Below are 72,089 nucleotides of genomic sequence, written 5' to 3'. Positions count from 1 at the left end.
AGGTTTAAAGTACATTGATTAAGACAAAAAGTGGCAAAAAAAAAAATCTTCGTGACTTGTGATGTAAAATAGTTTTGTAATAAATTATTTAGAAGTATATGAACCAGAAGATTTAAATTTGGAAGAGGTGTACCATGGTGGAGTGTCTTGTGGGGAACAACACTGCAGTGACAAAGTGCAAAAGTTTCTTCCATTTCCAGAGCTTCAGGTTCATAAATAAGAACATGTCACCATTCCCACATTAACCCTTTCTTGTAACTGTGTTTTTGGTTTTTGAAAGAAGGCTTTGCTTTTGTCAACAGCAAAGCAGATTGTCTGACTTTGTTGTTACAGGATCTTTGCTGATAGATGATATAAGCATTGTCAGAGATTGTTCTGTTTCACAGCCTTTCACAGTCACAGAAAGGTTAGAAGTGACCTCCAGAGACCAGCTGGTTCAACCTCCTCCTCCTCCAGCAGGGACAGCTAGAGCTGATTGCCCAAAACCTTTTCCAGATGACTGTTAAAAATCTCCACCTGATGGAAACCTCATAACCCCTCTCAGTAGCCTGTGCCAGTGCTCAGTCATCCTCACAGCAAAAAAAGGTGCTTCCCAATGTTTGGAGAAAACTTCTGTGTTTCAATTTGTGCCTGTTGCCTCTTTTGTCCCTGGGAGGACTCTGGCTCCATCTGCTTTGTACTTTCCCTTACACTACTCATATGTATCAATAAAATCCCTCAGAGCCTTCTCCAGGCTGAGCAATGCCAGCTCTCTCAGCCTTTCCTGCCAGAAGAGATGCTTCCATCTTTGTGGCCCCTTGTTGGACTCTCTCCAGTAACTCCCTGTCTCTCTTGTACTGGGGTGCCCAGCATGGGACTCAGCACTCCAGGTGTGGCCTCACCAGGACTGAGTGGAGGGAAAGGATCCCCTCCTGTGACCTGCTGACAGTGCTCTGCCCAAGGCAGCCCAGGACATCAGGTTTCCTTGCTGAGAAGGCCCATTCTGGCGCATGTTCAACCTGGTGTCTGCCAGCATCCCCAGGCCTTTTTCTCCCAAACTGCTTTCCAGCTGTCTGGTCCCCATCATAGGTTGGTACCTGGGGTTGTCCCTCCCCAGGTGCAGTACGTGGCACTTCTTGTTGAACTTCATGAGGTCATTGCTGGTCTAACACTCCAGCCTGTCAAGGTTCCTCTGGATGGCAGAAAAGGCAATTTATCAGCCACTTCTCCTAGTTTGGTGCAATCTGCAAACCTGAGAGTACGCTCGGCTCCACCATCCAGATCATTAATGGAAATGTTAAGAAAAGATACACCCCACTGTTGTTCTCTGGGTTATACCATTAGTCACAACACTAGTTATTTGCCTTCTGCTAGATTTTCTCCCACTGGTCACCACCCTCTGGCTCCAACCAGAGCAGTTCAGGCAATTTTCAATCCACCTCCCTGTCTGCAGACCCAGACTGTGTCAGAAACCCTACTGAAGTCTAAGTTGGCAACATCCACTGCTCCGTGCCCCTCCTAACATACCACTCATCTCATCATAGCAGTTTGTCAAGTGGTCAAACACAACTTTCCCTTGAAGCTATGATCTTTTTGTTGCAGCAGACAAGGTGGGCAGACATCCTCAGAAAGTTTTTTTCTTCTTGCTTACATGCTTCTGCTGACTCTTGCTATTCCAAGCCTGTTGAAGAGCTAAAAATAACCCAAATCAAACCAGAGCATAACTGGGTGCTCTGCAGCACTGTCTTTTTTGTCAAGTGAAGCATAAGACTGACAAAGTAATTATGAGTAACACAGCTGCACCTCAGCATCCTCTCACATTCAAGCTTTACAAACGCACATTAAAACAATTATAAAGTTGAGGTTTTTCTAATATGAGAAATCAGGACAAAACAGGAGAGTGAAAAGGAAAGGAAAAAGCAGTAATTCTGCAGTGAAAGACAGTGAATTACTCAGCTCAGGTTGAACAGGGAGCCAGCAGCAAAGCTGGAGCCTAAACCAGCATCTGAGCCTTTCTCTAGTTCCACAACCATAAAATCATTATTTTGTTGATTATATATGGAAAATTTCCCCTAAGTTCTTGATGTCTTTTATGCTGACTACAATCAAATACTTTTAAGAGTATATTTACAAAGTTTGCAACTAATTAACATTCATGTGTGCCAGAATTCACAGAGGAAATCATTACGTCCAGTTAGCATATGAAATCTCTGAAATCCAAGAGAACTGTTGTCGTCCTTGGAGACAGGAAAGAGCAGACAGGATGTCTGGGGTGAAACAGGAGTTACAGAGAAGATGGACATGGACCTGGCTGCACATCAGAAAATCTATAGCTCTGCAGCCAGGAAATATGATTCACATGTCAGCTATGTATCATTTGCCTTCTTCATAGAGGCTTTTTCTTGATGGACACCCCTTTCTACCATTATTTCATGAAAACCTGGAAAGAACATGGTGCAACATTCTGTGCTTGAGGGACAAGCCTGCAAAAAGCATGGGTGCAATGGAGAATGTGGCTGCTGATTGCTGTTCCCACAGTACTTTCTCTGCTTCATTGATTTCTGCCTCCTTTAGAGTGGTGACAGCAACGGGAGTTCAAAAGGTGCCTTCAGATCAGAAACATTTTCACACAACTCTGCTAGAAGGAAAGGGAAAATGATGTCAACAAGAAAGGAATACTACTGTGTTTTGCCAGAAATCACGTCCACAGTTTCCCATATCCTGGAGTTATATGATTTACTGCTGAACTAAAGACAATACTGCTAGAACATTGCAATACAGTGTCCCATCTAAATGGTCAACGTGGAAATTTTTTTGTTTTTCAAAACACAAAATTGGAGAGGTCTAAAGGACCTAAAGGGAAGATCAGTCAAGGATTAAAAGAAAATTTCCCTGAACAACTCAAAGTTCATTTAGAGTGGAACAACAGTTTGTTTTTCACTGGGTAATCTGCATGCAACATTTTCTTCCTGCAAATCTCCCAGGAGAATTAATGTCCAAGGCAAAGTGTTGCCCTCTGAAGCTGGAGGATGGGAAATGTTAGAGGACACCTGGTGATTTATTCTCATTGCCTTCTCTAGAGGAAGAATTATGTTTTACGCATGAGTAGAAGTTTACAAACCCAGATACTCCATGGGGAACTTAAAAGGGCTGCCTTAATCCTTCAGCAGTTGGCCCCTTTTTTTGCCTCAGCACAGGCTTCTCAGAGAAAAGCACTTCCTGCTCTGTAGGTAGATTTACATAATGTCCTCACAGTGACCATGGCCTTCCCATCCAGCTGGTTTGCTCTTGGCAGCTCTGTTCTGCTGATGTTGGGTGGGGACATTACGTGATATCAATGTCTTTTAAGCCTCTGCCCTTCACAAAACAGTGATTAACAAAAGCAGTATAAACAGTTTAAATGGCAGGAAGGATGTCTGTAGAGCCTCATAACTAAGGCAAAGCACTAGAACTGCCATCGCTGTATGATAGCAAGCAAACAAATGAGCCAGAATAGTGAATTATTTATTCAACAAATATGACCTTAGAAAAAGATTGTTCCTATTTCTCCTAAAGGATACTGAGGTATCCTATACCCTTGAGTGGGAGCTGGGTGGGTTTCCTGCCCATGGCTCACCAACTCTGGGAAACCCCTAATACTTCTGCCCTAGATTAGAAAAGCATTGCCAGAGGAAAAGACAGGAGAAATAAAGAGTTTGTCATGCACTGGGGAATCAGAGGACTGGGGAATAAATCACTATCTGGAAATACCACTGTCTCCCCATTGGCTGCTGAATGAGCCTGCTTGAGTGGGATGGACCAGCTGTGCAGCACTTTGGCAGCCAGAGCTGGATGGGATATGTTCTGCCCTTCACACAGGACTATGGGCTGAGGGAGTAAGACATGTGACCTGAGCATTAGCCTTTCGTATGTTTGTACCCTGAAACAGTTTTGTCTATTGAAGCTGGGCCTTTAGCAAGCTATTTGCCATTCCCCAGTCCAGTCACCCTCTGCATTTGATGAACTACCCTGGGCTTTACTGCCAGCTTATTCTTGGACTTCTGAGCCAGCCCTTCAGAAGTCATAGCAGATGTGATCAGCTCTCTGGGGAGGCAAGAGCAAAGCACACGAATTTTCCAGGAAAGGGTCTATTGTTGTTCCTTGCATTTTCTGAGAAAAGTAGGAGCCTAGCCCATATGGGACCATAGACGTACAAAACCTTAAATATCAGGTAGACTCATGTTTCTGAGGTGTGAAAAGATGAACAACATAGACCTATTCTTTGTGTACATGGAAAAGCCAGGTAGGACCAGAACTGGAGAGAATTACTTTTCCCAGCAGAGGAAAGTTTGTTCAGGTCTCCAGCAGGTAGATTCTTCTGAAATTCAGAATAATTCTTTATTTTCTTGGCAATGTGAATACATATAAAGTACAAGAAACAATAGGAGAAATCAGGAGTGTAGAAACATATCTTTCGCCTCTATTTTAAAAGAAGTTTTACTCCTTTGGCATGTAATTTTTCACTTTGATCCCAATCTTGCAGAAATGTGAGGAAGCCTTTAAGACTTCTGGATCAAATTGGAAAGTTATTTTCCATCTTAAAGATAATTCACCAATGTTTGCTAGCCCTGTTCAACACATGCTACTGGGACAGTGTTCACCATATATGCCTTCTTCATGCTCATATCCCATTTTGAAACTTCCTATGAGGGAGCATCTGGGGTGGGGGAGAGGGGGTGTTATAATTTTAGAAGGACCTTGCAGACACCTGGATTTTCAAACACACAGGACATGCAGACAACTTGTGAAAAGAGAATCAGAAGCAGAGACTTTGCGTCTCATGCATTTTTGTCATGTTAGGTCATTTCATACTAAATGAGTTCTTCCTGAAATTACCTGGCCTTGTGGGGCTTATACAAGTAAAAATTCTAGCAAATTTAATTTAAGCTCAAATACTACTAGCAAATGAACTTTTTCTCTTATTTTTTTCCTTCTTGGTGAAGCAAACCCAGTGGTATTAATAATAAAATCTCTGAGAGGATGGATCCCCTGCAAAAGTTTCATAGATAATTAAACTCAAAAATATGTTGATCACGGCAGGGCTGGAGACTCAGTTGCCTGCTTGCAATATTCTGACTCTCTTTTCTGACCACAGGGTCATATTTTTCTGCATGGGGGCTCTTGAAGTGACTCTACATGCCTCCACTCAGGCTGGGGCAGGATGGAGGCACAGAAACCTTACAGCAGCTGTGTGTGACCTCCTGTTCTTCTTCAAGCAAAAATTAATTTAGGGACTTGTTTGGGGACTGTTTTTATAGAGTGTATTAAAAAAAATCCCAACTGAGGAGTTGAAATATACCAACAGTTTAGAAAACGGGGACCAGATTTATTTTCTCGGAAAGCAGCTGTGGATTGTAGTTTTCTTTTGTTTGTCATTTATTTTGTCTAAAACAGCAATAACTTTTTCCATCTTAAAGTGTCTTCCTGGCATCAGACATCCTGTGTACAGACTATGAACAAAAACATTGTGGTGTTGATGTTTAAGTAAATTAGTGCCAAATGCCAGGACAGCATGTGCTAATTGCCCTAATGATGTTTGCTTTGTCTATAGCAGTTTTAGACATTTATTTTGCAACCTGCCTGAGGCCAGTGTATTAAACACCATAGTGTTAAATGAAATTTAGGTATGAAAATGATAAAATGGTACAACATCCTATTTTTTATCCCACTTGAATCATTTTTTATTTTCTCCAGAAGTAAAGCTGGAAGAAACAGCTTCTTTTCTGGGCAGTAGCCACAACATAATTTCCAAACCTCATCTGCTGGCATCCAACTTGTCATCTGTTCTGTCTTTACATCTCTCGTCTTTGCATCTTTGCAGCGTCTTTGCATCTCTTGGTCTTTGCATTATTCACCTTTGCATCCCTCAGCCTCTCTTGGTGTTCTAGTTTAACCTCAGCCTGTAGCTTCAGCACACCAGTCAGACCTGTGCAGCATCTACTGATAGTTTGTTCTGGGACAAATCATCTCCAATCCCCTCCATGTGGCACAGCATCAAAGGAAACATATTTTACCATCTGAATCCAATGCCAAAACAACTTCCCAACAAGATACTAAAACGTTGCAGCTCTCTCTTTATGTTAACCATTTTCCCTCTAGTGTTCTGTCAAAGCTGAAAGTTGCTGTCTACTGGGAAGAGCAATTTGATGATGCCGAAGTCTTCTTCAACAGACCAGAAGTGTCCTCTTCCATCCACCCCAGTTCAGAGTGCTTCCTCTCAAGTGCCAGTGTAACAGAGGAGACTGAGGGAAGGACTGAGTGTTGTTGTGCTTTCAGTGCTTGACCTCATCACTAGGGCTGCCAACAAGTTGTCAGCATCGGCACAGGACTGGGGAGACAAACAGCTGGGCACAATTTCTGCTGCTGCAGGCTAGACAGAGTCACCTCCACAGGCCAGGGGTGCCAGTCCACCCCCTGTGCCATCCTGTCCAAGATCTTGGTCTTGTCCAAGACTACTCCAAAGCACTTGTTCTCCACTTTCTGAGATCCTCCAAAAAACAGATGAGCATCTGCAATTGCTTTCTGAAACCAATCATAGGAAGATACGTCCCACTGGAAGATTCTGGGCCAGTGTTAATAGCATCTAAAAGACAGGCTAAGGATGCAGAATCAATTAAACATTATAAAAATAATTGTCTTGATCTTGAAATACATTTTCAGGAGTAACCCCGTGAGACATGACCATGAGCTCCTTTTGCCTGTGCTAGCTGTCCCAGTTTAATTAAGCCATAGTTCTTGGATTTTATCCCAGACAGAGGGATTCCTCAAAAATAAGACTTCCCTTCTTGACAGATCCCACAAAATGCAGTCTTTCAAGATGTGGGAAGTTTCTTGCTGTTTTCTGGTGTATGGAAAACAGTTAACAGATAACCAGTAACTCACTGAGTTTCCTTTTCTCAGGATAGGCAAAAAGAGCTTGGAGAAGCACAAGTTTGCTCCTCAGCTTCTTTTGCCATGTGGCATCCTCCTCAGTTACATTTTGGTGCTTTATTACGTTGAACATCCATTGCCCATGGCAGGTCTTCAAATTCTTCCTCAGTTTGGGTCCTCTCTCTAAAATTACCCTGGCTTGTGCCTTAGGGACTTGTTGGCACATAATTCATATGAAAGATGACTATGTTAATTGTCCATATCATTATATGGAACATTTATTATGAAACATTTAACACTAAATACATCTTTAGCTAGTTAGTGAAGCTATAGACACATGGCAGACATTTTTAGAGCAGTAATAAGGGATGAAGTGATATACAGAATTAGCAGTGTTATGATTAGAAAGAAATATTTTTTCATAGGCTGTTTTCTGCAAGACTTTTATCTTGCCCATCATATTCAATTAGTGTCTATATCACACTTGCTTAATTTGAAATATTATTGTATGTTTGTGTATAAAAGAAAGCTTATACTAATTACCATAGTCCATTCTTAAAAGTTCAGCATCCTTTCCCATAACTGAAAGACTGTAAAACATAAAACTTCTCATCTGCAGATGTGAAAGCACTTCTTAAAGCAGATGAACATCATGACTCCCTTTGGCAGATGGGGTGAGGAAGGTACTGGGCAGTGACAGGACTTCCTCAAGGCTAACATGAAGGCATTGCTAAGAGAAGTGAGGCTTTTTAGCCGTTGGATTACCACAGAGCACTAAAATACTAGGGAATCATTTTGGAGGAAAGTCAGTATAGAAGTAATGTACTACACTTACTTCATAAGAAGGGCAGTGAGCACCAAAGCTTGCCTGCAGTGTGCATCTAGTCTTGGCAGGAGGTAATTTTTAGAAAATGTCAATCCAGCCAGTGTAGTAACCTTCAGAAACCTTGGGCTGACATACATCAACAGTTTGTAATTCCTCACCACAGGACATGAACTCAGACATACAGAAAAATGTTCAGTCAAGTCAACAGTCAGTTGGATTTTTGATACTCAGAATGTGCTTTCCTGGCTTGGTGTCCTGTACTTTGCAGTCTTTCTTTAAGCAGAGCAGCTGAGCTTGCATGAGAAAGGGATGTGAAGCTAATCCTGGGCCCACTTCACTGTGTCATTCTTGCCTATCTCTGAGCGGCACAGTGATAACACAGCTCTCCATACAGAAGGGAAAATAGCTGCTCAGTGACCACTCTACATTTTACATTTAACTCTTTAGCTCTCTTCTTTGGAGTTATCCATGTTTGATGTATGCATAAGGACAGCTGATAAATTGCACTTCGACACGAATAGACAGAATTTAATTTCCTACATGTAAAAATTAGGCATCTTAGCCTGGACAGCAGACCTTGAAAAATTCAATTGACTACTGGTGGCCAAAAGATCATCCCACTAGCCAAATGCTGGATGGAGGGCTCTGTCTGCAGCACCAAAGAGGAGTAAAATCCTGGTGAAAAGAGTGGCTAGAACTTCCTGTAGGAAAAATTTTCATTCTTTGCCAGAAGCTGAAAACAATTAAATATAAGCAAGTTCCCTGTGCATACCACAAACAGTAATTTGTTATTTTTCTACTACAAAATGTTTGCAAGTCAAGCATGGGTGTTCTGCAAGTCTGCCCCTTCTGGTCCACGGAGGCAGTAAGATACCCACTGGTCTTTTCCATGGTGAGTGAGGGGGGAAAATGCAGGAAGACCCAGCACACAGTTAGAAGACAATCTGGCCAGGGACACTGTGGAACAGGGGCTCAGTGCAAAGGGGCTGATAAGCACACTGAAGTGAGCAGATTCCAGTGTATGGAGATATGTCAACACTATTGAATGCAGAAGAATGCAGAGATGGCTCAGAGAATTAAATAAAAAGACCTAAAGACCAGAACCAGAACAACAGTCAATTCAAAGACTCACTGTTTAATGAAAGTTTTTATTCAAGGAAAAAAAAAATATTTCTGAGCCATGAAGAAGGCAAAATGTGCTTTCAGTCTTCCATGTCTAGGTGATACTAGCCAGTCTATCAGGAGAAAGTATTTTATTTTTACAGACAAGGTGTTCTGTTTGTCCTTGGAATCTGTCCCAGAACCAAACAGCTTTCTATGTCTGGAGCTCTTCATCACGTGTGTTTATCTGTGAGGTACTTAATATGCATGGCCCTGCTTCATTTTTCATGACTGACCTTACAGAGTGCAACCCAAGCACCTTCCAAGTTTACACCTTTTAATACAATTATCATTCAAACTCTATTTTAAGTGTGTCTCAAGAAATTGCCCATGAAATTCTGCTTAAAATTATGCTAAGGGAAGGTTTGTAGTAGCATTAAACTAAATCAGTATGTAAGCACATTTACATGAGAGCTAGTTCTAGAAGAAGGCTGAGTAGCACCTGCTTCTACATAAAACTAATCTCTCAGTTTTCTAAATAACTCATGTTTTCAAGTTGATGAGCAGATTCAAAGCAGGGATTTCAAGAAGTTGAAGATAATTTAGAAGCAGAAATCGACATTGACTTTCACCAGAAATGTGGAATACTTACTAGCCATGTAAGCAGAGGTTAAGGAGAAAACAAAGGAACTTCAGAAAAAAAGAAGACACAACATTTCAAAAACAGAATGGCTCCTGAGTGGCTGAAGAGTGTATGTGGGAAGGAACAGCTTTGGGCTTTGGCCAGGAAGAGGGCATTAAACGCAACTTGATGTGTGTGGCAAGTTAGCATTACGGAAGGAAGACAGAGTAGAGAAAGGCAAGAGTGGGACAGAAAAAAAGCCAATTACAGGAACAAATTCTGAGCTGCAATGATTGAACTTCAAGGTATGGGAAGGTGGGTGACAGACATCAAAGTAGAGATCCAAAGGTTTTCTTTTTTTAGAGGCTGGAATGTGCTAAAGCTTGTTGTGTATGGAGAAAGCTGGAGGATAGGAAAACAGCAGAAGAGAATGGGCTGAGGTGGAGAGAGGAAGAAAAAGAAATTGGGAAGGAGAGGACAGGAGACCATATGAGCAAATGGAGTTACTAGAAGGAGAAAGCAGAAGATAAACTACATTTTTGCTGGCTGTTGAGTAGAGGAAGAATAAATATAAACTGGATAGTGGAGGAAGTTGGGGGGGGGTGGTAAATTAGGGGAATAATTCTGCAGGGAATGGTAGGATCCTTCATGAGAAAAAAAATCTGATGGAAGGATAGTTTGAGAACTGAGCCAAAAGACTTATGGAAAGGGGAGATGCTTATCTGGAAGAATGAGGAGTTACAAAGGGCAGCACAGGGGAATGTTGCAGCCAACAGTGACATTTTTAGAGATGAACTGTGTGTTCATCTCTAAATGACAGCAGAAGAAGGTGGGGAAGAGATGAACGTATCACAAAATAGTGAGGATGAGTGTCAGGCAGAAAGGACAGAAATAGGAATGGCTATGGTGCTTACCAGCAGAAATCGACAAAGATGGGGATGTGGGACTAGCTCTCAGCTGTTAAGGTGAAGGTAGAAGAGCAACAGTGGCAAGGGAAGAATTGTAAAGGGATGGGACTGCAGAGTATGTGTGGACAGGAAAGGGAGGAGAAAGAAGCACAGAGTTGCAGCAAAAGTGAAAAAGAATAGCCTAGATAAGGTTTCTAAAGAAGTCTGTTTTCAGCTGTTCTTGTGAAGCCAGGAGGCAGTGACCTCTGCCTCTGGAGGGACTGAGCAGGCTGGGAACATCCTTGTATGTGATGACATGATCCTCTATGGGCTCTTCAGCAGCCTTACCCAGAATTTCAGTCCACCTCTAGCACTGGTTGCTTCTCTTAAATGAGCCCTTCTTTAATCTCTTAACACATAACACAATATCAAATTTTAGGAAAACCAAGTGATTAAAAGCCCTTCAGCACTGTGGAAAGGAAGTCTGTAATTAAAATGTTCCTTTGCAAATAAAGAAATGAGGATCAATTTTGCCATATGTGGATTGGTTAAATTTTAAATTGATGAGTTAGGGGCCAAGACTGAGAAATAAGTTTCCTTTTTCTGAACGTTACATTTACTAATGAATTCTTCAGCAATTATGTAGATCCCATAGCTGTATCAGTGTTCCAGGGAGTGCCTACAAATTCCTTAACTGGGAGTGAGGTACTCTGTACCAACAAAGCTGGACTCCAGTTCTTCTGGAATTTGATTCCAATGGATCTTCTACATCCTCCCTCTCTTCCTTAGAAGAGTCTTACTTTCTAATACTTAGCATGATGGTTCAAACATCACCTTTTCCCAATTCACCTCAGGCTTTTCACAAAGGCTTGATATTGAGCAGAAAGTCACTGCAGACAGCACACCAACAATACACCAACCTCCAGCACTGGCTCACAGGGCACCTCCAGCATCATGGTTTCAATAAAACCAGCGCAGCACCAGACTCAGCACATCAGCCTCTGCCCATGCTGTTCAGAACATGTGTCCACATCACTGCCAGAAATTGTTCACTCCTGCATTGCAGCCTCCCTGCTTCTGCTGGCATTTACCTGAGACCCATCATGGAGACAGCGCCTGGCCCTGGCATGAGCAGGCCCTCAGCCACACTGCCCTCAGTGGCTGGTTGAGATGGGGACAGGATTTTACATCTCATTCCAGGATGCCAAGGATTAAAGACACTAAGGAAAAAAGGTTTAGCAATGCAAAGGCCACAGTGCTTATCACCCTGGAACTTTTGCTCTCTACAGATCGAGGACACTGTGTTTGTCCAATGGCCTCAGTGCCACTGCCAGCACCCAGAACCAGCACCAAGGCTTGAGTCCACAAACCCAGTCTTCAGAAGGCTCTGACGTTTCATTAGGTGAGAAACAAACTAGCTCTGACCCCACAGCTGGCAGTATCAGAACCTCCCAGGATCTCTGGACAGTAAGAGATCTCCTGGTTTTATTCCTTAATGGATTTCTACATAACTAGCAGCTGCAGTCACTAAAAGTAATCCCCCAAGCTTTACAGCATGTTATCTCTGTCCCTAACAGTTTGGTCCTTTCCACTGAAGGGAATATTCCAAAGTATCAGCCCTCTTTAGTACACCCTGGTCATTGCCAAGCCAAGCTCTAAATACATGGGACAATATAGATGAGAACTCCCAAAAATCATCAGTACTTTAATTCCTGCCCAAATTCCAGGCTGTCACAGTAGCCATGCAGGAGAAAATGTGCCAAGCTGCCAGTGTGCCAGGGGCTGGAATGCAGCTCAGACCAAACATGTCTGTGCAGTGAGACCATTAACCTGACTGCAAGCAGGGTTGCAAATTGCAAGAAAATACTGTCTGTTGTTGCAAAGATGAGACTAACCCTTGATCAAGATTGTCTCAGGGTGCTGAAAAGTTAATAGTATTAAAGGGAGTGTGAGAGAGTTGCTTGGACAGATCTGCTGGGCCACAGACACTGCGGTTGCAGCTCTAATCATACAGAAAGTGTCACAAACAGCAACTTTTTAAACTCTGAGAAAAGCTAACTTCCTTTCTCTCTGCCATTGATAGTTGCCCTGGGATCCCTGCTTATTTATAAACCATGCTGCTGTAGGAAACCCTATAAATATCCAGAGTGATAAGCATGCCCTTATTATTCTTAGTGGACAACTAAGTAAAAATGGAAATCACCCTTGGCCTACTGGAACTTCTGCAGCCACATCCTCTGTCCCCACCCCATCAAGCTAAAAGCAGCATTGCCAGCTCAGGACTTGACCTCACCATCACAGTCAGCTCTTTGGTCATACCTCAATCTCTGTGTCTGATATGGTGGCAGCTGGCTATCTGACCAACACACACAGTCAGTGAACCCAGGAGGACATGCAGGACATTTGATAGAAAATGCAGGAAATTGGACAATGCACAGCATTAGAAGATTATATTCTTCAAAGTGCAAAGATTATTGCTAGGAATAGCACAAATAGGTGCAAATCTGACCCTAGCCATGACACAAAGCACCTGTAAAAACTCAGTTTTCCACAGGAGTATTTGTTGCCTAGTTCTTCTTGTATATACTTAGCAGTGCTTTCACTTTACCAAAAAAAAAAAAAAACCAACAAATTTTACACTTTTCTGGGCTCACTTGTTTTTGGCCTCTTCTTGCTGCTGAAGTTTTTTTAAAAGCCTATTTCTAATCTACACGTGAATGAATGAGAAATCTAACCCTGCTCTAGCAGAGAGCATATTTCTCTGAGTGCTCACTGTCAGGCTGCAGCTGCCCTGGGAATTATCATCTCAAGGAGGAAAATGAGGGCAAATTGTTTTTTGAGCACTAGTGAGGCCAAAACTGGGGTACTGTGTCCAGTTTCACAGCCCTCAGCTCAAGGGGAATGAGGAGGAACCAGAGAAGGTGGAGCAAGGGTCAGTAAAGATGATTAGGGGCCTGAAGTCCCAAAGAGAGGTTGTAGGAGATGGGTTTATTTAGTTTGGTGAAGGAAGGCTGAGGGAGGATATAATAGGAATGTAAAACTGGTTGTAAGCGAGTTACAAACACAATAAAGCCAAACTCTTCTTGGTCAGGGTAGATGATGGCATAAAAAGTGACAAAGACATGAAGAAGCAAAAGGCATTTATGCAACTGTTACAGATAGTGATTGCCCAAAACACCTAGCCCATGGGTTCCTCTAGTGGAGTGTGAACGGACAATGACCTCCAAAAACATCTTGTTCAATGTTGGCAGAGGGACTTGGCAGCTGCAGCAATGTCTGATATCATAACATTTATAGCTGAAAACCATACAAAATTCAACTGAAACCAGAGAAAAAATGTTACATTAACTTATTGAAAGCTGAATTAATACTTTCTGGATTTGATCTGTTTTCTCTTCACACTCCTTGACTACTTCTACTACTTATGTGGTCTCTTCCATAAGAGCGTTTGATCTCTTTTGAATTAAAGGAATAACTCAAAGGATTAAACTCAAACATTTCGGAATTGGTGAAACTATTTATTTCTCTCTATTTTGCTATAATATTATTTCTAAGTGCACAAGAGTTAAGGCATAAACATCCCAGAATAAAAATCGTGTCTGACAGCTATAATGTCACTTTGTAGCTAGAGGGAACATTCCTGCTGTCACTAAAATACCACGGATGTAGCCAATTGAACAAAAATGGTACTGTCTAAACAAACTCGGCACACAATGGTTAGTTCCTAACTTCAGAGGTTCAGCAGACCAACTGTGCTCCAGACAATGCTGAGTTTGTTTAAAGTGTAATACATTTAGTTGTGCATGCTTATATATGAGTTATTGTAAAGTTGCTTCAGGCTAAATTAATTTCTGCTGCAACACCATTCAGAAATGAATGCACTTACAACTGAGATTATTTTGGCCCATTATGTACTAAACTTGCAGATCTCTCTTTCTTTCTTTAAAAAGAACTATTCTTTTTGCAATTGATCTTATTCACTGCTGTCATTTAAACACAAAAAAAGTCTCATCTGTGTTACCCCGGTGTGGTGGCGTTATACTGGATTTACATTGTTGCAACTGAGAGAATTCTTTCAGCTGAAAATAAAGACAGCTGCCCAAATTACATGCAGATCACTGCACTTCTCCTATACACCCAAAAACTTGTAATGCACATTTCAGTGTCATGCATGACTTGCTACAGCAGCTGTAGGGAAAAGGAATTCCTGATACACAAAACTTTCTAACAAAGTTAGGTCATGGCTTTAGCTGTAAGAGATTTTAACGTCTAAGCAAATACATTTAAGCTTTTCCATTATGCATGGACAGCAAGCAGTCCACACTCTCTCCAACTTCTGTGGCAGCAATGGAATTATATTCCCGTCTGGATCATCTACAGAGATGGCACTTCAGCATTCTGGATATGAAAAGTGGGTTTGAACTCAAGGATGGAGGAATAAGATTCAAAATAACTAGGTGTCTAAAACAAAACTATAAATTAAATTACTGAGGCATTTTATGGTTGTATCTTACACAGAAAGACTAAGGAGAATTTCTTCCTTGTCTTAAGGAAGTTCTGAACTTGAATTAAGCCCCACAGCTTGAATGAGTCAGGAGCAACCTGTGCTGCCAGGCTGCTCAGAAGGACTGAGGCTGCAAGGAGAATGGCATGGAGGCAGCCCAAAGGCAGGCACTTGCAGCTTCACCTGCAGCCACAGATATGCTGAAAAGAGCACTCCACTCCTGTAAGCAATAAAGAGCAGAGATTTTAAAAATATATCCTGAACATCAGACACAGAACTCTTATGTGGGCCACAGCAAGAGATTGCATCCTTCTCTATGCTGGAAAATCCCAAAACACTGCAGTCACTAGTACAGCCCCATTTGCAGACAAATGTAAATGCAGTCATTATTTTGTAGATTCTTGGCCAAGAATTTTTCTCTCAAAGCATTGGGCTGCATCACTTTAATTGAGTACAGAGTTTAAAAGACAACAGGATGTAGAAAATCAGGAGAATCAGCCACATGTGTTTCTGGTATCCCGACCAGGCTGTTTTTGCTGCAGGTTTTTCTCTCATAATGAAGACAATTCTTTCCCCTCAGAGTATCCATAATCCAAACACAATGATTTTGCTTGGGCAAAACCTCCTTAGCTGCTTACTTCTGCATTTTGTGCCGAATTTATACAGCAAACTCCACTACATAAGACATGCAAAGCAAACAGTAGGCTCCTCTGTGGGGCAGGATAGTTCAACCATAATTATCCCTTAGTCTCTGCTCAGAAGACCACAACATTCCTTAAAGCCAAAATCTTTAGAAAATTTAATCTTCTCAGACAGGGGAGTGAGATATAGGATAGCTGAGAATTGTTTGCTCTTCCTTTTTAGTTTCCATTAAATTAAGTATAGACATAAAATCTATATTCTCACATAGAAAGTAAAGGTTTTATTTAATTTTACTCCATCAATTCACTGACTTTGGTGGATCCTGTGCAAACACAAGAAAAAACAATGAAAAAACATATTGTGTTCTTGAGAGTCTGAACTTGTGAAGCCCTTTCTACTTTTAAAAAAATATTACCTAGAAACCATTGGAAATCTTTAAAAAGCCATGTCTCATGCTACTTAGAAATGCAAAGGTCTGGATATTTTTAATATTTTAATATATTTTAATATATTTTAATATATTTTAATATATTTTAATATATTTTATCATATATTCATGGGACAAATAGAAGGGTGAAGAACTGCAAGTATTTGATTTTTTTTTCCTCAGGAGGCAACTTCTGAAATTACAGAGATCTGGCTGAAAAAAGGTTAGAGTTGGCTACATTAGTGATGCAAACACAGAGATCCTGGGCAGTTCTTTGTGACCTTGGTGTCAGTCTATTCATTGCCACTGCCCATGGCACCAGGAACCTCAACTGTACTGATGTAGTTGTAGTACAGATGTACTACTACATCTGTAGCCACTGCTATGCGTGCTGAGGACCACCCTTAAAAACAAGGTAGAAAGCCCACACATTGAATACCCTCCTCTAGGGACTAAAACCAGTTCTGACAGGCACTGTACTACCACTAGTGACTCAACGATACACAGACCACACACTGCACAAAAAAGAAAAGGAGGTAACTACCCACGAAGGACAGGATTTTACTACTAAACACTAATATCTCTTTAAAAATTAAAAAAAACCCTTGCACAATGAAGAACAGCTGGTGCAATCCAACTGTCCTACTAATGCATTAACAGTAATTAATGATACCTGTAATTCTGGCATAATATCACATACCTGCACATGATAAAATATGTACTTCCTGAAACACCCTGTTTTCCTGGACTATGACACTCTAAGAAAAAGTCTTCCTAGATCATCTTTATGAGAAGGCTCTCTTCAGTTTTGTGGGTTTGGATAAGCATCTGCTTGCTCTATTGTCTGCTGAAAATGGACACAAAGACAATTAGACTTGATGCACATCCAGCTGCCAGAAGTGATCAAAATGTCAGACCTGTTAAGGTCTTGACAAGATTTGTTTTCTTGAGAGGCAACATGTATTGCCTTCGGTGCCTTCATTCCTGTTCCAGCTACAGTGTGGGGAAACACTGATGAGGTTAGTTAAAGCCCATTCTTAGTGCAGTCACAGTGAAAATGTTTGCTAAAACCCAGCTGATTGTTCCTGTGCCAAGTCCCTGGGAGCAGAAGCAGCGGTACAGGAGTGTGTGGAATGCTCCTCACTTGGCTTTCAGCACAACTGTTCAGAAATTTACTGGAGCAGGTTAGAGTTCCTCCCAGTACACCTCTTTTCACTACTAGCAGAATCTTCAGGGTGCTCTGACACAGCTGAGGGAGAGTCCATGACCAAGCTGTGTCTGCACTGCTGACATGCTCAGCTCCCTTGGGAGTACTCTCTCTGTTCTTCAAGTGACAAAATTGTGGAATATGCATCTAAATAGAAAGCTTGCCAGGTATATTTGTAGCAAAAAGCACTCTTGGTCAGAGGCAAGTGAGTTATCAGTGAGTGTTACCATACCACCTTATGCACTTCCTCTAGCTTATTACTGCTAAGCACAATCTTAGCACTACCCATATTATACACCTGACAGCTTGCTTTACCCCTGCCCAGTCATCAGAGATAGTGAACAGTCTGGTTTACCATATGGATACATCATGTAAAGCAGACAGCACTGCCTGAGCACAAAAAGGCACCAAAAAATATGCTTGACTGTACTCCCATGAGACAGAAGCACTCAGTACTAGAGAGCAGAAACTATCTTGAGATGCCAGGTCCATGTAAGTGATGCAGATAAAATAAAGATTAACTTTCATACTTAACACTTCTGGAAGCGACACATAATCTTGCCCAGGTTGGTGCTTTCCACATGTAAAACTTCTCAGAAATCTGGCCCTGGCCTCTTCACAGGACTATACAATGTTTAGACTGACTTGCTCTTAGTACATTGTACAGTTTCAGTGCAGAAATGAGTTACACTTCTGCTTGCTGAACTATGAACATTCCTATAAGGGGCAAATCAGCAAATTTCAAATGCAGAGGGCACCCCACATTATCCCCAGTAAGGACTAAAGTCCTTCCCTGCAGTAAAATCCTTCATGCATTTACAGGTAACAGTCTCGTGGCAAAGTGGCTAGATGGATAAATCAAAGTTAGTGACTGGGGGGAAAGGTGGGAGTCACTGCCAACCACACTGCATGAGATGAACAGTGACTCCTGTGTCATAGCAGGAACCAAGAGTGAAACCCAGATTTGGTGGAAGGCAGAGGCAGACCTCCCACTGCTGTCAAGGTAGTCAGCGTTTCACCTTTGCATACACTCAAGTGGGTCTTGTTCCCATCTGTCTTCTGGACTGTGAACTTCCTTTGAAGCCACTGGGAGTTCTACACAGAGACAGGTTTCAGCATCCAGTTTTCCAAGAGATGCAATTCAGTGAGCATTTCACATGATGGAGGGAAGCAGCAGTGTAAGTGAATAGAGGGAAGGTGCTAACGGTTCCATCACATTAGTATTTTAAAAGACCATCTACACAGCCATGAAAATTTAATCTAGAAGAGACAATGCTGTGGTACAAAAAGTTTATTTAGTCACAATTTTGTAAACATATGAGGTAAATTAACGTTTACATCAATTTGCTTCTTACAGAATTTAATATACAAGGCACTTTTCTGAAGACAGTACTTTTAAGTGTTTGCTGGTTTTATTGTTAGTACAAGTTCCTGACTGCCCAGAAAACTTGCTATGTTTTTTGTCAGATTCTGTCATGTAAAAGACAAACATCCAGAAAGCAACAAGAAAGTTCTGAGTAAGTTTCCTTATGCTTTAGAACCCTTTAACTGTGAGAAACAGTGGCAATGCAAATAGCAATGCACTCTCCACCTTAAAATATGCTCACACATCTTGCATAACTCTTCAAGAACTGAAAACTCTAGAATTAGATTGGCATCTTACAGCAAACTTAAAATGCAAATCTACAATTTCTTTATCACATCAGTGTTTTTAGTTTATACAAATAGTCCCATTGCTTTTAATGGTCTTATTTGCAAAAGTTAAAGTAACTTGCATGAAATCATATTTGCAGGCTCAGAACCGTATTTTTGCCTAGAAAGAAAAACAATATTTTTTTTGTAAAACCTTCTACAGTATAACAGTGCAGTGTTTATTCACAAGTACTTTGTTTGGAATTTCAAACCAGGCTGTAAATTTAGCTTGTAAAGGACATATGTCACAACTAATTTTTGTCATTGAAGCTCTAAACACACAGGAAGGCATATGAACAACAGTGAACCTTAGTTTATTTGGCAATAATTGAATTAATGATGAAAAGTATTTTTCCATGGTGTGCTCCCTATATATATATATATATATTTATATATTTTTTTATATATATATATATATATATATCCCTGGAGATACATATATATATCCAACACCCATATTTTAATTGCACAGAGAAAGCTGATACTGTGCATCAGTGATCAGTTAAATTTAATGGTACTGCTTATGTCTGAAGAGTTCCTGTGTTGTAGTAAGACATTTCTCTCATGTTTAACAGATTGGCAGAGTCATTCTTTTACTTCTTATACAAATGTAAACTCAGAAAGCAGTTTATTTCATCCAAATGTGCAATCTGAAATCAAAAACTGAATGTAAACTTCAGAAAATCAAAATTACAAGAGCACACTTTTCACAAGAAAAATCAAAGTAAAACATTTGGAATTAAAGAAAACCCCAGCCTGTTCAAATCCATGGTGTTAGTGTCTGTATAAAAGAAAAAGACCTGGGGGCTCAACACTCTGCTCCTGCAGACTGCTGTCACCCACATGAACTCAGCGGAATACAACAGTTTGTAGCAGCTGAAGAGGAGATCCCATGCCTAACCAAGAAAGGACCTAAATAGTGATCTGATCTTTAAGACTTGCTTTCATTATTTTACTGATCCTACACTTACATATTCATACCAGAAAATAATTTAAGAGCCGCAAAATGTCAGGCATTTCATTAGCTCTAAGTGCCTTTTCGAACAACAAACATACTGCAAAAAGAGTAGTACACCTGGTAACTTGTTCAAAGAGTATCTTTTTTCAGTTTTCTGTTCCATAGTTTACCTCAGCATATTTTTCAACTTCAAGTAAGAGAGAGGACAAGTTTTCCCACAATTATTCTATTCAAAGAGCAAAAATTAGTGGGTCTTTTTTTTTGGTCTGCTTAATATCAGGCATGATTCTGTTCTGACTTTTGCTTTTGTGATAACTTTCCTACAGGTTTCAACTTAGCTGTGCACCTGAGGTCTTTCAGAATTGTGGCTTGAACAGCCACATGATGAGGCTAAATCAGGGTATCACTTGCTACCAGTTCCCATGAAACTTTGTAATTAAGTGATGTGAAAGAGTCAGATAATTTTTTGCCAATAAACTCTGTCCCTCAAGTCAGTGGGTGTTTGCTCATATTTTCTACAACTGTGGAATTCTGCATAGAATTGGGCACTTGACTCACAGGATGTGGAATTCAGTGACTGTTCATGAGTAAAGACTAAAGTCCTCAAAATTGGCCACACCAGCACGATTTCTCTTTCAACAAATCTGAATCCAGATGTGATGTGGCAACTACAAGCAGTTGTAAGCACTAAGGAGGAGTTCTGGCAAAACAGTAACCTGGGTTTAAATGAAGAAACAGTTACTAGACTCCAAACGAAACTGTAGGCAATGAAGACGCTGCATAGTTACGTGATGGAACTTAAGCTGATCTTAAAAGTGCAACCTGTGAGTTGTAGCTTTGCTTTCTCAGACCAGGACTGCCTGGATGCAGAGGCTGCTCTCTCAGACTTCTCTTAGGGGTTGCAATAGAGTTACATTTCTCCCCCCGAGCTTCACCTAACAGGAAAAATCATCTTTTAGAGCTTTCCAGTAGTTACTCCGGCTGAAAATACCATATATTCCACAAAAGCATCCGAACTTTCTGCAGGTCTAACCACACACATTAATTTGAAAAGGTCAGCCTAGGTCTCAGTTGATCCTAAGTTAAATCTCTCTCTTACTATTTTTTATATACAATATGGATGCAATCCTGTAGGACACACTCTGTGAGGGAAATACTAAAGTAAGGGCTGCAAGATGCAGAGCCCCATCAAACAACATCAGTTTTGCTCTCGGGAAGTGATATAAAAAAGCACACATTCCAGGTGGTCTGGTTTATATAAATACACTCCAGAAAGACTTTGACTTCATGCTTCGGAAGCATAGTACAGAGGAAAATGTAGCCCATAAACTCTGATGTATTAAAATACAGAGTTGCAGATATTGCATTATTTCAGCAATGTAGTTAACTGGCATTTATCAAAACTTACAAAACTGCTACTGTAGATTCTAGTAAATTTAAAGATTTTGAATCTTAATGTCTGCCTTTGTTTATATCTAGGCAACTTCATCAACTTTAGTCTATGTTCAGCATAGTTGCATAGTTACAATAGAAAGCAGAACATGGCTTTTAGTTTTCTTGCAGGAAGGGTTTTTATGGCTTATAACACAGAAAATCCATGAAAGCATGCCTGAAGCTGAATGCCTAATAATAAATACCTTTATTGTTCTACTACACATCAAATTTTAATGCAGTGGATGCCCTTAAGATCCATGGCAGCAGAAGGACTTCTCCTCACCTGGTTCAACACAAGCAGGACAAGGAAGTCACGAGACAACATGCCCAAAGGTTGGAGAACAGTGCTTCTGATTATGAGAAGCTCTTTGTGATTACTCAGAAAGAGATAAAAATGTTTAATATTGAGTTGTGGGAATATATTTTGGCTGTTGAATAAAATAAGCACACTCAGGAAAACATCTAACAGCAGAAATAACTGGTAATGTTAACTGCTTGCAACAGGCTGACTCTGCTTAGCCTGAGTAAGGACTGCACTGCCAGGCCAAACACTTTGAAGATGCAAAGGGCTATCCCAGTCTGTTTGATTGCTCTTTTCCAGTTACAGTACTTTCGATTTATAGCAGCAACAGGACTGACTCCAAGCTTTAGTTCTTTTGGATTTTGCTTAAAACAGAAGCTGGGCCTAATTCTGTATTCCTTTTGTACCAAAACTCTCCTCAGCCTATTCAGGCATGCAGAATTCTAACATCTTGTTAAGGAGGGGAAAAAAGGACCGAGCCTGTTGAAAGGAAAGCTTCACCTTAGAAAAAAAAACAAAAACCAATACTTTCCTTCACGCATTTTTGAGGGGCACACACATTTTCCAAAAGCAGGATTTCAATGTCTTTTCTAAGGCCCAAAATCTCAATTTCTTCTGGCTTCCATAACTTCTTGAGAATGTTAGTCTTGCTTGAGTAAGGCCTTCAAGATCCATTCCCAAATCTTGCTCCTTATTAAACTGAATGGAAATTCTGAAAGTGACTTCAGTTAGATCAGGATAGACCCCTCAGCCACCATGTTGCCCAGATATTTTAGCCACTTTTTCTGCAATACAGTATTATCTAAGTCTGTTTTCACTGACCTAAACACACTACAGATTGATATTAAAGGGTACACAACAGGAAATAATGTTGCTTTGGGAATTTCACCATTAGTCAGTTTCTCTCCTCTTACATTTTCTTGTAAGATCAAAGATCAAACTAAAATTATTAAGTGCACAGTCAAGTAACTTTAAACCTACGGATTATTCTCAAAATGTTCAAATACTTAAAAATAAGCACTCAAATTTACTTCTAAAAAGCATTTTTTCCAACAAACTTAAGCTGATATCTAATAGCTTAAAATGCAGAGCTATACTTTATCCTGATTGTTTCTCCACGGGCAATATATGGGGCCACAGTGTTTTGAAATCATAATCCTTGCTTTCTGAAGAGAAATTGTTCTGTGTAGTAATTTTTGAGGTATGATTTGAATTCCTGTCCTCCTGTAAGCAATTTTAGGAGTCAGCTAAAATTATAGTCAAACATGCTCAAACATATTTGCAGGCTTATAAACATGGTGTGATCATAGCTGGCAAACACTGGATAGAAGGTTAAACCAAACACTTCCTAACAGGTCAAGAGTAAAAAAAAAATTATGGAAAGAAGAACCTCAAAATTCTATTCCAGGGGTTCCCTAAACTTTGCCTGGCCGAGGACCGCATTGGTGACTTGCCATGAACACAATGGCTTCATTAAGTCACGTTATATGGAAGAAACTGTGTTATCTTTAACATGGCAAGTTGGTCCATAGACCCAACAATTGCCAAGAGGCAATAGACCACCCTGATGTTTGCCACAGGGCTACGTAAAATTTATGAGGAAGAAAGTAAGTCATTGCATCTACTCACGTAGAGCTTCTGGGAAAGAGCTGAAGTCAAGGTGAGGGCTAGAGGGAGATGACAGCCAGGTGCACGGGCACTAGGGATATTGACATTTTTCTCAGAAGAAAGTCAGCCTCAGGGCACATGACCAGCTACCATTGCCACTTGTCACCCGTGCAGGCCTTCCCTACGGCTGCCCTCGAGGGATCTGCCGTGAGCATGAAGGAAAGTGGGACTGCTCCCCCGGCCCACGGGCTGCGCTTCGGTCACCCCTGACCTATTAGAAAATGTTGATAATTTCCCCCACTACAACTCACAGAGTGCAAAAACAGCAAGCGTCTAAGTTTGAAGCCCAGGCCTTCTCACCCACGCCAGGCCTGGCCTCCCCGGGCAGTTCCCCTGCCCACTCCACCTTCCACCACCTGCTCCCCCGAGCAGGGCAACCACCTTACACGGCCAGGTCGTCTGACCGGGCTCTGCAGCTGCTCGACTTACTGGCCCTGCTCAAGCGCCGCGTGTCTACGAGCAGTGGTGGCTCATGCATCTCCACCGTGGTGCAGGCAGCCGAGATGGGCCGCGGCCTCGACAGCTCCACCTCGCCCTCCACATCCCACCTGCTGCCGCTTGCCCCACTCAGGCTGGTGCTGCTGCCACTGTTGGCTGCGGCAATGGGCAGCACAGCTGGGGGTGGGAGTAGCTGCTCCAGCGGCTCTTCCTGCTCAGGAAGGGGATGCCGGACGCTGCTGGGGGTCGAGGAGCCTGCTGAGCTGGAGGAAACCTTCCCCTGGTGCTCAGCTGCCACGTTGACCCAGTTCTGCTCGGATGTCAGGGCACGGCTGCTGCTGTTGAAGTAGTTGATGACGGCTGGCGTGGGCGTGGGGATGGGGGTCGGGATGGTGACGGGAGTGGAGATGGGTGTGGGAGTCACAGCACGGTGCCTCTCCTCAGGAACCTGTGGAGCAGCAGGGTAGCTTGCCATGGACGTCGTGTTGGAGGGGGGCCGTGGTCTTGGAGCAGCTGTAGCATAGTACGATGCCATGGTCACCGGGGCCAGCAGTGGTGTGACAGCGCGGGTGTCAGGCAGAACAGGGGCCGGCGTGGCAGTTGTGACCACCACAGGTGGTGCTGGTGGTGGCAGGGAAACAGGTTTGGACTCCCCCGTTACCATAACTGGTGTCATTGTTGCGACAGGCATCTCTAGGATGTACTGGCTCGTCATGCCCTGCTTAAGCTTCTTCCACCCCAAGTGATATATCTCAAGCATGTTCAGCAGCAGGGAGACTGAGGCCACCACCAACATGAAGATGATGAAGATGGTCTTCTCAGTGGGCCTCGAGATGAAGCAGTCCACAGTGTGTGGACAAGGTGAGCGGCTGCACTGGTAAACTGGCTTTAGCTCGAAGCCGTATAGGAAGTACTGGCCAACAATGAAGCCCACCTCGAACAGCGTCTTGAAAATTATATTGAAGACATAGGTACGGAGCAAGGCACCCCCCATACGGATTCTACCACGTTCATCACGGATTGGGAGCTTCTCTTTCCCCCTTTTGACAATAGATTGATCTTTGACATTGTTGCTGCCTCCTCCACCACCACTGCCAGATGCTGCTGCTACTGGGTAGTTGCCGTCTTTGCTGCTTCCCTTCTTTTTCAGCTCCTCCTTCTCTTTCCTCTTCTCCTCCATGCGTACAATGTGCAGGACATGGCCCAGGTAGATGAGGGTTGGAGTGGAGACAAAAATGATCTGCAGCACCCAGAAGCGGATGTGAGAAATGGGGAAGGCTTTGTCATAGCAAACATTTTCGCAACCGGGTTGCTGAGTGTTGCATGTAAAGTCCGACTGCTCGTCTCCCCAGACCTCCTCAGCAGCAGCCCCCAGCACCAGGATCCTGAAGATAAACAGTACCGTCAGCCAAACCTTGCCAATGACCGTGGAGTGCTCCTGCGCATTCTCTAACAGTCTCCCCAGAAAGCTCCAGTCACCCATTGTTTCAGATTTCTAACCTACAACAAGAACATCAGAGCAATTAGAGCAACGTTAAAACATCCGATAATTACGCAATGCGGGAGCAGAACAGATTGATCCTCGACAACTGATACTTCTTAAGGGCACTCGCTTTTGCAGTGTATTGCACACACACATTAGGAACTAGATAACCCTGGGAACCAGGCAATCCAGGGCTTTGGTGAGCACAGAAAGGAGATGTTTAATGCTCTCACAGAGCACACACAGGCTTAAGTGCCTATACACAACTGGCAAGAAGGATTCATAAGTTAGAATTTCTACAAGATTTAAATATTTAAAAAAGAATTGTTTCTGTTTCCTCTGTCTGAGATGGCTCTAACTGCTCCTGTTTATATTTAGAAAAGAACAGGTAGAAATCAGATCAATTAAACAGAATAATACTACTAGTAATGCAACTGCACTAGTATTCAGAGCGTCATGCAAAGTTTGCCCAAGTCTAATAATTTTACTGTTATCAGAATTTATTTACTCCAGTGATCAGAAAGTTAGTAATAGGTCCCTGCTATTTTCAAACTGTACAAACAGAAAAAGAATTACTCAAAACCTACAGAATTTACAGTTGAATTTTGGAATCTGTACAACTCAGCAAGCACGTTTCTCAAAGCCTATTCATGTTCAAATTTGTTTATTTTTTTTAAATCCCAGACATTGTAGCAACTTGAAATATTGGGAAGAATGACAAATTCTGAGAGGAATGGTGAAAAAGTTTCCATGCCATTTCTCCTACTGTCCTGGCAGTTAGTGTTACTGAACCATACCTACTGTAACATCACTAAAACCAAACAAAATGAAACAAAAAACAAAACAAACTCAAGGTCATTTCAGCAACTACATACAGAGGTTTTCTTGGAAAAAAGTAGAATTACATCCTATGACCTTACTTCTGTGACAAACCACAGGCATATATTCTCAGCAGTTTCCACCAATTCATGTATGATGGGCCTCTCATGCACAAATCTAGGCAGAGACACAAGTGCTGATTTGGAAAGATTTAAAGTGCAAGATTTTTTTTTAATATCAGGTTCCTCACAAGCTTCCTCCAATTGAGAAACAAGAGAAATCTCCTGGTATCACTTCTGTTATCCTTGGCCTGTTCCTAACTGGATTATATGTAAGAATATTGGAATCTATGTAAGGAGTACATTTCATACCCCTAATAAACTCACTTCTGTATTTCATATGTCAACCTTCAACTAAAAACAAAATAAAAAATTTTACTTTCAGCTAACTTCAATACCTTCAGAAATACTTGTATCATAATTGTAATTCAGATTTAACAATTTGCATACAAAAAACCCACTACCAGAAAAGTAATTATCTTCTTGTTTAAAAATCTTAGAATACTTTATATATATATATATATAACTTAATGACATTACTATGCTTATACTTCTTATCCAAACACCTGGGTGTCTTACAATTTCCAAGAAATAAAAACAGTGTTTATCACTACAGCTAGGAATTTACCACTGAAGAAGTGTACTATTCTCATCATTAAATGAGTGTAATTTCCAGCAATTATGTCACTGATTTTCTAAAAGAAGTATTTTCTCCTCATTTCCTGTCCTGAACTTCTTTCAGGCTTTTTGTTAAGGCAACGAAAGAAATTAAATTTATTTAAGGTATTTTTTAATAACTTGATTTTACTGTGAGGCAATAAAACACCTTTAACTGCAGAGTAGTACACTTTCACACAAAAAGCAACAACACACCCGTTAGTATTTTGCAGTAGTATTATAAATCCTGGTATACTAATTCATTTTATATCACACAAAGTTAATTTAACAAAAACTCCCACTAAAAATCCATCTTTGATATTCTTCAAAAATGCATTCCCGTTATTCTAAGTGAATTATTTTTCCAACATAACATGATAAACTACAAATGATGATACTAGCAACAAAATATTGATTTTGTGTATGTTCCCTGTCCTAAAACATTTTTTTAAAATATATTCAGATTCTTTTTGAAGAATGCATTTTTTTCTCCTCTTAAAATAGTAGCCCAAAGCTGAATAAATTTTGTTATAGTATTTTTATAGTCCTAATTTAATATGTTTATATTACTTCAAAATTTAATTATCTGTCTTAATTTTATAAGGTTTAAAATATTTTTGGACGGTTAAGTAATTTTAATCTTAACAAATAATAATTTTTAAGGCAATAATGAATTGATTTTATACTTTTTTTTTTTTTTTTTAATCATTTGATAATATACCAAGTTTAGTTCCAGCTTTGAACTGAACTAAACTGTTGTTCGGGCAAGTTCTCATTATGAGTGGGAAAATGTAGGAAAAGCAAAATAAATAATGTAGTATTTGATGGATTAAAGAAGTTTAGCATAAAACAAAGTTCAATATTTCCTTTCTCTGCTATTCTTTACACCATTCTGTGCCTCTCAGTTCAATGCTCTCTGCCTCACTTTTTATTTTCCATCCAGATCAAACAAAATAGGTAATGAGCAGGCGATGACTTCTACAATGAAAACAGAACGTTTTCTTTCAGAAAGTGTGTTTTCTGAGGATTTATCTAGTGATTAACAGAAGAACATTAAAAATTTTTAAAACTTAAAGATGATAAATAATAAATATATTTAATATTTAATAAAGATGACAAATAATAAATATATCTAATTTGGTCTTAATCATTTTCCAATCACGAATACTACTCAAGAATTTTTTTTTCTTTTTACTACAGGTCAGCAGTGTCCAGGGTGAGTTAATTCAGGACACCAAAGACATAACACAATGCAATTCTCAGAGGATACACATAAAAAAGCTATTTTAGTGCTTTCATTAATTAAAATATGTATTTCTGCATATTAGAGTGTGCAGATTCATCCTGCACACCAAGAGAAAGTGTTCAAGCTGTGAGAAGATACTTCACAGCATCTTAACTGCACAGAGGTGAAAAATCTCAGTGTACATCTTAGCATGAATTGCTGCAGCTGTTGCCTTCACCACAAATGTGTCTTGTCCATAGGACATAAATATTGGAAGGACATAATTTCCAAGGGCAGTGCAAAGTTACGTATCTCCACTGGCTGGAGAGTTCCCAGAAATCCAAGTCCTGTGTCTTTCTTCAATGTCAATACATTCTTCAATGAGCAATTCTTAACACCAACATAACTCATCCAAAAAACACACCAACAACTGCAAAGGAGTGTCTTGATACAAAGTATTGTTAAGTTATGTTAAATGAAAACAGAAGGTTCACAAAGCTTAGAGAATATTCTATTTTCCCTATTGAGTTCAACAATACCTGTCTAAATTTAAATAGCTACAACTCAATATTTTAGCTGCAAATGATCCCAAGTTTGCTTTTGTCATGTTACATAAAATTCAACTGTATAGTATTACTTTCAGTGCTACAGAGACAGGCAACTGTTAAGACCTAATCTTCAATATGGGTTGTGAAAGGAGACATTTTTTCTTTTTGTGCTTGGAAAAAAATGCAGATTAAGAAATGTAACATCTTTATCTGCATTTCAAGATGTCCATGAATACCCACAAGGGAATGACAGAGAATCTGTCTCAGGAAACAATCTAGTTCAATGGTACAAAAAGCAAGAACTTCATGAACTTTTGTATCATTGAATAACAACTGTGAGTCTTGTATTATTTGGTGTATTTTATTGTATTTCTTATATTAGAAAATCATTCCTTTGAGACCATACTGAAAAATGGACATTCATAAAAATTGGCATGGCATTAAAGAATCAATGTTGTGTTATTAATTACTAGTTTGTTACATGCACAAACACACTTTGCATGTAACAAAGAGAACAAGCAAGCGAGAATAAATTACAGAAGCTGCAATGTCATATCTATCCCTCGTCAGGAGAAGAATAATTATAATGTGACAATGACTAACTTTCCAGTTATTTTTATTTGTGATGATGTCACTGAAGAGGTTCATCACTGTGTGCACTATGTGCAAAAATTTGACATTTTATTATTTATAAATTTATTCTATACATGTATAGACACAAATAAGTACACAGCTGTATTACATACATTACCAGATCATGGCACTTGATGTACAGTATGATTTCATTATACAGGTATGTCCAAAAAATGTCCCATAACAAATACTTAGAAACTTATCCTTGTCTGAATACAATTCCTTAAATTCAGCCCACATTTCCTTTAATTTCTTGTGACAGTCTAAAAAACTTGGGATTTTGATATTTTTCTTCAAAATTATTTCTATTTTATAAAGCAATATAAAAAAAAAGCTGTTAAAACAAGTTGAAATATTTCATTTGTTTTTACTCAAAAAAATCAGGCATCTCCATCCCTACCAGGTTCTTGACTCTGCTAACTTAAATCAGACAAAAGCATCCATCCTGCAGAAAGCCTGCAGCATGACCATGTAATTCCAGACAAACTGGCATATTTGCAGGCACAGAATGAGCTACTCTAATTGCCAGTGAAACTTAATGGTATTTGGCCATGTACATATATATGAAACACAATGGTGAGTGTTTCATAAATCACCACAGAGGCTTCACAGTTTATTTTATAAACTTGTTTAAATGAGGATTTGAAAAATACTTTTCTTCATGCTCCCAGTGTCATACTTTCAGACACATCTATCACTACTCTCACTGTATTTTAAACACTTGTTAAAAATTAATTCCTTAACTGATCTTGTTATTACCTTGAACTTACTTTACTGCTATGGAGCCTCCTCCTTAAATCCCAGGCAAAACTTCTTTTGACTTCTTGACTCCACTTGACCTCTGAGTGAAAGTTTGGCCTGAGTAAAGGAAAAGTGCGAGGAGTGCAGATCTGAGCCCAGAAGGAGAGCTACACCCCACCTGTTAAACTCCTCTCTTCCCTGCTGGAACTCCTGCTCTAATACATTAGCCACAGGAGAAAAACAGGAACAAAAAGCAACCTCTTTTCTACCCCAAAATACTCAGATGCCGTCTTAGAGCTCTACACAGGAAGGAAAAGACAGCAACTTACCGGTAAAGCTGAAAGGTGTGAAGGGTGTGGAGCTACCCGGGGACTGCGGAACAGCCGTGGAGCATGAGGGCAGCAGTCCTACATCCCGAGTGAGTGAAGCATGAATGAGACAGAGCTTTCAGGTGCCCACATACCACCAGCCACGCAGATCTAAAAACTGCACCGTGAGGAGTGTCCCGCCCCCCACCCCAGATATACAAAGATGAGCCTTCAAAGGCTCAAGACCCTTTTTCACTGCAGAGAAGCAGGGACTCCAACGTTTGAGTATCTGTCTGAAAGGACTTCCAGCAAGTTAAAGTAACTGCAAGGCAGATCCTGTTACTCCTTAAAGTACACTTTTGTCCTATGGAAACAATTTACATTTTTCTAGTCTAATTCTAAAATGTTCCTGCAGGATTCTCTCATTTCCCTTTATATAAAAGAGGTAAATGCTTCTAGTATCTCTGACTATTCAGCTCAATTCATTTTTTGTATCTATGTCAGTGTCTTAAAGACCTAACACAATAAGGATTTCTAATAATATGCTAGGCTTATACGATTTCTTCAGTGACTCAGCAATGAACCCAAATATCTTTGGCCTACAGGAAAAAAAAAAAAGACACAAATGAAACAACTATATTGCTTATAACACTGGCAAATTTTTACTTCATCAAGCTTCATACCTTCCTAAGAATATTTATTAATCTCAATACTTTGCATCACTTGTGAATCTTAAGTGAACAAGTGAGTGGCATGTTTTGATAACTCTCAGACCAAAGACGTGAAGAGAGTGAGGTAACAGTCTGGTCAATGCAGGGAGGCCACCCGGCCGTTTTCCCCACGATCAGTACAAAGTGTTTCTATGGGCCAGATAACTCGGAGCTCACCTCAAGGAACCCCAAAACCATCTCGGGTTATGCTCATGAGCTCCATCATTCTGTGCAGCACCACTTACAACGTTGAAAGAAATTCTGGCTCTGCTTTATATTTAGGACTTTACTCCAAGCACAAAACTGGCTGGAAATGCACATCAATGTTCACATGTTAGTGGCAACTTTTAAGGAAGATATTACACGTCCCTACACAACTACCCTGGATATTAATACTTGTTGTTTTGTCCTCCACTGCATCTTCTGAGTTATTTGGTGATGTTTGGACACTTCTCCCTGCCACACCAGGCTCAGTTACCGTCCCCTCTGCGAGCGCCGCTGCCTGCAGACGGTTCCCTCGGTGGGGCAGCAACAGAGGGACACCCGCGGCAGGGTCCCTCAGGAGCAGTAAGGCCCCTGCCGCGACTCCTCCTCGGTAGGATGAGCGGGCTCGGCTCCGCCCTGCCCTTCCCTGGCGCCCATCCCACGGCCGGGGGACACGGCGAGCGGGCAGAGGCCCCGGGCGGGCTCCCGCCCCCAGCGCCGACTCCGAGCGTGCCCGCGGCCGCGTCCCTGTCCGGAGCCGGGCGGCGCAGCCCAGGGGCGCTCTACTTACGCTCCTCGGGAGGAAGGCTTTTTAAAGCGGCAGAGGCGCGACTCGTTCGGAAGAGCCCGGGAGGAGATGGCCCACCGGTCGTTCAAGCGGGGGGAAGCGGCGCCCCCAGAGTTTGCTGGGCTGTGGCAGGAGCGGCGGGGCGGGGCGGGCGGCGCCGGGAGCCGCCGTGCCCGGCTCCGTGCCCGGCTCCGTGCCCGCTGCGGTGCTTGCTGCTGCCCGCCCGGTGCCGGCACCTCTGGCGGCCGCCCCGCAGTCCCCGGGCACCCGGCCCTCCCTCTGCCCTCCCCTCCCCGCCTCCTGCCGCGGCTCCACACGGGACGGGCCGGCAGCCCCTCTCCTCACCCGGGAGGCTCCAAGCGGATTGTCTCCCTGGATTTTAAAAAGTTTGTCACTGTGCAGATAACCCATCCCACCTCCGCGGGATTTCCTGGGAAATAGAAGAGTTTTCCCGCTGAGGATGGAAGCGTGAGAAATCCCTCCCCGCCCCGCCTGTCTCCGGCGGAGGCAGCGCCGCGGGAGCCGCTGCCCGCTCGGCGCCGCCGCCCGCGGGATGCGCTGTGCCCCGACACCGCGCTCGGACGGCGCCTCGCCCCGGCCACCGAACGCACGGCCCTCCGTCAGGGGTCAGAGATAGCTGAGAAAAAGGGGGAAAAACGCCACCAAAACAACCCAATAGCTTCTTCACCAAAACGAGGGTTTTCTCTCTGAGAGCAGATAAACCTTGCATGTGATGCATGTGTGTCCTGCATGAAGAGCCCCAAAGAGCTGCCAGCCCCTTTTTTCTTTCTCTCAGTCAGACCCCTCCTCAGTCAGGATCAGCTATCAAGCTGTTGTGCACAGAACTTTTGGAAAAAGAAAAACAACCCCCTCCCAAAGTAGAGATCATTTGTCACTGTTCTGAAAGTTATTAATTAAAAGTAGCTCTTGACATTTTCAGATAAGTACTCAAAATAATCACTATCACCTATATTTTGGTTAGGCTTTTGTGTGTTCCATAGTGTTGTCCCAGGGACAGGAAAACAGCCACAAAGTCTGGGCAGCATCTAAAGTGGGAGGTGGTTCTGCCCAAAGCAAGTCTAGGGGAGGTGATTCTCCGCTGCTATTTCGCTCTCATGAGACCCCACTGGGAGTGCTACATCCAATTCAATGGGCCTCCACCACAAGAAGGAAGTGGATCTGTTGGAGTGAGTCCAGAGGAGGGCCATGAAGATGAACAGGGGGCTGAAGCACCTCTGCTATATAGACAGGCTGAGACAGTTAGGGCTGTTCGGCCTGGACAAAAGGGTCCAAGGAGACCATACAGCAGCCTTCCAGTGCCTAACAGGGCCTACAAGAAAGCCAGAGAGGAACTTGTTACAAGGGCAAGTAGTGATTGGACAAGGGGGAGTGGCTCAAAACTGAAAAGGGGTAGGTTTAGATTAGATTTTAGGAAGAAAGTATTTAGTGTGAGGGTGGTGAATCATGAGAACAGATTGCCCAGAGAAGTTGCAGATGCCCCATCCCCAGAAGTGTTTAAGGGCAGGTCGGATGGGGCTTTGAGCAACATGGTCTAGTAGAATGTGTCCCTGCCCTTGGCCAAAGGAGTTGGAACTAGATGATCTTTAAGGTTCCTTCCAACCCAAACCATCCTACTGTTCTATGAAAGAATGACTTAAACAACTCCTCAGCAGTAACATATGAGTTTCTCTTGATAGCTGCTCTACAAAGAGCTGGAAACAACCACACCAGTCATTCCCAAGACTTTATTTAGTAAAAAAATCCAATAAAAATTTTGAGACACTTTGAGGAGCTATGTGTAGTAGAGAACTGTTGAGAATCTGAATCAACCATGCCCATGTTCTTGTATTATTGCACTACTTGATTGGTCCCTGCAAATATTTCAGCTGAAAGCTCTAGAGGGGAAGATCTCTGTTGACCTTAAGCACTAGAGGTGGCACAAAGACAAATGATTGTTCAGAGATGGGTGATATATCTGAAACACAGTGCTGCCATGACTGTAAGTGTATCACAGGGTTGACCCTGAAGCACTGGGGCATGAGAGGCAGTGTTAGGGTACAGGATGGAATCCCATCTACTGCAGCTGCAGTAACTCCTAACATTAAAACTTTCTTCATGCAATGAAGTCTCTCAGCTCATAAGTTTTAATGGCACGAAGCACTGGGTGTTTCTCAGATGGCTTTTTCACTCTCTGGAAGTTTAAAGTGGTATTTCCCACTATCTGTACAAAATGGCCTTGACACCTGCTTTTTTAAGTAAAATAATCTTATTCAGCAGGGCAGTGAGATTCTAGAGCATCCTTTTAGTAGTGCCACAAGTTTTTGTGATAGAATCCTTTACAATTTAAACTAAGAGAGGCTGATGCAGTGCCTGCCTGCCATGGGACTACACCCATCAGCTAAAAATTTCCTTTCCAAGAATTCCCTTCTGGGTTCATACAGGAGGTTTGGTCTGTCAGAAAAACCCTCTGGATCATTTGTAGAAAACAGGACAGGCAAGGATGCAAAATCCATGGAGAAAACTTGAGGGAAACAGTTTCAAAAGTGAAGAACCAATTATGTACTGGTGAAAGCCCAAGCATGAAAGCATGTTGAGGACATATGACTTGTCATATACTAGAACAGGAGGATCTGTAGCCAAACAAGAGGCAAATAGAAAAAATAGGACTTGTCTCTCTGAGGAGTTTATTCAGAAAGAAAATGGGGTCAGATTTAGTTAATGGTATTCAAAAGTGTCTCTTTGTGTGACTTTCTGACAGGATTTCCTTGGAAGAGCCATCCTGCTAGTTTCCTCACTTATCTTTGAAGAAGCACAGTGCTGCTCGTTCTCATTGTATTTAAAAGGGCTGGCAGTTGACATACAACTTAAGGTGACATTTAAATTTTTACATTAAAATGCACACTTACAAATTTTTCAGCCTTTCTTTAATTAACACAGATTCACAGAATGGTTAAGGTTCGAAGGGACCTCTGGAGATGATCCAATCCAACATCCTTGCCAAGGCAGGGTCATCTACAGCAGGTTATACAGGAACGTGTCCAGCTGGGTTTTGAATGTCTCCAGAGAGGGATTAATTATCTTCTTTAGTACTGTCTTTTGTCTTCCATCCGAGCCTTCTCACAGGTGATGACCCCCGTTCCACACGTAGGCAGACATTTAGCAATATATAATTTGGCTGGCACAGAAACAAAGTGAATTCAGGAAGTAGGGAGACAGAGCAGACAGGCAGGTATTTTTAAGATTAGATGAATCAAATTTTCCTGACAAGGTACACGGAAAGAAAATAAAAAATAGACACCAAGCTTTATGAAATGGTAAAAGATCTCATAAATTAAGGAGATATTTCTTGATTGATCTTAGTCTGAACCTGAGATACTTCTCAGCAGATCAGTATTGATCTAAAACAGTACTTTACCCCTTGCTATTTCTAATTTAAACATCTATTTTGAAGTACAGAAGATGATTACTCTTATGTAACTGTGCATCCAAGCACAGTCTGGTGGAAAGACCCCTAAACTCTGGTACATGTCTTCAGTCAAAGTGACACATGGCTCAGCAGTGCTGACAGCAGTTTTCTCCACACAATCAGCCAAAAAAAAGAGCTACAAATGCCTTCAGTTCAGCTCATTATGGCACGGTACGATATGTGAGTTAAGAGAATTGCACTTGACATGCCACTGCCCTACAGAAGATGGCACTAAAGATATTTAAATTCTGTGAAAGGGTACTGCTACACCCGGAGGCACAGCTTGAAGCAAAGAGGATTAAAATCTCTAGCTGTTTTCTACATGGGGGAATCAAAGGACTTCAGAATTAATTAAATAATAAGTAACATGACAATAAAAAGACTTTAGTTTGATCTCACATTATATATTAATTTTTATTAATGTGCCAGTCAGTGATTAGTGTTGTGTTCTGTATGACACTACTGCTAAGCACATCAGAGAAAGCAGTATAAGAACTGTGTCAGGAAGTATTATTATTATTTCTAGTTTTGTAGGATAACACTGTGGTTCTAGTTTGTAGGAATGGAGGCGTAGGAAGACTAAATATCTCGTCCTAGGTTATATGGTTCTGAGAATAGTACTGAGACTCTAGGCTGGTTTTTCACCCACCAGAATCAGCTTCCTCTGGTCTTTTCTGGTTCTTTCCTTTGGAAACGTGGGAAGTCTCCTAATACTACAACTACAACAACAACAAGATAAATCTGGATGTTCTAGGATATGGAACAGTAAGGTGCTTTCCATTCACCTTCATGGAATCAAAAGCTCCTTGTAAGATGTAGCAGAGGGAGAACTACAACTGTACAAGCCAGGCATTTGTTAGGAGGAAGAATCAAAAAGAGAGACACAGGACATGCAGAATCCTAAGAGGAATTATGCCTGCTATCATTCTGTCATTATGTGATTCTATTTTTTTTCTGACACTGCAGACAGAAATAAAAATATTGGTGTTTGAAATACATTGATTCCTGCCACAACAGGAAATCTGGCAGAAATCTGAGCTGAAGAAAACAAATTTGAAATGCAGAGTTAAAATAGTTCGCTGCTGAGTTAGTAAGTTAAATCAACTCACATAGAAGTTGAGGAAAGATTGTGTTGGAGTAAGGAAGAAGATGGCCAGTAGCTGAGGAGCAGGACCAGTGGAGGGGAAGAGGGAGCACGCAAAGGTACAGCAGCAAAGGGACAAAAGGCAGTTAAGATTTTTGCCTTTTTAGTAGCAGTCACTCAGAAAAACACAGCCAGAGGCTGTGGTTTGAAATTGCAGCATGTGTAGCAGTAAATAAACTTCATGTTGCCATTCCCTCCACCCCTTCCACTCACTCCCAGCAGCTCTTCTTGCCTAACACCGTGGCCTACTGGCCCACAGTCTTATCAGTGTGGAAGTTCATATGGCCTCCCTATAATGAAGATCAAGGAATTAATCCATCTGATAAACAATCCAGCAAAGCAAAACATTTCTTTCTTCATCAGCTAAAACAGTGGGCCAGTCCAGTGCTGAGCACTGTGCTGTGCAAACAACTGTGCTGGCTCAGTGCAGGCCCTGGAGTTGGAGGCACCATGTTGAATGAGGTAGGAGAGGGATACAGACAGGATAAGAATGAGCAGGAAGGAATTATATCAGTATTAATGCCCTAAACTAGTATTGCCAGTGGGCAATTCATTGTGCCAAACCACAACCAAGGCTTCTAAACAAGGATGTTCTTTTTCATTGTTCATGTTCAGGATAAGAGCAAACACACTATGTTTTACCAGGAATATACCACGGTGTCATGCATGATGAATTTGTAAAGGCCTCAAATAATTACTGCCTTTCACAGAAAGGACCTTGCTTTAAAACAATAAAAACAGTATTATGTAAGGGAAAATTGCTCCACAAAATTCAAACTGTTGCACGATGTGATGGTCTGCCTTTGGAATGAAAGAAATCGGTAGCACAAAATGGCATGCCATTGGTGGGAAATAATCTCCTGGCTGCAGACCAGGCTTCAGTGAGCTCCACCAATGTTTGCACATATGGTGAAACAGGCAGCATGACTGAACAGTGATCAAAACTGAACAGTGATCTGGGTTTCTGTCTTTCTCCTGTTGGACCGATGCCTGTTTTGTGAGGCATGCAACCAAGGCACAAGGGGCTTTTTACTAACTGTGTTGAGAAGGAAAAAAAAAAAAAATCCATTACAAATTTCACTTATATTAATTGGAATTTTATTTACTCACAGTACCACCTCATATAGTTAGTTATATGGAACATACTATAGCACACCAATGTCTTATTGCAGTTGCTAAAAGCACAAAGGAGCCATGTTGACAGAGATTGTCCTGGACAAACCCTGCACTGGCAAATAGACTTTTGACAACAAGACTGAGAACTTGATTTCGAACATCCCGGTTTTGACAAACGTGCATACCAGTACGATGTTTTTTCAAGTCAGTCAGGTTATTGTGTAATGTTCTGTGGATGATCTTCCACAAATTCCAGCTCTTCTTTACAAAACTGTTCTTTGCTTCAGAACAGGTCTCTATCCAACAGTTTTGCAAGTGCTTCATGTTTCACAATAGAAGCACTTAGACCTTCCTACCTTCTAAAACTGCTATTGTTAAACCATTTCTCCGGGTGATAAAGATCTTATTGAATCCTAAGCTTATCTTCCCATGTACCTGCAGCTCCTCCCAGCTGCATACAGTTTATCCCATTTGGATGCTCTGACAATGAGTCATTAATAACTATTTTACTGCAATACACAAAAGCTTCTATCATGACATAGGCAGAAATTATGCCTGACAAATCCATGTTGTAATGTCTCATTCAGTCTTCTATCAGATAACAATGAGGGAATGATATAGTCAGTTTGCTGCTCTGTCTTTGTGCACGTGTGTGTGTAAAGGAATAGACTGGGTTTTTTTTTCTGTGTTGGACAGATTGTGGAAGCTGTTTATACCGTGTATTAAACACTCAGTCCTTGGAAAGGATGCAAAATGTAGGCCAGGGACATGACAAACTGTAAGCAGGCATTACACTAATGATGCAACAGACAATAGGTTTGAAATCTTTACCACACAATAATTATATTTTTTTTCTGGCACCTGTTGCAATGATCTTAACAAACAGTGCTTGATTAAACTGTTCTGATCCCTGTGAACGTGACGCAGTTGTCACCTTTATCTTTCAATTGGGGAAAGCTCAGGGACAATGAGAGTCAGGGTTGACTCTGTGTACCAGAACTGCCACTTTCAAATCAGATAAAAGAAGTCTTGTGAGGAAGGAAATGTTGATAGTTGGATAGCAAAGAGATAGCAAGTTTTCCAGTCATCACAACAGAAGAGCAGCATTCCTCCTGCTAATGTGTGGATCGCTGAGAGATGAGGGAGGAGTTTTTATATGTTGTCATAAAGATTGAACCTCCACAGAAAATTATCTGCAGAACACTTTTAAACCCCACTTCATTATCCCAACTTACAGTTTTAAGCCTCCTGCTTTCCCAGATGATGTGTCTAAATTGCCATAATTGCCAAGACATCAGAAAATATACATATTGCATAAACAAGTAAAGCTGCCCAGCACAGCTTGTCCACTAAAAAATGCCTTGTGTTTCAGACCAGTTTGTCTGCACCACACACTACAGTATTCCTTATTGTGGGGACAGGCTATGACCAAAATGTGGGTTCTTAGCAGCACACAGAATATATGCTGCTGTTCAAAACATTCATCTACAACCTGCAGTCACTCATGACTCAACTCTACAAGGTCTCTCAGTTCACTGAAAACATAAACTGTACATCATGCTGATACTGTATCACTCCTTTGCCACAAAAACTTATGCAAACATCTGTCAGCCTGGTGGGATCCTTGGAAAGGATGTTTTCAGTAGATGGCTAATTCAAATACAATGGATTTGGCTATTCAAATACATAGAGCAGATAGATGTGAAATTATCTCTGAGTTAGTGGCAATGATTAAACTATCAGAAAAAGGGAGAAGTGAAGTGCAATGATGTGACCAATTCTGACCTTTAAATCTGCAGTAGGATGTGGGACCAACCATAGCAAGAGCAAGAAATGTTCTCAGAGATGGAGAGTCTGAGATGTGACTTGTTTCCTCATCTGGGCCTTCCAAATTAAAGATCAATGCATTTACAAGCCTAGGTTATATGGCCAGAAAACTTGACCAGCCAAGTCAAAGCCGAGCCAGCTTTATAGAAGAGAAATACAATCTGTAAGAGAAAATGGCAATGACAAGCTAGGTTGGTCAGATGGGGACAAAAGTGTAGGTACCTTCTGAACTATGTTGAAAGTCATTACCATTAGTCTTACCTCATTAAGCTTCAAAGAGTTACCATTACTCTTGCCAGTGTCTGCAAACAAGTTCAAATGACTGTGTAGATAATAAGATGGTGAAAAATCAAATGACCCTGTAATTAACTGTCAGGGTAGTGGCTGTCCTGAATATCAGAACAGATGAACAAAAATACAGTGCAATTCTTTGGATATGATTTTGTGGTGAGGTAAACCCCATTAGCCTAATTTTCAGGTGAGGAAGTTATAATTAGAGCTAAAAAAAAATCCAGATTAATTTTCACCAAGTTTAGTTTCTAGCAAGATGCTCTTAGCTGTTCCTTACTGCTACAGTACACTTTTTACATAATAAAGCAGCTTTTAACAGTGTTGCTATTGTGAATTGAACCTCCATAGTACAGGAGTGCACTTCTCTGTATGGACCACATAATTTCTCTTTCAAATTTGTCCTACTAGATATAAAATAATTTAGCACGTTGGCTTATAATAAATGTAAACAACTAAAGGATGTTTTTATTTTTGTCTAAGAAAACCTTTAATAAAGGTACTTCTGTATCCAGAAGTCATAAAACAGAAGATCCATACTTCTGATATCCTTTTAAATCAGTCTCTCTCCCAGAGTAGTTAGGATTTTTATTCTGTCTGCATCCGTGAGTTGCCAATTAAGTTTGCTTCCCCTCATCTCCTTACTCTTCTGACAAACATGATTGTGGGTTTGGTGTCAAGGTTTTGGGTGGAAGTTTAACCTGATTGAGTCAATGGTGATTTTTCCTGGCAATTTCAGTCGAATAATAATTTCGGCCAGTCCCATTCCTACAATTCCCAGTTCTGATATCATATTATTAGACACTTTATACCCTGCCTATGCTGCACACTGGACAATGAGGAATCAGCCTCTTTTACAGTCATGACCTCAGATTTGCTGCTTAAGTTTTTCAACATGCTTTACAATCTTTATTCTGAGGAAAGCCTAGGAGCCAAGTACCAGAAATGCAGACACTACTAGTGCATTTCAGGAAAGAACACACACAATTCAAACACAGCAATATATTTTAATCTGCATGAAATCCATCTGTAGAAGGTCAGCTATACAATGAAGCACATGTAGAAATAAGTGCAATTCCAATGTTCCTGTAACGTATCTGATTTTTTTTTTTCACATACAATGTAGCTATTCAGTCAAATTAAATATATACGCATCTCAGAGCTATCATTGTCTGATGCTGCACTTCTGGATCAAAGCCCTGTCTTGGCTACATCCAAACACTTTCCCCAGTTGTATTTCTTTTTTTCCTGATAATCTGGTTGCCAAGCTACTAGTTGAAGATAACTTCCTAGTGTTAGTGTTAACAGTTTTGGTGTGTCTCATTTCAAGTTCCAGCTGAATTCGAAGGCAGGCAGAGAAAACAAACTCTTTCCCTATGGTTAAGTTTATCACTGCCCTTTTCTAGCTGCAGGGCTGTCTTAGGCAGCATATTTGATTTCAAGTGGAGCACATATGTGACCTTCCACTATGAGTTCAGGAAACCTCAGGGTAACAGGCAGTGTAACCAGTGGAAACACCAACCTGCAGCAGAAGGCTAAAATCCTTACACTAACCCTTGGCTACTGAGTAGAGTATTGGTGCATACATTTTCCATTATGGCACATTAAGTAACATTTTTCATTAGATGCGATAAGTAACACACAGCACATACAATACAGAAAACAGACAGAACAGAAATGCTTTAACTATAATTTCAGGGAGAAAAATAAAATCTTGTTAAAAAAGAAATGCAATACTAGAGCAGAGGGACTAGTTTGCTCTCCCTGTACTTGTACATGGAACAATGCAGGAACTCTATCAAGCACAAACCTGATATGTGCCAAACTGTGTTCTTTGGAGTTGAATTAAGGATGTTTTCATAGTCCAAGTTTCCAGTCCAGCTCATTATGAATGACCTATATTTTTTTCATGGTTCTGAGGATGGTGTTTTTATGGTTTTCTTGCTTCCCTCTTAGATGACAGATTTCCATCTGCAGTCAAGTTGTAACACTGGATGTAGCTCACAAGCAAGGGAAGCCTGTTTATGATCAACTTTCAGTGCACAGTGAAGGGTCATGGCTCTTAATTCATGAAGCTTTGTTTACTCCAATAGTGACAAACTTAAATGTACAGTAAAAGATAAATTCAAATAGAGAAGCTGAGATAACACTCATTCATTTTGGGGAAAAGCCAGTTATTAAAGCTAAGGAGAAACAGCCAATTTTCTGGTTGATTTAATCTCAAAATGTGGAATGTCAGAGAGACTGGGAGTGGTTTGCTCAACTCATTTGAAAGGTACCTCAGATAGGGAGGTTTTATGAAGTAAAGCTGTGCAGGCCACATAGAAAAAAAAGAGCAATGAAAGGAGCACTGGATATCATGCTGCAAGTTGAAGCACTTCCTTTGGATAACCAAAATAATGAAGAAAGGTTTTTTTCTTGGTTTTTATTGGAAAAAGAAAAAGTTTTAAAAGTATATAGCTGAGTGAGGCACAGGTGGTAAAATGTCTCTCCATCAGGTAAAGTCTACTGTACTGAGATTTCTCACATGTTGGGGGAGAACAAGAGAAGGAGGAAGACTGTTGCACTGCCTTCACTCACCCAGAAGTGACAATCTTTTTTCTCATCTGATCTAGAGAATGAAAATGAACTTCATTCCTCCCACTGCTGTAGTCTCTGTGACTGTGGGGAGGCAGCATTGACCTAATGGTGTTCACAGGCTGTTGAGACCTGCCACCCCCAGCCCTTAAGGAAATACTTCTCAGGCAAGAAGATGAGAAGAAAAAAACATGCTAGTGCCCAGAAAAGCTGATATCATGCACTGCCAGAGTACCTGTGGTTCTACACCATTTTTGTGCTCTCCAGATGTGATGTGCACCAAAACAATCCTTTACCCCACTTTTAACCAAAAACCTTTGATATTATTTTGCCTGAGCCAACACAGGGTTTTCGTGATTACTAGATCTCCTCTGGGCACTAGAGCCTTCTCTGGTCCTTTCTACTCCTACTGTTTGAAGAGTTAACTGTTCCAACAATAGGATCCCAGCAGCAGGCATACTTGGAGAAGCTGGTACCAGAAAACTACTCTCTCTAATTTCAGATGCAGGAATACTGAATTAGCTTATGATCTTTAAAACCTGCTTCAGAATCGGCTTCCCAGGGAGGCTATCAGTTTTATAACACAAAAGAACATTAATTTTTTTTATTCTTTTCCTTGAGTGTGAAAATATTGTTTATTGTTTTGTTACACCTAAAAAAGTTTAAGGGAAATGGGGAGCCAGTAAATCCTGAAACTGGGGACTTATTTCAAAACTGTTGTTTTCCTGGATTCTTTCATGCAAATTTTTATCACTAGGTAGCACAACTCAGCCAGATTCAACATCATGCAGATCCCAGACACAGCAAGCATGAAAATAGTAAATGTGGTTTTCTCAGTGGGCCGAGACACAAAACAATCCACGGTGTTGGGGCAGGGCCAAGCTTCGCACTTCACCAGGCGGGGCATCTGGTAACCATCGTACATGTAATAGAAGACGTACATGAAGACGGCTTCAAAGACGATCCTGAAGAAGATGCTGCTGGTGTATGTCCACCACAGGGGGCCCCGAATGTGAATCTTTTCATTTTTTAGCTCTTCAATATCAATTTTCTCACCATTTCTGAACCGCCTTTTCTTCTCATGCCTGGTGTAAGCCACATGCATGGCCACCAGCAGAGCAGGTGTGGAGACAAAGATCAGCTGCAGGGCCCAGAGTCTGATGTGAGAGATGGGGAAAAAGTGATCATAGCAAACATTTCTGCAGCCAGGCTGAAGCGTGTTGCAGACAAAATCTTGTTGTTCATCTCCCCAGACTCTCTCTGCAGCCACAACCAGGATCATGATACGGAAGATGAAGAGGACTGTGAGCCATATCTTCCCGATACTGGTGGAGTGCTTATTTACACCTCCCAAAACAGCCTGCAGAGTTCCCCAGTCCATCTTCTTTTCTGTGTCCTTTTACCTGCAGGATGACACAATACACAGAACAGTGACTTTTCAAACTGTGAAAAAACAGCTCTAGACCTGTGAAAAAGTGAACTTCTTAACAGTCTCTCCAGAGCCATAGGCAAGTCACTTTCATTTATGTCACCCATATGATTATGGATTCAAACAACTTATTAAACTCTCTCCTTCCATCAGTTTATTATGGGACAAGCATACCTCAGTGTATTTCTCAACAAGGCTTTGGGCAGGAACTAAGCACATCTTAATACAGTTCCTATGTACATCCTCTATGCTCTCCTTCCTTTTCTGTGGTTGACTGATCAGCATTTTGCTTTTCAGTGTACTTTCCAAAGCAAAAGAAATTACTATCACTGCATGAGTTAAGCCACATCTAGACAAAGCAGAGACTTCTCCAGCATTTTTACAGGATAGCCATAGAAGGCTGAACTGCTTTCTTTGTCCCAGAAGTAAGTACTACTTGGTCTTCTTCAACAGAAGTCCTTGCTCCACCCAGATACCTCCAGCAGGCCTCTAAGACTTTCTGTTGCAGCTCAGACAAGGCACTTAATCTCAAAAGTACAATGTTTGAATTTGCCAGCACTGGTGAGAAGCCTCAAGCTAGCTCTGTCAGGGCTGCATGCTTATATAGCACAAACCAGCAGGCAAAGGCAGATAGAGCAGAGCCTGCCCTTCCACATTCATTGCTATGTCATCCAAAAAAGGAGGCAAGCAGAGTCATAGAGTTGAGAAGAAAAAGCCCTAAGCTAAAGAGTTTATGTTGATTTTCTAGATGCTATCACACTCCAGCGGAATACAGAAAGTCAAACATCAGAGAAGTTCCATTTCAGCTTTCCTCCTACTCTTAAAAACTAAAATCCACGCTCTTTGCCCTTTAAAAAGTAAGTTTTGTTGAAGTTCAGACTTCACTCTCAGGGCTCAGCTTTCACTGATTGCAGCCATTTGGAAACTATCACTGAAGCGGACAAAACACTTTGAAACCCGAGCTGGGAACCTGCATAGCTGGTCCATCTCAAGGCTAGACTGGGGAAGCCACACAGGCCATGGATAGAGCTCCATCTCCTCTTGGTGCTGGCTGTGCGCTGTGGGGAGAGCATGGTACCTTGCAAAGGAACACTGGCCAAAGTTCACGAAGATATCTCATTCTCACACAAGAGAGAGGGAAAAAAATAACTTTTTACCCTGGTGCAGTCACATCCCAACCAAAGGACAAACGTGCCCCAACACATACCATTGGTACGAGGGCCTAGCTTGTACGGACAAGCCTGGAGGCAAGAGGGAGAGGTCAGATTTACTGTGATGCGGAAAGGTGAAATTGGGTAAGGCAAAAGAGAAAACAACTTTGAGAAGATGGCTGAAATTCCTGAGACTACTCATGTTTTGTCTCTGCTGAAACTGGTACCATTTTAAGCAATCGTTTAACACTGACCTAACCTGCAGACTATGATGAGATAGCTGCATCATTCTGGAAAGAATTTCCTTATGTGTGTCTATTGCATAGTCATTGAAATAAAGCCAATGAAACCTTCACAAGAAGCTAATCAGAACTGAAGGAAAGTCAGGGAAGTGCATATCTGTGCTGAGATGAACAGCCTGGGTTCCAAGTGCCTTCTCACACTGCAGTTCTGAACCAAGGCTACAAGTCTTGGGGAGGGAAAAAAACCTTTTCTCCCCCTTATCTGCCACTACTGAAACACTGGAATCGGCTGCTACGGAGCCAATCTACCCGGACGCCCAACTTGTCAACCGAGATATATTACTGAAAACCACTCCAAATCCCCACTTTGGGGTTAGCAACTGGATCCCAGCCTCTCCCTCCCTCCGCGCCGACCTTTATCCCGCCGAGTTCCCGCGCGGCTGCGAGCCTTCAGCGGAGGGAAGCGGCAGGACCGCCGTCCGCTCCCGTCGGCGGGCACCGCTGGTAATACCGGCCTTGCTCGGAGGTCCGACGGCTCCTCCCGGGACGGGCTGCGCGGTCCGAACGTGGCGGCAGCCGCAGTCACGGCCCCCGGCCCGCTGCCCCGCCGCTCCCAAGCGCGGCTTGCCCGGGGTCGGGGCCGCGGCCTGGCTACCCCAGACCCGCCGGGACCGCCCCGACCCAAACCCCACTCTGGCACACGGCTCACCACCCGCTCAGATGGGCGCACAGCCTAATCCCAACCTCGGTCCTGATTCCACCGGTGCGGTACGCGGGAGCCGCTCCGGACCCTCACCCGGCACGGCTGGGCTGGGCTGGACACGGGGAAGCCGCTCCGGACCCCCACACCGGCACGGCTGGGCAGGACACGGGGAAGCCGCTCCGGACTCTTACCCGGCACGGCTGGGCTGGGCTGGACACGGGGAAGCCGCTCCGGACCCTCACCCGGCACGGCTGGGCTGGACACAGGGAAGCCGCTCCGGACCCCCACACCGGCACGGCTGGGCTGGACACGCGGGATGAGACGGGCGCGCTGCTCCGCTCCCAGGTCCGCTGGCGCCTGTGGAGCGGGCGGCCCCAGCCGCTTCGGCCCCGAGCTTTAAGGTCCCTCCCCATTCACCTGCCGCTGCTTTTAACCCGCCCCCGCCCGCGCCCCGCTCCTCCGGCCCGCTGAGGCGGCAGTGGGAGCCCGGGGCGGGGCTCGCCGCCCGTCCCCGCCGAGGGGCCTGTGGCCAGCGGGGCTGCCGAGGTGAGGAGCAAAGAGCCAAAATAAGGGTTAGGAAGGGCTTGTGTCTGCCCCGGGGCCCCTTCCCGCCGCGAAGGGGTTCCTTTGGGGTTGCAGCGGGAGACCCTGAGGGGAAGGGAGATCGAGGTAAGAGTAGATACTGGGTTTTTTCAGGCGAAACGCCTATCTATTTAAGATAACAGGGTCGTTTTCCCACATTGAGGAATCCAGGTATTCAGAAGGGCCTTGGGACAGAAAAAAGCCAGGTCTTTTCTCCTGGAAATCATTAAAAGAGCTACTGGCCAAACACAGAGGGAAGAGCCAGTAGTTTCTGGCTTTTTGAGGTTTGTTTTCCAAGTGCGATTGAAATGCTACAGCAGTGCCCTGAGGACTCACAGGCTTTCACGAAGCTGTGCGTCTTTGCCAGAGCAAAGACCTATTTTGGAAAGTTTTCTGTTTCCAAGGAATACAGTTGCTGAGGGAACAATTCACTTTAGGTTCAAAAATCCCTGCCCAAAACTATGTACCCTCTTTTGCACACAGGCACATCAAACTCAATAAATGGTTTGTAACCTCTTAACTAAATTTCTCAAGAAAGCGTACACCACAACAGGTCAAACAGGACATTTGCTCAGACTTTGGGTGAAAACCTCATGTGTTTGTGCACGTTTGGTGGACTCAAATGATAAATGATTTCCAACAAAATTCTACTGCCTTGTCTTTCCACCTTCTACAATACGAATAATCCCCTGGAAAATGTTTAGCAAAAATCGGTTACTTGATTTTTATTTCATATTCAGGTAGAAGAGGTAGGACTGTTTAGTACAAACATTCTAATACTTGAAAGATAAATCATCAGCAGCTGTGGTTTAAACATTAGCCTCTCTCTCTCTCTACTGTTCATCTTTCCTCACGCCTTTTCTTGCAGTTAGATCTATGGAACCTGTACATTAGGACCGTAGGAAAATGTGTGTTGGAAGAGATCTGAGTAGGCTTGTAATCCAACCTATTATTCAAAGCTGGATCAGCTCTGGGACCCTTCATTAGTTATACCCCATCCAGGGGGAACCATGGGAAATTGGTTCACTGCAGCAGCTGTAGGACAAGGCCCAAGGCACATGATGTGATGCTGAGCTAGATGTGCAATAAATACTTGTGGGCTGAGTTTACCCGTGCTCGCTGACTTCTGTGGGAGTTGTGTGTTCAGATGACGTTCAAGGTCCCTGTGAATGGCGTGTGTGAGGAAGGGAGGTGGCTCTGGGCCTGGACATGCATCTGCACTTTGCAAAAGGGAAAGCCTATCTCCTAATGGAGGAAAAGCTTTATAAGAGACATCTGGAACAGTTGTTATCTCTCCACTCACCTTCCAGTTTGATTCAATGAACTTGAAAAAGTGAAATGTATCATTTTAAGGTCCAAAATGTATTAAACATTGGTTATATTTACTTGAAGCAGAGGATTTTAAATTTTGTGCTGTTTTTTCAAGCCTGTGTTTGCCACCAAAAAGAGGTTTGGGTTTTTTGGGGTTTTTTTTTTGTTTGTTTACTTTTGGCTTGTTTTTGGGTTTTGTTTTGTTTTGGGGTTTGTTGTTGTTGTTGTTTGTTTGTTTTGGTTTTGTTTTGTTTTGCAGTAGGAGAAGTATCATGCAAATATAAATCAAAAATTTAAGTGCTATGAGGAGCAGCTTGAGATGAGGGGTGTTTAGCCTGAAGAATAGGAGGCTCAGGGGAGACCTTATTGTTCTGTACAACTGCCTGAAAGGAGGTTATAGTGAGGTGGGGCCTCTTCTCCCAGGCAGCCAATAACTGGAGAAGAAAACATAGCCTCAAGCTGCACCAGGGGATATTGAGCTTGGGCATCAGGAAGAATTTATTCATTGAAAGGGTGGCCAGACACTGGAAGAGGCTGCCCAGAGAAGTGGTGGAGTCACCACCCCTGGAAGTGTTCAAGAAACGATGGACATGGCACTTAGTGATATGGTTCAGCTGGCATGGTGATGGTCAAAGGTTGAACTCAATGATTGTGAAGGTCTTTTCCATGAAAAGCTAGTGGAAGCGAGGCCCTATGGGTCTCACTGTTGCCTAAAGGCAGATAAGCCTAAAGGAGGTAAGCCATGGACAGAGTGTGGAGCTCTCTGTGCTGCCTTGTATCATTACTGCACTGCCTTCAGGAGTGTCACAGTTGGGGACCAGCACCTGGTGTTTCTCCCAAGGCAGAAGCACCCAGTTTTGACAGCAAAAAAAAGTCTTAAATGATAATCTGTGTTTCCAAAATTAGATAATATCAAACTATCTATTCCCTAGATAGTGAGGATCACTGGGTGAATGAGTGGCAGGGAGAAGCAGACCAGGTTCTCCTTTATTGGGTAATTTTTTTCATCTCTCCTCAGTTGAATGATATTTCTCTGATCCAGTAGCACCCTCTTTGATTACAAATGATGGCTCAAGGGACACTAGAAAAAAAAAAAGGGACATAAGTCAGTGCTGGGAATTTAAGGACTGGAACTCCTAGTCTTAATCACAGTGTTTCATCTTTATTTATGAGATTATTTACTAATTTATTTACTATATTTATTAAAATATTTAGCAATTGACTTAGTAAACAGAATTAAATTGTGTTTATTCCTGTACAGATGAGGAATCTTTTATTTAGCTGGCATATAAAAATATAGTGTATTATTTAGCTAGCATATAAAACTTAATGTTTGATAAAACTGTGAAATAAATGCATGTCAATTGATTACTTTGAATTATGACAGCCCCTTCTCCTGCAGTGCATTATGATATATTTAAATATGTTTTGTTTACTGACATGATTGACATGACATCTTGTTTATTGACACGATTTTAAGGTAAAAGTGAGAAGAAAGGGATGGATAAACATAAATCCCATCCATTACTGACAAATAAGCAAAGAGGAAAATTATAATTACAGAGTTCAGAAATTTTGTGTCACTAGATACCTCACAAGATAATGCAGTTTGAATTTTTTTTTTTTTTTTTTTTTTAAGAGAGTTGTCATAACATCCTATTGACCAAAAGTAGCTTTAGATATAAAGCCCAAATTTAGGATAAGGCCAGCCTATTTGATAGTGCATGTCATTCATTTAGAAGGTGATAATCACAATCACTGACTGACCTGTAGGGCATTTAGATAATGCTTTTTGAAATATTGGCATAGGTCAAGTTTTTCTTCTGAGCTCTAATAAACCAGAGTCTGAAACTACTAAAACTGTTGACTGAAATTTTAACCTGATTTTTATGTACTTCATTAGACTGAAGAATTGAACAAGAACAAGTCCAACTGCTCCCTCTCAATATTATTCAGAAGGGATAAAAGAGGAGAAAAAAACAAACCCCAGGAAGTTTCTTTTCCATTTTTCCATGGCAGACGGCTGCCCAAACACTGTGGTGCAGACTGGAAGCAGGAGGTTTTTCTTCTTGAAAATTTCTGGTTCCTTTCCAAACCTTCACATCTCTAATTAGACTCTTTTTTGCCTTCTGACTATTTAGCAGTTCAGAGCAGGGAAAAGAAAATTATATCCAGTCCTTCAGTGTGAAACTACCGTTCCAGTGTGTCTCAAAGTTCTTTCTGTCCTGTGGCACATTTATTAGGGGACAACAGGGGACAATATGGTACTGATAATATATACTAAGTCTTGGACCAAGCCCATCTTTATTGTATGCTGCTCAGGAAGCTGTTCTCCTTCAGCTTTCATTTTCAGTTTAATTTACTGGTCAGCATTTCTACAAGGATTGTGTTGGCCCTGATTTACACACTCTGGGCAAATCCCAGGACTTCATCACCAAAGAGTCATTTCCTTTTCAATATAATTACTTTAATGACAATGTGTAGTATGATAAAGGCTGCCCTTGTAATATCCCCGTTTATTAATGATTGCAGCATGTCAAGCATTTGTACTGGCTTGAAAAGCAGTATGGATTTTTTCACCTGCAAGGGCCTTACAGGTGTCTGAGAGAACGATTATGATTGCACTTCTCTTAAATAATGGGCAGATACCTGTCTCCCTCATCTTTTTGATCTCAGGTAGTCCTCATCAATGAGACCTTCCCTTTTTTATTTTCAGTTTACAGATATGCATAAAAAGTCCCAAGAGAAACATACTGGCTACTTTCCTGCTAAGGTAACTTGGTGATCTTAGTGATGCCCCCTACTTGTGGAGATAGAAGGAACAGGAGAGAGTAAAAAAAAACCAAACCAACAACAAAAACCCAAAAATCCCCTCAATCCCAAATGATAGGGGAACCAATGAAAGGGGATGAAAATGGTTCTTAGCACTGCCAGTACATTACCAGCCTGACTCACACCAATCCATATAATTTGCACTTTTTAATGTGAAAATGGGCATGGGCAGCTGTTTTAGTGTAGCCATGCTCTTCCAGGATGGCCCTGGAAAGTGTACCTCTCCTGCCTGCTAGTTAGGATAGACTAACCTATTGTCAGGCACCCATCAAAGCCTCTCCATTTTATAAGCTGACAGCTCTGGATATCCACCATCAGCCTGATTTGAAAGGCAGAGCTTTCTTCATCCTTAGGCAGCCCAGTAATTTCTCCACCACTATTGCTAATTTGAAAGCTGACGGTTTCCATCTCCCCACCCCTTTGGTTTATTACAAGCATTTCATCAGACTGGCTGTAGACTGCCATGTCCTTCTCTGCCCTGGGCAGAGGGGAACAAGCAAGGCTGTCAGCAGCGATGCTCAGTTGCTGTGGTGATGTTTCTCCTGGAGCAGGCGGCTGCAGCAAGTCCCCCACCCCGGTGGCACCTAGCCCAGGCTCTGGATGGACCCGTGGAGGCTTCCAGCTGATTTAATTGGTTCATTGTTCCCTGGTTTGATGTAATAAATTCATTGTTCGCCAGTTCAACTTAATTGAGTCATTGTTACCCGATTTAACTGACTGATTGCTGCCTGACTTGATTTAATTAATTACCGCCTGACTTGCTGAATAAGCAAGCTCCTGCTGCCAGCTGCCAGCACGGCTCATGGCTTCTAATCCGTGCTGTCTACCTCAGTTGCTTGTCCTATAGCAACCTGCACTTCTCCTGGGACCTGTTCTCTGTTCTATTCTAGCCACATCCTCTGTTTCCTTCCTGCTCCCCTTTTCCATTCCTGTAGTTTGTCCCCTACCCAAAGAATTCCTCTCACTCACCCTCTAATTCTTCTTTCCATTGTCCTCTGCTTTTTCCTATCTTTAGCCCTGGGACTATCTCCACTTTTCCTCCTGGAGTTCTCACCACTATGTCTTACAGTAACCTTCCCTGCTTTGATTCCTCTAAAGCTGCACTTGAGTTCCCCTGAAGGCTTTTCATTTAACTTGTTTCATGCATGACAGATTGCCCTTCCTTTAGTGTTTTTTTTGTATCCTATTCTGCCCAGGAATCCTACATAGGCATCAGCACTTGTCCAGTGCTTTCTTCCTTTCCTTCATTACCACTATTTCCTGTACCCATTTTTTTCTTCCTTTAAGGTATCATCTATAAGCACCTCCCTCCTCTTGTTTTTTGTTATCTAGCATCCTCTAGGCTCTTGGCTCTTTTTAAGCTTTTCCCTGCCCCAGATCCATTCACTTGCTTTGAGATGTCTGTGTCCACGGTAAGGATATCTTCCCTGACTGCTCCTTCTCTTTAGCCTGTTGTTTTCACCTAAGATGTTCTGATGGTGGTTCAGGTTTCTTGCTGACTCTCTACTTTCTGGCCCTTACTTCATTCCCCAATCTCCCCTGACCTCTTTCATTTATCTTTCTGTGTTTCACTGTCTCCATTCACCAGAAACATGAGATATAGGTAGATCTTGTCCTCTTTTCCCTGCTGTTCTGCTCCACATTCCATCTGATGTCAGTCTGGGAGTAAACGTGCACTTGTTTACGCAGAGAATTACTCTTCTCCAAAGTCATTGTGTCAAGGTCTAAGTCTGAATTTGTATGAATGATCAACATGAGCCCAGACTTCTCCATGACCAGTTCAGTGCATACAGGTGAGGTCAGCTTTGCCCGTGCTGTCAGTGCAGTATGCACAACATCTTGTGTGAACAGATATCCCTCCTGGCTTTGCATTATCCAGACCTTATTGGCATGACATACTTCCTGTTCATCTGCACTCTCTCTATCCATTTTTCAGTCTCATGTATTGGAAGAAAGTCCAGGAATGAGTGCTTGTCTCTCCAGTGTATGCACCATCATTCAGTTGCCAGCTGACATCTGGCTTCTGTATTCTGGGAACAGATATGGGGTGTGCTTCCACTCCTTCCTCTGTCTCTCTCTTTTTCACTGGTGTGTTAATGTTTTCTTGAAGAGAGAATCTCATTGTCTACAAAGACAACTCTCTCCACCTCAAGTCTTTAAGGAACCTTCACTCACAGAATCACAGAATTGTTTAGGTTGGAAAAGACCTCCAAGGTCATCAAGTCCAACCTTTGACTGAACACCACTTTGTCAACTAAACCATAGCACTCTGTGCTATGTCCTGTTGTTTCTCGAGCACTTCTAGGAATGGTGACTTCACCACCTCCTTGGGCAGCTGTTCTAGTGCCTGACCACCCTTTCAGTGAAGAAACCTACACTGCATGGCTGAGGGTCTTCCAAGTCACTTGCAGTGAGTTAATCTGTCTCCCTTTTTTTCATGCATGTAAAAGCCACTGTATTCCTAGAGCATTTTTGTTCAAACCCTTCTGGGTTTCATATGGCAGATGACATGTAATTTCAAATACCTAAAAGCCTTGGATGATGCTTTAGAAGAGCTCAGTTTTGGGGCTTGTTTTTTTGTTGATGTATTATGGTTTCTTTTATATTTTAAATTCAGTCACATTTCAGTTTATTTCTTTTTCTTACAGTCTCTGAAAGCTGAGTCCAGTTCTCTTAAGTTTCTTCCAGCATGGTAGGCAGAATAATCAGCTTTTTTGTACCCTAGTTAATGCAACTCAGCCATATTTCTGCTGCTCTAACATCCGTTCTCTCCCCTCTATAGGCAATTCCCTTTGAATTCATCTTTGCAGTTCCTCTCCTGTTGTTGGTTTCTGCACATTTGCTAATTCACAGAGGCCTTCAGACTTTGCAGATGATACAGATACTGGCAATCCCTCTCACATTACTGGGATATGAAGGTACAACGCCCAGTCCTGTTCCCATGAAAGCTGGTGCCAAACCTCCCAAAAATGTTATGAGAAAAGGACTGGGCCTCAGAATCTTCATTCTATTCTCTGTGATGGCAATTAAAATAACATTAAAATTAGAAATTGAATTAGCAGGTGCCAGACTCTTCCTGTTATCTTCCATCTCCCGTTTGGTAAGACATTTTGCTGATAGTGATTGCATTCATGGAGCTGATATATACAAAATACGGATGCTCCAGGCTTTTCATAGTGTGGAGCACATGTTAAGAAAAATTGAGGACTGCCCTTCAATGTACAGTCTGCCTTTCCATTTGTAATTGCAAAGCACTCCCATGGCAAAACCAATGCTGCATAGATGGTTAAACACTATATGTGTCCTTTTACCTTTATTTTGTGTGAAGCATTTTGTCTTTTTCTAAAATGTAATGACTCACTGAAGTTGTTCCCTTTTTCAGCCCCACCCTGCACTTCAGATAATTCTGCCCTTTGGGAAAACATTGATATCAAGCACACTTCCTTCAGAAATTAAATTGGATCTGTGTGAGTTGTTTCATCAGAACTTTCAGTTGGTATCATTGCAGTGATATAATTATCGTGGTGTCAGTATGCTCTAATAAATACAAGAGATAAAAGCCCCAAAAGTTTTACAAGATTATTTATGCAAGTGGTTTTCTCAAAAATTGAGAAACACAAAATCAGATGTGTAGCCATTTTGATGCACTTGCATGCAGGGAAGAATTGCAGGGCATTGTGAGATGCTTGTCATGGTGCAGTCTTGAAAGGCAGAACTGGTTATGCACTGGGAAGTAGCTGAGGTCTCTTTTCTCCACATTTGGTAATCTGAAGAATTTTCTGTCCTACTTTGTCTTAATCCCATAGATCTTCCTCTGCATATCAAATTATAGAGCTGTGGTGAAGGACAAGCTGTTTCTCTGGATTGTGCTGATGGGAGTCAGGATCATTGGGTCAGTGTTTGGCTTCACCCCATGTCTCCAGAGCTGTGGGGCCTCCCTTCATGCTAAGCAGTGTCAGCAACATTGCAACAAATTGTAGCCAAGAACTTCATTTTCTGCCTCAGCATCCTTCTGGCTTTCCTTCCTAATGTCTTTGCAATATACTTTTTATAAACAGAGGATGACTTCTAACATGCCAACCTATAGTTAACATTAGTACAGGGAGCTGGAAAGTCCATATCCTACACACATCACCTTAGAGATACATGTTAACAAAAAGCCCTGTCCCTCCTGTGCATGCTAAGAATACCATCAGCAAATGTCACCACAGTACGTTCAAGAGTTGAAAATTCTTCAGATAAATCATGTTGGTAATTATGTTCTGTGACTCTGGGCAGGGATGGTTGAATAGCCCTAATTTGGAAAGTATTTGTTAGACTCTTCTGAAAGAAGGTCAACTTCCAAGAAGCAAGAGGCACCTCACAAGGGGCATCTTGTAGAGGCCACATTTCAGGGGCTTGGTCAGGGGGTTCTGCATAGGTCATAGAAAATTAATGAATACAGGTAACAGCAGAATTTGGACAAAGGTGTTTAACCATTTGTACCTGCTTCTATTTCACAGTCAGTAAGAGACATGAATTTGGGAAAGAATATATAAATACAAAGCTATATAAACACACAAGTTGTCCATTTGCCTTACTGGCTCAGTCAGGTAGTGTAAATATATATGAGCCTCTAGTTCAGCTACTTCACTCTCACAGGATCCAGACTCACCACTAAAAAAATGGTCTTCCTCTAAGATTTGCCTTTTATTTTCTACTCCAACATTTTTTGCTAAAGAGTGTTTACAATGTTTTATGCAGCTGTGCAAAGAACAAGGAATCATGTCCTGCAGGAGAGAGGCTCTGTAAATTAACTCTTAAAGGTGAGCTGATAAAGGCCTACAGGATTTAGCCTTAGAACCACAATGTGTGGGAACTTAAGAAATGCAACACAAGAGTAAAAATTAATTAGCTGCCAAGTTCTCAAATGACTTGTCTCCTTTAAATAATTTGCCCTCTTCTTCCATGATTGTTTAGAACCTTCATAATTCCATAGTGTCACTGTTTTCGTATATTCTTTATGCTTTTTTATACACTTCAGCTGTGGAAGGCCATGGTTTCTATTGGCAAAAAGGATGATCATGGTTAAAGTGCCTTTATGGGTCTTTGACTTAGCCCCATCACTTGGTAACTGCAGATTCAGAGGGATAATTAGTCAGGAGAAAATAGCTTCAATATTATTGACATTTTCACTTTGTAAATGATCATGTCTGAGAAATGCTGTCCTATTGGAAGTGTCACAACTAATGTCAATCTTCAGAGCTCCAGGTGTACATTTTCCTTGATGCCTCTGGGGCTGAGAGTCTGACATGGATATTTCCATAAATCCACAAAATCATTCTCAGGGACCATTGAAGAAGCAGGCAACCTACCTACATGTTTGCAGAAGCAAGCCTTAATGGGTAAATGGCATCGATCTCAAGTCCATGTGATAGAAGTGCAGTGTCAGTGCTGTCCTCATGTACCAGATATTCTTTAACATCTTTGGCCAGAGTGGAAGAATGACTTCCTGCTGGTACAGAATGGAAGCCTTAGCAGTAATTCACATTTTCCTCATGACTTAAAGGAAACATTTTCCATCAATTTGCTGCCTGCTCCCAGACTTCCAAGTTGAAGAAGGAGCAGGTTCTCCTAGAGCTTCCCATGTCTCCCCAGACAACTGGGCCAAGTATTCTATGTCGTCTCTACCTTAAGGAATGCTGGGCTTCCAGAACGTGGCAAGGGCTTTTCCCTTATTGGCTATTTAAAAGAACAAATTCATATTGCCTTCCTCCTTACCTCCCTTGCACCTTATGCATGAATTGAGAGAGCAGGTAAGAGCCTGCCTTGAAAGCATTATGTTTAACTGTGATGAGGTCCATGAAACTCCAGGGGGTCTCATGGCTCATATCCTCCCAAGTCCTCTTTCTCTGCTCCCACACATCCTGCTGCTTCTCAGCTGGGGTGTGTCACTGCTCTTTGCACCTTCTAGGCCAAGAGCAAGATTTTTTTTCCCCTTTCTCACAAGCATTTTGATTATCTAAGCAGTTCAGCAAGCAGTGGCAAAATAATAATGACTTTCCATGAGTTACTCCAAACAGATTGTGACTTTGATTTAATGATCTGCAACAATGGAGTGCAAGATTTTGCTATGTCAGCTACTGGATTAGAGCAGGAGTCATTCCCAGCACCTGCCCACAGGAGCACCTCAAATGCAAAACGCTTGAATCACTCCTCATGCAAGCTGAGTAAACTGGATGCTGCAACATGAGCAGAAAGCTAGCAGCATCTTCCTGCTCAAGCACCATTGTCCCCAGCCCCAGAACTTACCTAATTTTTGAAAGAATTTAGTTATAGAGATGGAGTGACTAAAGAAGGTCTTGACAAACCTCCCCTCTTTCTTTCACGAGAGAACCTCTAAGTTAGGCTGCCAGTCCCTGCAGAAAGAGAAAGGAGGAAGGGATCTTTCCAGCTTTCATCCCTCCTGCGATAACTCTCAGTTACCATCAATTGGAGCCACTGAGATAATTTTTCCTCTAGTGCCAGGATCCCTGGATGTATAGGTCAAGGTAGTCAAGCCAGTTTTTTCAGCATAGTCCCAGTTCAAATCACAGCCTTTCCTTAATTTGGTCAGGTACAACTCCTACCTCATGGCCTGTATGAGATCCTACCTGAAGAAGTAAGAAATATATCCTTTGCCCCACAGGACATGATTACAGTAATTCCACGGGGTGTCCTCTATCCCCTGAAGTGCATGGGCTGCTGTGAGAGACATGGTGCTGAGATCAGCCAGCAACTATTAGCACCTTTCTGGCCTGTCTGCTGAGCCCATCAGTATTACCTAAGTGTTTTCATTCAGCCAACACTATTGACTTTCAGTGGCCAGTCATCTAAGTCCTGCTCAGCAGAATGGGATGGTCTCTGTTTAGCCAGTGTCTCCTGTCTGACACTGCAGTTAGGATTACACTTAGGGACAGCCTATCCCATCAAAAACCACCCCATTCCACAGTTGTTCCTAGGTAACCATGGGCTAACATGCCAATCTGCTCCCCCTCTCCAGGTGCCCATCCAGCTCTCTCTTTTTCACCAGTGTGGCCAGGGAGATAGCAGCTGAGTGGGCAGAGGTTGGGCAATGCAGGACAGTCACACCCTCTGCTTTGCCTGGTTTTGCATGATGATGTCATTTTCTGGGGCAGCAGGAAGATCTGGGGAGCACCTGTGGTTCATGAGGGATGCAATCTCCAACTTTTTATTCTGCTTTGGGTGCATGGGTGCATGACTGTGTGGTAATCTGCAGTGTGGGGATTACCAAACTGACTCAGGTAGTGGGAAGCCTTGTCCTATGACACTTAAAGGTCCCCACTGAGTCTGTGGTAAACATGTTAAGGTTACAGGGGAACCTCTTCCTTCACCCTTCAGCAAACCAGATTTTCTCCTAAGCTCTTCCCATTTATCCAACCTTCTCCCAAATGATGAATGGACTCCTGCTTACTTTGTCCTGACAGCTGTCCCCTTTGTTGTGTGCTAGTGGCTAACATCTCTGAAATTCTGGTACTCAGCAGTTTGGATGTTCTGGATTGTTTTTTTGGATGAGATAACACAGACTGGCTATGATCTCCTATGGCTGCAAACCTCCAGCCTCATGGTTGTCCTCCCACTATGGGATCTTCTGGCTATGTAGGGTGAAGAAAGTAGGTCACCCTTTGGAAACTGCCTTCTGTTCTTCCTTCCCTCACTGCATGCAGTAAAATTGTTGTCCTTCCACCATGGTCAAGATGTCCTGTGGCTGCAGAGCAGGAAAGATTTGTCTCTTAGCCATGCTTTGGTTGTAGATTATTCTCCACCTAGTGAACACAGCCAGGAAATTTGTTCTGGAATATGGAGTTCAGCTTCTGTGTACAAGATTTGTAGCTACTCATCTTGGCTGGGATAGGAGAGATAGGAGAGAGGGGAATCACCAAAGTACTCCTGACATAAAACAAGAGACAAAATCCATATGAAAGCCAAGCGAAAGGCAGACACAAATATGTTATACCGTGCTCTGGTTATCTATATGGTCTTCTGCCAGCAGGATAGGAAGACAAGACAAAAGGGACAGGCAGGTATGAAATTGGATTGACAACCATCAACAGCATAACCAAAATGGACACTTAGTAATGTGTAGAAGAGCTGACTCAGATTTTGCTGCTGTCTTTTAATTTAGGATCGATGCCTGTGTAGATTATGTGGCACATTTGCAGGAGGAATTCTCACAGAATATAGATGTTAATAGAGCAGGATAATTATTTTGATTTTGTGCCAAGCCAAATGCCACATTATGGAAAGGTTTTAAATGCAAGCTTAACAAAATTATTTAAATGCAGAAATGAGAACAGGAAGGTTGATCGGTGCGTAAAGGATGATTCACGTCTAATTCAGACTGCTTCCTTTTTTATGTGAGTTGCCTTAAATTTAAGAAAGAAAATCCTCTAACAGTAGTTTTCAACCCGAACAGGTGAAGGCTTCAGCTATTGAAAAACCAGTAGTCTCCTGCACAGAATGAATATGTAAATAGTCCCCACTGAGAATTTTGGTGGGCAAGGTCTGCTGACACTTAGCCACATCCCTGTTCTGGTGTTTCCTCAGCCTCTTGCAGAAGATGGGGCTGCTGAAAACAAGCTCTTTTCTGGGCTGTTTCCCTGTGCTGCAGGGCTGATGCATTGCCCTGAAGTGCTCAGGATATGAAGGGGAAGCAGGGTGCCTCTGAAGCCTTTTAACTCTTCACAAGCATAAACATTTCTGTTTAACTTCCAGAATCCCTCTTCCCTCAGGAGAAACTACTGCTTGTTTCTCTCTTTCCAGTGGATGTGAGAGTAGGACTATTATTACTGGCACTCCCTTCCCATGGATGCATTTTTCTTGGTTTAAGAGACTCTGAATTTTTAAAAGGGAAACACAAGACTTTTTTGTTTAAGCCTTCTGTATTTTATGTGAGCAGAGGAGTTTTCTGAGTACCTTGAACATGAGGGACTTCTTCTTTACCCAATACTTCATATACAACTCTGCTCCTTTTTCATCTATGAAATAACCACACCAATGAGAAAATAAAAGTTTTATTACCTACCTATAAAACTAATAGTAAATTTGCAAAACCAGAGTATAAGGCAGAGCTAAATAGCTGCTCATTCCCTGTTTTTATGTGAGGTGAGTCTTGCACATAAAATCCATGTCCAAGCTGTAAGCAGGAAGGAGAGCTGCAAGGCACAGACATCCAGAGGATTTTGGGTTGTTGGGTGCTTCTGTGATGTTTCCCAGCATGGCCCATACCCTACCAGGACCATCCTTACCCAGCAGCCCAAGACCCAGCTGCTGCAACCACTTGAGAGTCTCGCCTCCAGGAGAGACTCTGCCTTCTTCTGGGGTGCAGAGCCATGGCTGACACAGGTAGTTGCTGGGTCAGCAAAAGGACTGAAATTTGTACCTCCAGAACCTGTGCCATGGACCATACCATAAGCTATGCAGGAGTAGAAGATAATTTCTCATCTTCATGGTTTGCTATCTAGAGTCTTCTTCCTCTGTCAAATAGTGCCAAGATCTACCTTTCCACTTCTGCTGTTTCGTCAAGGAGCCTATTTTATTTTCCTTTTCTATTAAAAAAAAAATTAAAAAAAAAAATTATCCTGAAAACAGCCTTACTGAAGTGGATACAATCCAACTAAAACCCAAGCTCGGAAAAGTCAGAATTTCCCCCCATCATAGGCATTCAGGTCCCCCCTATGCTAAGCACTGGGGCTCTGAGTCCATCTCATCAGCATGTAGTAGAGCTCAGAGACGGAATCGGACCAGCTTTTGTTTCATGTGCTTCAGTGGCTTTGTTGTGACACAGATCACCTCCCTTGTATCAACCCCATTGGGAATGCAGGGGTCTTCCAAACCCTTCTGGGAAATCACACATCCACTTGGCTTCCCTGCTCAGTTTCACAGCCTAACCCCAGAGGACAAGTGTTCCCTGGGACTTTTTCTTGGGGGACCCTGTGGCATGATCTGAGAAAGCAAACTTTAAGTGAGCTACTTATATGTGACCTTGATCTGTCTTCTTTCCCCTTTCCAAAGTCAGGGTGCTACTTTAATCTCGGCATTGGCTGGCTGGGGGCTGGTTGTGCCACTCAGCTTGTACCTACAGGCTTCTAGACTGCTCTGGAGCACTCCAAGTTCTTGTCCACAGCCCTTGTCCTGCAGGTCACAGTCTCCCAAGGTAAAACCTTGGCACAGAGCACTCTAATCCCTGTGGGCCTGGTGGAAAGTTTGCAGTAATTGAAAGAATAATGGCATGCATCAGACATATGCATAGTGAGGAAGGAGCAAAGGAACTTACTGAAGAAACAAATCCTAACAAGTACAGGATACTAATTTTAAGTAGTAATTCACACATTACTTAGTGCTTAAGGGCAAAATTCATGCTGCCCAAGATACTTTCCTAGGTTTGCAATGCATGGCATTTGCAACAAAGTAGATAGGTACATTTTAACACTTTTCATGTCCATAAAGATGTCTCTGTAACCCAAGCCACATCAGATATTCACATGGCAACAGCATGATATGGGAATACATTTTAGTGTGGTAAAGAAGATCCCAGAGGAGACCTATTCCTGCTCTCCCTCTCTGAGGGGTCGAGGCTGCCATTACAACCACATTGAGCAAGAAGCAGGAGGAGATGTCCATTAACCCCTTAATTAAGTGCTGAGATGGAAGTCAAAAGTCAGGGTGTGTACAGAACAGCCAGAAGAACAACTGCAAAGATCCGGAATCCCATTTGAACCCCACAGGGCTGTGGGCCATACCTGTGGTAACAGCACTGAGTTTTGATGCAGCTTTCCATTTCTGGAACTTAAAGAAGCTAATGGTGATTAACCAGCTAAATCTGCCATCAGGAGGCAGAAATTTATATTTTGGAGCATGGAGAAGGCAACCTGAGTGCCCTAACATCAAGAAACTCTAAGCACAGGACAAGGAGACAGGCTTAAGGGCACCTTTACCACAAGACCGCTCTGGTTTTATCACAATTCCTTTTCTTTGTTTCCCAGTTACAAGCAAAATGTGATTATAAATTCTGCCGCTGTCTGTCATTCCAGAGCTGTGTGCTGCAGGAGACCAGAGTGGGGTCTATCCCACCTGATTTCCTTGCCAATGCTCACATGCAGAGATGGCAATAGATGGTGATGGTCTATGAAGCTGTTGTTTTTAGCACTTCTCCATAGTCAGGACACCAGGGGGAAAAATGACATTGCCAGCCATCCCCAAAGAGTTTGGTAGAAGGACACAAGGTCACTAAGCTGCTCTGACCAGTCATGGCCACAGGAGTAGCCAAGGTTGTTCTCTCATACAAGGACTGAAGAGTCCCAAGGCAGGGGTCTTCCTTGGCCCAATGGGTTGCTTTGGCAGGTGAATGGTACTTGGGTTGGTCACCTGCACACAGGTGCAACCTTAGCTCAGCAATCTGTATCCATATCTCAGCCATCCCCTGTTGATTATAAGCAAGACAGCATCCCATAACAGGAAATTCTGGGAAAAAAATCAATGGATGTACAGAAGAACAGTAGAAATGTAGAAACATTATCTAGAACTGGACTTTCAACATCCCTGGCTCATCACAATCCAATTTCTCTTGAGATCATCACCAACAAACTCTCTCAGCATTAGCAGGAGCTAAATGTGTGGGGAAGAAAAACACCAAATATCTCAAAAATCAAATTGCTGTGCAAACTAGAAGGCAAAGAATATATTGCATGAGATAAATCTTGTATAGAGCTGCCAGTGTGCAAAAGTGAAACCATTTTCTAACAAACATCAGTGCAAATTTCAAACAACACTGAGTTTTCACCTTTAGTTCTTTTCTCCTCCCTTTATTCTTTCTTTCCCATTTTTCCATCTAGATTTTATTTTGGTAAATATTTATCCCTATTGCTCAGATATCTGTATCTGATTGAAGAGACTTGAAGCGTAACTGATGATGAAAGACGACCTGAGGGATATCAGAGTGCACACACCACAGGGGTGTGGACATAAACCCCTGAAATATGCTGGCAGTATGACCAGAGTCGTTCTACCTGTAGGTTAAGTCAAGATAAGAACTTGCCTGATGGTTGCACACACAGGATTAGACAAAACCAATCCTTCACACTTGTTAAAAATCCACCAGGACTGTTGGCTTGAGATGGGGCTGAGCTGAGGTTGGGGGGTGAGGGGGGGTCTGAGCCTCATGTGTCTTTTATCACAAAATTTGATGGTGACCCTCTATCCCAATGGTGCACTCCCAGCTGGGAGAGTGAGAACAGAGGGTTAGCCTTACCAGCCAGGACCAGGGGTTTTGCCCCAGGTGGGCTTTTCACCTCAGGGCTGGCACTGTTGCAGCACCTCTGCCTCTTCATGGCAGGCTTCAGTGTCACCCACAGCACAAGGTTGCTGCTGGGTGCTGGTGGCACTGGGGGTGGTGGCTGCCCCCAGCAGCAGCCAGCCCACTGAGGGTTACATAAAGGCAGTGGAACACGTCTGCTCTGGGCCCAGGCAGTGAGGCGTGCAGTGAGTGGATGACTGATGGCCCCACACTGGCCTACTTAGAGCTGGGGTGGCTTCGCTATCTGCTGCTCTGGTGGTTCCCCACAGCATTGATGGACAGGAGAGAAGGACAACCCTCTCCTGGTGTGGAGGGCAGGTGAAAAACCTCCCCTCACTCAAAGATGCTCAGTAGGGTTCACCCATTCATAGGTGAGGAGGGCTTAGATTTCATAAGAAAGAGATAATCAGAAAATACTGGTGCAGCATGCAATCCAGCACTTCTTGCACTTCTTCCACAGCACCTTCATACAGAACCTTCTTAAAAATTATTTACAAGTACCAAGCAAAGTTGAAGGCACAGCCATGCAATGCTGAACATGGACTTGCAGGATTTTATGAGTGTTGACTGATGATAGATGATACCCTCTTTTAAAAGTCAGGGCTGTGTCACCTGGAGAGTGTGAAGATCTCTGCAAACAGCATAGGCAAGCAGAAGAGGTCAAATCAAAACCAACTCCCACAGTGCTTTATTAATCCTGCAGATTGTATAGTGGAAATAAAAGGACATATTAATGACTTTATATTAGAGCCACATGCTCTAATATAAAGAACTAATTAAAAAGCCCTCCCAAACTATTTACAACAAATAGAAAGTGTTCTTGACAATGAAAGCTTCCATGATTTTTTATCCCAGACCTCTGACTCCCAGATGCTGGCAGTACTGGAGTAGTGTTAGGTGTGAGCACCAGCTTCCCCATCACATGGCCTCTGCAGCCTAGCCCAGGCAGAATCTGTCCTGCCCCACAAGAGCTGGAGTCTGCACAGACCCTGATGGAGAGAATCTCTTGTGGATATTTTGTGAGTTTGAGAGGCTCATGTGTCAAAGGGAACTCCAGTAGCAAGCTATGGCCATAGACATGTTATTTTTAAAAGTTGAAAGCTATTTAATGTTTAACCCCTCAGTTCACCTCTCCCTTCAGGTCTGTATCTCTGGCATTAATGCAGATATTGTTCAAGTGTTTAAACTTTCCTTGCTATCAATCAGCTCAGGAACTGTAAACACTCACATTGTGGATCCATAATATCTCGCTCTCCATCAGATGTTAAGATATCATGGGACAACTGCTGGGATTTTTCAGCCTTTTGGACTCTTTTTTAGGCTTTATTCTTTATGGTGAGGCCACTGATGACAGCATCTGCTGCCAGCAGTGACACAGAGGAGTGCAGGGCTTATCCACCAGAGCAAAGCGGAGTGCTGCTCTAAATGGGGCTGTGTTTGTGCCGCAGCAGTGGATATGCACAGGGAAGGAAGTTTTCCTTACAAACGTGGGGCCAGAGTCTTGGCCATAGCTTGCAGCTGGCAGGGAACACACAGGTCCTGGCTTAGGAAGAGAGCAGGGAGTGGAGGATGACTCACAGCCCAGCCCAGTCCTCCCTCCCTGCCAGCCACAAGTGCTGGGCAGCAGTTTTCAGGGAGGAAGAGAAGGACAAAGGCACTCATCATCCACTCTTGTGTTCTCCACTGATTCACTCTTTGCTCATCTAGACAGGGCTGAAAATAACAAAATGCAAAAGGAAGGTCAAGAGTTACAGGCAGCCCAGGTGGGAGGTCTGAGCATGACAGAGTTTGGCTGGGGTCACCACTGAGCATAGTGGCTGCTCTGGCATGGCAGCAAATCAGTCTGAGGACTGGGAAAAGACATGCATTATCTTCACTCCTCTTAAAACAGAAGTGAGCATTGATATGGTGTGATTTAACAGAGAGTAAAGATGTTTGCATGTATTAACTGGAGTGCAGGGTCCTGGTCTGGACATGGTACTTGCAGACCTGGACAAAATGAGAAGCATTCAAGGAGCACAAGAATCAAGAGAATTATACACCAAAGGATTCAAAATGAAAAACATGGCTCATTTAGTCTAAGAAAAGAATATTAGGAACAGAGATGGAAACAATCCTCCAACACATAAATCTTTCTTGAGGAGATGATTGTTTTATATTATCTGTGGAGACAAAGACATGAAGAAATCAATTTTCCTTCTGCAACAAAGAGTGCTTTGACAACCTACTAGGGAACATTTCCAAGATGTACAAGGTGTGGAGTGTGGGGAGAGGCTGGAGAATCCCTTTCCAGAAAGGTTTTTCAGGAGTCCTTAGAGAAACCTCGCTGTAATGTTTCCCTGCACTGAGTGCCTGTGGTGGGGGGTCCAGCAGGGCTACCTGGCAGTGGGGTGTCTCAGTGCAGAGAGAGAACCCAGCAACCCTGCCAGCTCCCCTCATGGTTTACATTTCCTCCTCTCAAATGTGGCATTAAGTATTCTTGGCAAGAGTTGTGACTTGGCTTGAACAAGCATTTGATAAGATCCATAAAGCTAAACACAGATTACTGCTCTATAAGAAAGTGTTGAACAGCAAATATGCCTCACTTTCTATGATCTAAACCATGTTAATTCTCTAAGCACAATTCATAACACATCTGGAGCCAGCTATTTCCATCTACTTATAGACAGTGTTAAGTGAGCTACTGTTTTAATTTTGCTGAGCCAGACAGAGATAATACCCCTAGGAAACAGTTTAAGTCTGTAAAAAGTAAAAATGACAGTGTAGGTTGCTAAGTGATAATGATTTGCAAAACATAAATACTTTCACAAAGGAAGTGATTAATTCAAGACATTCTTTATATATCACTACTATAGTCTTTTCAGCTGCAGCCCATTATGTACCTTTATCTCATGGCATACTCACTTTGTTTTACAGCCAATCCTTTTAATCTGCCCATTTTTTTCAAATTTACATCTTTAATTTACCCAGCCTTTTGCCTGCTGTAGCCACTCTCACTCCATGGAATGACACCCATTCCATGGACACGCAGGATCAGAGACATTTGCACTCAGACACCAAAGAGAGGTTCAAAGAATGGTTCCAGTGCCAGTGTACTGTCCAGCACGGGTGGCTGAACAAATCTCCATTTGTTGTCATCCATGGAGGACTTAGTGGTGCAGAGTCCATCTCCTGCAAACATAGTACCTATCTGTTATTTATTAATTCCTGCATGGCAGCATTTTGCCCTTTGCCTTAGATGAAGACACTGGAGATGAGAAGCTGTGAATCTAAGATGGAAGGACTGATGCTTGCAGGACAATGGAGAGTGTTGTCACTAATTTAAATATATCTGCTATTTACACTGTCTTACATGCAGACACCAAGGAACATTCAGATCTTCCTTGGAATATCTCTCCCAGCCCCTAAATGCCAAATTGCTGCTCAGGGAAATGAGAAGCACAGGAGCTCCACAACTCCTTGGCTCCATTAGTACTTGAAAGGAATGAGCATGACCAGCCCATGGCATTCCCAGCTCTCTGCTCAACTGTTGGGATTGACTGGCTCCTCCTTGCTCACTGCTGCCTTTAAAGTGATGTGAATCCACTGACAGCAGCTTTCACCAAGGCTGCTTCCAATACTGACTCCCATATCTCTAAGGAAGCATTGAGGTGACCTTCCATAAAATCAGGAAAAGGCAATAAAACCTGCTAGTTGGTACCTATTTACACTCTCCTGGTTTTGCAGATTTTTTCTGATGTTCCAGCAGCCTTTCCCCACTAGTTTCACATCCATGTCCTGTTTCCCTCTTCTGTTCTCTCATCTGTCAACAGCTGCAGCGCTGACAGTGATTTGTCCTTCCCTGGTTATTTCAACATGCCTGTGTCTTGACTTTATTTCCTATTTCCTCTACAGCTTCCCCTTTCTAAAAGTTATGATGTTCTTGTGATTTCTTCATTACTTGTGCAATGGGGATGTCCCAGAAGCTCTGGCTTGCTCATACCCTTCTGGAAATTATCATATTATGTATTGTTTGTGTAGCTTTCCCATGTTGCCAAAGTGCCCTCCACCACTCTATCTTGGATTGCTTCCTTGAATATTTATCTTGTTCTTTACAGTAAGTTTGGGTTTGGATTTTTTTGTGGTTTTGGTTAGTTTGTTGTTGTTTTTTTTCTTTTTTTTTCCTTTGTACAATGACCTAAAATGCTCCCAAAATAACCCTTTGGAAACTGCATTCTCAGAGCTAGACTACTTATTGTGATCAAGTGTCACCCCACCTTTTTCTTCATCTTCCTCTCGGGTCTCTTTAGATAAATTAAATTGTGGCTGCATGAGCATTGGGCGTGTGCTTGTATTAAGCATTAGGCCATGTTGTATATTTTAAATGTTTCTAATTTGCATGTTTATAGGGATCAAGGATTTCTGATTTGTACTAATTATATCTGCATCATCTCCAAAAGATGTGTAGCAATCCTTTCCTAAGAGAACTCAAAGACCTCTGCAACTGCTCTAAATAACTTGCTCAGTTGCTTAACTTACACTCAGGAAGACTTTTTAAAAAATATAAGCTGTGGATCAAACTTGTATACTTATATTTGCAGCTAGGCTGAGCTTTGTACAACCTCGTAAAAGCTTGCAAAAATATTATTTAACCTATTTCATAAGCAGTGAGCCCAAGAGTGCAGATAAGTATGTGAAGATGGTCTCCATGCCCACAAAAGGAACAAAGCTCAAGACCAAGCAAACAGTTAAAATAACTGTCAGCCAAAATCATGGGCATCAGAAGGAAAAGATGTGGAAGGCTGAGTAGCAGGTGATAAATCTTGGTCTTGGGCTGACAGGGGATCGATCAGATCCCAGTCAAGATTTTTTAACTTGCCATGCCCAGGGCTGAGAACATGGTTTGAGCAAGGTGCCACCCTCAAATCAGGCTCCTGTGTAGCTCTTGCAGCCATTCTCTCTGCTATCCCCAATCCTCCTCCCCTGGGAGGGGGCCTGACCCACAGCACTGCCAGCCTCCACTGAGGGAAAAATGGGAATGCAAAGATGCAGCTGAGCATTAAGTAGGCTGGAAAATGAGGGAGACTGTAAGGGACCTCCAAACAAGCATGGATTAACAAAATTAGAAATATGGGGTAGAAGGGCAGGAACTGTATAAAGGTACAAATGCAAAAATAACACCAAAAAGGGCTGCCAGGAAAAGGCACAGAGTAAAAATAAACTGAGTGAGCCAGGACCATTGCCTATCTTCCTGGGCCATGAAGGGAGATGCTGACACAGATCTGAGGAGCCCCCAGTTCAGCTTCCCTCAGTCTGGGCTGTGCTCATGGAGTTGTTCAGCCCTGTGCTATCTCTTGTGCTGTATATGAGATTATTGCCCAAGGTGAAAATATACTGTCATAAAATTCTTCCCTAATAAATTTCCCTTCATTAAGTCAGCTTGCATTTTAATTGTGGAGACTATACTTTCTCCACCCAGTTACTGTGGTTTTCCCAGGTATGTAAACTGGGGATTTTAGCCAAGGGTGGAATTGTGTGAACTGTAGCTGATTCCATTTCAAACCTTAACAAAAGTAGAAGCATGTATTAGGCATTTCATAATTTCCTCATAAAAGGAATAAAGAAAAAGGAAGAGCTGTCACAGATTTGCCACAAGAGCTTTCTCCAGGCAAATTTTTTGGATATACCACTAAAATACGTGAAAATAATAGTTCAAGTAACAAAAATAGTAAGGTGTCCTTGAGAAAACTATGACTGTAAGAGTCTGTAAGGCCAAACAGGCCTGGAAACAAGCAAAAATGTATTCCATTGCTAGGGAATAGAAAGAAAGAATATGAAGTGAGAGCTGGAGGCAATGAGGGTGCAGAAAAGCTATAACAGTGAGCACTGGTACATCCAACACACATCACCTGTGTGGGGTCTCTGCTTCTCAGGGAGGATGCAAGGAGTTGATGCAGGAGCCAAGGGTTGGAAGAGCTGCCCTGTGAACCTAAAAAAGGAATATTATGTCCCACATTACAGGGACTGTTCTGACCACAAGGGTCCTGCTTCTACTGCCCTGTGTCTTCCAGGTCCTGGAAATCCCTGTGGTCTAAAAAGGCCTTCTGCCAATAACTTTGTTCTAAGGATCAACCAGTAGTTGATCACCAATGATCTCAGCAAGTTGACAGAGAAATACTGAGTCAGACATAAAATAGGGAGCAGCTTCATCTTGGAACCTATCATGAGGTTAAATTGGAGAAGTTAAACATTGCTGTCAACAGAGAGGATTAGGAAAAGGCTGTGTTTGGCACTCCTGCACCTGCAGCACACAGCACTGTCCTGGGAGAAATGTGAGTCAGAGGAGATTCTGCCAATGGGCAGCTGGGCTGTGCCTGGGGAACTGCAATGGGAATGTCCAAAACACACCCTTGAGACACCAACCATGATGAAACAGGGTCCAGATGGCCAGATCTAGAGTTTAGATCCAACCTACTGAGATGGCCAGATCTAGAGTTTGGATCCAACCTACTGAGTGAAAATAATCAGTATTCATCACAAAGGGTTTGCTTGTAGAGGCTGGAGTGGGAGGTTGGTACAACATCTGGGTAGCATTTAATCTCCATGTGTAGCTTTGAAATTAAAGATGATCCTCTCAGCAGCTGAAAAACATCAGTAATAAAGGGCCACAGAAGAAACTAATGTGGAAAGAGAGCTGAATAGTGAACAGACAGTTCAAAGGAAGGCTAAAAAAAGAGGAAAAATAAATACAACAAAGTACAGAATATACCCATATGGCTACACGAGCTTGGAAATCATGCAAAGTATCATAAATTTTAAAAAAATGGCTGGTAAATACAAAGTTTTTCTTCCCTCAGAGAAACTTCTTGAGGAAATGCACACTAAAAGATGAGAAGCAACAAGAATAACACTGTTCCAGTGCCACTATTGAAAATAAGCTCACTGAGTGTTGCCAAAAGTAAGGGACAGCTTACTTAAGTGGTGTTAATGCTAAACAAACCAGTCTTCCCATGTTAGCTGGGTTTTATTCAGTTCTGGTCATTGTGCTTTCTTCCTATAAACAAGATGATCATGTGTTGTTCTAGAAGTGTTTCAACATTGCTTTAATTAGGCAGCTAACAAATTATCTGTTTTTTAAATTACTCATAAATCATGAGCATGGTCATGTTAAAGCCCTTCTTGTAGGCTCTAACATCCAGTGGTGATCACCTCTACCTTTTAACACAAATTTCAGAACCTCTGACAAGACCACCAGAGGAAGGTCCTGCAACTACACACGTCTTGGCAAAGAGCCCCCATGCTGCTGACAGATGAAAATTTACGTCATGGAAAGCTCTCCAGCTTTCCTCAAACTGAAGTAATGCCATCAGGTAGATGGCAGCTGGCAGTAACCCACATCAGCAAAAATCAGAAAAGCTGCAGCGGGGATCACAGAAAAGAGCTTGGACCAGTACAGCACCATGGCAGATGGGTATCAGCTATCACAGGTAAACTATCTTGGAAAGAAAAAATTGATTTTATAGGTGAATAGTCCAAGTTTGCTATCCTGGAAAATGGGCTAAAAGGGCTAAAATGAGAATGAGCTATTAACATCCATTTCTAGCTCTGCAACAGGCTGTGGCTGCCTTCCCAGGAGCTGGGCAGACTGGCCTACACTGGCAGTACAGCCAAAAGCCCTTTGCTACAGAAACAGGGCAGCAAGCCATGCTGGAGGCCAGCACAGAATGACCTGGCCTAAGAAACAGAACAAACCCCAGGACTGTGAGCAAGGCTTCCCACGTTGCCTGTTTACTGACCAGCACAGTCACCAACACGGCAAGCAGCAGCGTGTCAGAGCAGAGTGCTTTTGGTGACAGACAAACTCACCCACAGCTCACAGGAGAGGTGGCAGCTGGAAATGACACTTTGTTTTGCTCTTTATAGGCTTGGGGACATGACTGCCAACAGGGTGGACATGGCAGTAACTACCTTAGGCTACTGCCAGTGACCACTGTCTAGGCAGTTGTTACAGCATGTCTTATAGCAGCACACTCCAGAGGAGTCTGGACTGTAGTTTTTTAAGAAGATACTTGAACCCAAAAGCTATATTCAGATGCAGTAAGCACTGTTTACATAGTGCAACAAACATGCACCTACCTCACTTTTACTGATGATTAAATATATTTGCATTAATCCCTACTAACTGGTTTTCCCTTATAATAAACTATTAGGACACTAAGATGAGATTAAATCTGATTTTATTTGTCATAATATAAATAATACCTGCATCTTCATAAGAAAAATTGCATTCTTTTTCTCTGCAGTTGTATCCTTATTTTTAATAGCTTTTGTTTAGTAAACAACACACTGGAGTAGTATGAGATGTCTCAGCAATTGAAGCTATTATTCAGACTTCTGTAATCACCCTTTACTATGCACTGATACAGATACTGACAGAGGGGAGATGATGTTTGTAGTTACCTTTTCTTTCTAAAGAAGGAAAATCAAAAGCAAATGGAAACATTTATGGTTTGTAGAAGTACAAAATGTGACTTTAAGCTACTCTGTAAACAACATGGACAACAAGCACTGCTTGTTCCATGAAATCACCTGGCTATGCAATTTGCTGTCTCCAGTAGCCCGTGTGTTTGAAATGGCACAATTACATCTTTCCATTAATGGCACAATTAAATCTTTCCATTACCACATGGCTTTGAAATGGCATTGCTGAGTAATATCAGAAAATCTGGTTTTGTGGTTGCAAGGTGCTCTGGAATGTGGAAAACTACACGCTTCTGTGACTGCTGCCCTTGTGTTATACTGGCAATTCCAGAAATATGTTTTTAACTGCACAGAAATACTTTCTAAATTACTACCAAGGATCTAGTATGCAGATTTCACCCCATTAACTAGGGCTTATTAAAAAAAAACCAACAAGCTCCACATCAACACAGCTTGCAATAAAGCTGACTCATAAACAACAACCTCATTCTTTCAGCAATATCAGAGTTACTGAGAGGATTTTCTAGCCTCATCACGGTCTCCTTGGGCTGCCAAAAAATGCCTCCATTGTATTCCTTAGGAGCATTACCTGTTAAAGCAGATCAAGAACAAGCAACCATAGCGTGATGTGGAAAGTAGGTACCATTATGGTATCGGAAAAGTTAGTGCAAGATCTAATGGTAAAGTTTAAACACATTGCAAATGGGAAGAAGGGTTTTCATAGTGTTTTAAAATAACAGAGCCTTTTTAATGTTTTCTGCTGGCAAACATCTCCATTATGATGACAGAGATGTTGGACCCTTGTGGAGGCTTTGGGCAACCTGTTGAAACTACAACAGCGTCATCATCTAGGCTTAAGCTAAACAGATCAAACATCCAATTTAGGGCAATTTTACAGCTCTTATTGTATAGAATCTTCTAAAAAAAGTAACTTCAGCATAAATATTTCCTGTATCCACATAAAACTATGGACTCTTAAGTTAACTTCTCCATGTTAGATTATGTTCTACCCACAGATAAACAGAAACAGGTTTCTGGATGATTCTGCATCTTACACATCTCTGCTTCTTGTGAAAA

General features: G+C 42.2%; 2 protein-coding genes and 1 long non-coding RNA gene across 6 annotated transcripts; 1 reads left to right on the top strand and 2 right to left on the bottom strand.

Moving 5' to 3' along the window:
* Positions 1–18,380: 18,380 nt before the first annotated feature.
* GJA3 (gap junction protein alpha 3) lies at positions 18,381–31,721 on the bottom strand. 2 transcript variants are annotated; one of them, XM_015647234.3, is made up of 2 exons: positions 29,779–31,721; positions 18,381–25,095 (listed from the first exon to the last, which is right to left on the bottom strand). In XM_015647234.3, the coding sequence occupies exon 2, from the start codon at positions 25,076–25,078 to the stop codon at positions 23,540–23,542; it is 1,539 nt and encodes a 512-aa protein (XP_015502720.1). In that variant the 5' UTR covers positions 25,079–25,095; positions 29,779–31,721; the 3' UTR covers positions 18,381–23,539. The 2 variants fall into 2 exon arrangements, with proteins under 2 accessions (XP_015502720.1, XP_015502771.1); XM_015647285.3 differs by having other exon boundaries at positions 30,090–31,721.
* Positions 31,722–40,378: 8,657 nt separating this feature from the next.
* LOC107200350 (gap junction beta-2 protein-like) lies at positions 40,379–45,880 on the bottom strand. 3 transcript variants are annotated; one of them, XM_015618760.3, is made up of 2 exons: positions 45,685–45,880; positions 40,379–43,371 (listed from the first exon to the last, which is right to left on the bottom strand). In XM_015618760.3, exon 2 carries the CDS (start codon positions 43,347–43,349, stop codon positions 42,672–42,674), a length of 678 nt encoding a protein of 225 aa, XP_015474246.1. In that variant the 5' UTR covers positions 43,350–43,371; positions 45,685–45,880; the 3' UTR covers positions 40,379–42,671. The 3 variants fall into 3 exon arrangements, with proteins under 3 accessions (XP_015474246.1, XP_015474434.1, XP_015474341.1); XM_015618948.3 differs by having other exon boundaries at positions 45,736–45,880; XM_015618855.1 differs by lacking the exon at positions 45,685–45,880 and adding an exon at positions 45,587–45,678.
* Positions 45,881–45,956: 76 nt separating this feature from the next.
* Positions 45,957–53,799, top strand: LOC117244643. Its single transcript, XR_004498114.1, has 4 exons — positions 45,957–46,162; positions 52,867–52,910; positions 53,001–53,136; positions 53,601–53,799. It is a non-coding gene; the product is annotated as an uncharacterized LOC117244643 (long non-coding RNA).
* Positions 53,800–72,089: the final 18,290 nt, after the last annotated feature.

The sequence above is a fragment of the Parus major genome, chromosome 1 (genome assembly GCF_001522545.3).
Source record: "Parus major isolate Abel chromosome 1, Parus_major1.1, whole genome shotgun sequence".
Classification (NCBI taxonomy): domain Eukaryota; kingdom Metazoa; phylum Chordata; class Aves; order Passeriformes; family Paridae; genus Parus; species Parus major.
Note: the sequence above shows the minus strand (reverse complement) of the source record. Positions and strands in the feature narration are given on the sequence as shown.

Excerpts from the sequence above, each read along its gene's own strand:
- LOC107200350 (XM_015618760.3), bottom strand. The coding sequence starts at position 43,349 with ATGGACTGGGGAACTCTGCAGGCTGTTTTGGGAGGTGTAAATAAGCAC.
- GJA3 (XM_015647234.3), bottom strand. The coding sequence starts at position 25,078 with ATGGGTGACTGGAGCTTTCTGGGGAGACTGTTAGAGAATGCGCAGGAG.